At 44.2% G+C, this 64,658-nt stretch overlaps 2 protein-coding genes across 3 annotated transcripts; one reads left to right on the forward strand and one right to left on the reverse strand.

Moving 5' to 3' along the window:
* Positions 1–10,281: 10,281 nt before the first annotated feature.
* On the reverse strand, positions 10,282–20,997 carry pcna (proliferating cell nuclear antigen). The gene is made up of 6 exons (XM_033013706.1): positions 20,664–20,997; positions 15,865–15,962; positions 14,207–14,274; positions 13,899–14,093; positions 11,717–11,840; positions 10,282–10,603 (listed from the first exon to the last, which is right to left on the reverse strand). Exons 1-6 carry the CDS (start codon positions 20,882–20,884, stop codon positions 10,524–10,526), a joined length of 786 nt encoding a protein of 261 aa, XP_032869597.1. The 5' UTR covers positions 20,885–20,997; the 3' UTR covers positions 10,282–10,523.
* A 2,845-nt stretch (positions 20,998–23,842) lies between these two features.
* On the forward strand, positions 23,843–51,720 carry cds2 (CDP-diacylglycerol synthase 2). Of its 2 annotated transcripts, XM_033013978.1 has the most exons (14): positions 23,843–23,893; positions 23,931–24,146; positions 27,837–27,958; positions 28,515–28,611; positions 33,634–33,731; positions 35,682–35,821; positions 38,127–38,185; positions 40,497–40,579; positions 44,322–44,409; positions 45,845–45,913; positions 47,612–47,764; positions 48,002–48,121; positions 49,721–49,824; positions 50,707–51,720. In XM_033013978.1, exons 2-14 carry the CDS (start codon positions 24,090–24,092, stop codon positions 50,828–50,830), a joined length of 1,314 nt encoding a protein of 437 aa, XP_032869869.1. In that variant the 5' UTR covers positions 23,843–23,893; positions 23,931–24,089; the 3' UTR covers positions 50,831–51,720. The 2 variants fall into 2 exon arrangements, with proteins under 2 accessions (XP_032869869.1, XP_032869868.1); XM_033013977.1 differs by lacking the exon at positions 23,843–23,893 and having other exon boundaries at positions 23,948–24,137; positions 50,707–51,462.
* Positions 51,721–64,658: the final 12,938 nt, after the last annotated feature.

Below are 64,658 nucleotides of genomic sequence, written 5' to 3' on the forward strand. Positions count from 1 at the left end.
GAAACCCAGGCACATTCTAGTAAATCTCCTCTGTACTCTCTCTATTTTGTTGACATCTTTCCTATAATTTGGCGACCAAAATTGTACACCATACTCCAGAATTGGCCTCACCAATGCCTTGTACAATTTTAACATTACATCCCAACTTCTATACTCAATGCTCTGATTTATATAGGCCAGCACACCAAAAGCTTTCTTTACCACCCTATCTACATGAGGTTCCACCGTCAGGGAACTATGCACAGTTATTCCTAGATCCCTCTGTTCACCTACATTCCTCAATTCGCTACCATTTACCATGTACGTCCTATTTTGATTTTCTCTCTAAACTGAACGAAACTAAACCCACGGTAGACACAAATGCTGGAGACACTCAGCGGGTGAGGCAGCATCTATGGAGCGAAAGATATAGGCAAAGTTTCGGGTCGAGACCCTTCTTCAGACTGCAGGTTAATTGGCTTCTCGACCCACTCTATGTTTCCTGGTAGTTGCCAGAAGATTGGTCCAAATACCGATAACTTTTGAACAAAAATTAAATAGCACCATAATTAATCCAGAACAAAAGGTTTGCAAATCTCATTTAGAACATCCTAAAGAAACATCATCAAAAAACATTTTTTTTAAAATCTGGGTCAATGCATATCTGCATTTTATAAACTCACGAACAGATATGGAAATACAAATTCCCCTAAGGCTACTTTGAATTTTATAAAGCTGCAGAAATGGTTAATACCTAGCCAGAACTAGAATTTGCCCGTTGAGGTTTCTTTTGTAGAAGGAGTGAATAACCGGTATATCCAAATATCGGAGATGCCTTTATATGTCTGACGTAACCAGCTTGACAACGACTCTTTCGTGACACATACGCATACTTTATTAATACACATTAACGATGGCCTGGGTCACCTGAAATTGTTTGCATTCATTTCAGCCGCACAGTATAATATGCAGCCACCAGGAAATAAATAACTTTTTCCCACACCGAAGAGCACCTCGAGTAAACGTCACCACAGAATTCTGCCTAAAGGGGGCAGCACGGTGGCGCATATGTCTGAACAAAACTAAAAACAAAAACAAGGAAAAGAGGAAGACAGTCCATTGACGAGACAAAGGAATAGGTCTACACATCTCGTCTGCCAGAGGAGGTAGTTGAGGCAGGTACTATCCAACATTTAAGAAACATTTAGGCAGGTACATGGATAGGATAGGATTAGAGGGATATAGGATTGAAGGGCCTGTCACACTTGGGCGTCATTTGCACGTCACGCAGATGGCGCGCAAAGATTTTGTACATCGGAAAATCCTCGGGCGCCACGCGCAACCGCGCGTCACTTCTACATCACCACGCACATGCGCGCGTAATGCGCACTATGTGCGTGTTGTGACGCGTATTTTACGCGCAAATGGCGCCCAAGTGGGATAGGCCCTTCAACCACAGGAAGGTGGGACTAGTGTAGATGGGATGTCAGTTGGTGTAGGTAAATTGGGTTAAAGGGCCTGGTTCCAAGTTGTACGACTCTATAGCTCTACAAATTTTAGCAGTCGTAATGAACAACTTAGAATGTACCTGTTTGTGTTTCTGTTGTCATAGGAGCGAATAGCCTGTATATCCAAATGTCGGAGATGCCTTTATGTGTCTGATGTAATCGACTTTCTTTCGAGACCCGGACAGAAATGAGTACCCATGGAAAACCCACATGGTCACAGGGAGAACGTACAAACTCCGCACAGACTGCACCCGTAGTGAGGATCAAACCTGGGTCTCTGGTGCTGTAAGGCAGCAACTCTACCGCTGCACCACCGTGCTGCCCCCTTTAGGTAGAATTCTGTGGTGTTCTTCAATGTGGGGAAAAGCAATTCCTTATCCGGTGGCTGCTTATCTGTGCGGCTGAAATTAATATGAATGATTTCAGGTGTCCCAATCCATCGTCAGCAAAATAGAACATAGAACACACTTCACAGGAACAGGTCCTTCAGCCCACAATGTTTGTGCAGAGCCTGATGCCAGGGTTTGAAGAAGGGTTTCGGCCCGAAACGTTGCCTACCTGCTTCACTCTCTCTAACTTCTACAGGTGCACAGTAGAGAGCATGCTGACCGGTTGCATCGTGGCTTGGTTCGGCAATTTGAGCGCCCTGGAGAGGAAAAGACTACAAAAAGTAGTAAACACTGCCCAGTCCATCATCGGCTCTGACCTTCCTTCCACGAAGGGGATTTATCGCAGTCGCTGCCTCAAAAAGGCTGGCAGTATCATCAGAGACCCACACCATCCTGGCCACACACTCATCTCCCTGCTACCTTCAGGTAGAAGGTACAGGAGCCTGAAGACTGTAACAACCAGGTTCAGGAATAGCTACTTCCCCACAGCCATCAGGCTATTAAACCTGGCTTGGACAAAACTCTGATTATTAATAACCCATTTTCTGTTATTTGCACTTTATCAGTTTATTTATTCATGTGTGTATATATTTATATTATGGTATATGGACACACTTATCTGTTTTGTAGTAAATGCGTACTATGTTCTGTGTGCTGAAGCAAAGCAAGAATTTCATTGTCCTATACATGACAATAAATTCACTTGAACTTGAACTTCACTCCATAGATGCTACTGCACCCGCTGAGTTTCTCCAGCATTTTTGTCTCCCTTCATTTTTCCAGCATCTGCAGTTCCTTCTTAAACATGATGCCAAGTCCAACTGATCTCATCTGCCTGCATGTGAACCATATCCCTCTATTCTCCATGTTCCTTTCTAAAAGCCTCTTACACAGCACTATCACATCTGCTTGCAACCAACATCCCTGGCAGTGCCTTCCAGGTCCGCACTTCTCTCTGTTTAAAAGCCCCGCATATCTCCATTATCAAACGGATTCTTCATCTTTTCAGTCCACGAAGGAGATAAAAGCAGAAATAAATATCTGTTTAACTACAGACACTCATCAGCAATACCCGGATAGCTTATATCTATTTAATTTATATCGCCGCAGGTTCTGGCTATCTCTGGTAATGCTGGCAGTTAATACTCAGGAGGTCGGCAGGAATCAACCACAGTGGTGGTTTAGGAGTCATGTAAAACCAGTGTCAGATATCACTGTTGGCCATCAGTCAAGAGTCAGGAATGCTGTTGACGTCCCAAAACGGAACGATGAAATTCTTACTTACAGTTGCATGACAGGTATGTAAACATGTTTAAGAAGGAACTGCAGATGCTGGAAAATCGAAGGTAGACAAAAATGCTGGAGAAACTCAGCGGGTGCAGCAGCATCTATGGAGCGAAGAAGATAGGCAACGTTTCGGCCCAAAACGTTGCCTATCTCCTTCGCTCCATAGATGCTGCTGCACCCGCAGGTATGTAAACATGTTGTCGGAAGGAACTGCAGATGCTGGTTTAAACCTGCGATAGACACAAAAAGCTGGAGTAACTCAGTGGGACAGGCAGCATCTCTGGACAGAAGGAATGGGTGACGTTTTGGGTTGAGACCCTTCTTCTATGTACACATTGTGCTCAGTCAATACCATAAAAAACAAGATGTTCAATTTAAAAAAAAATCACATTTACAACAATTCAGCAATTTTGCTCTTTTAGTAACTCAGGATGCAATTTTTTTTTTTTTAATTCCAGATTTAGTTATTACTTAAATTTCAATTCCCAGCTGCCAGGGTGGAATGCGCACACATATCTCTGTATGCTCCGCCTAAAACATCCAGAGACATTCCAGTGACTTTATCACAGTGCAACCACACACCAGAGAAGTTGTTTCTAACAAGGTGCATAATTCACGTGCGTCATTCTTTGGTAAGACTTATCCAAAAATAAAAGTTGATATGTCTTGGGATACGAGGCTAGGAGCCTCTTAACCAACAGCGATTCAAGTCCAGTCAAATAAACATAGAAAATCGGTGTAGGAGTAGGCCATTCGGCCCTTCGAGCCTGCACCGCCATTCAATATGATCATGGCTGATCATCCAACTCAGTATCCTGTACCTGCCTTCTCTCCATACCCCCTGATTCCTTTAGCCACAAGGGCCACATCTAACTCCCTCTTAAATATATTATTTTTATTTCTTTTATTTATATAGCACATTTTTAGTCAACTTGCATTGACCCCAAAGTGCTTCACATAATTACATCCACACACAGGCAAAGGTGGGTGGAGTGTCTTGCCCAAGGACACACACAGGCAAAGGTGGGTGGAGTGTCTTGCCCAAGGACACACACAGGCAAAGGTGGGTGAAGTGTCTTGCCCAAGGACACAACGACAGTATGCACTCCAAGCGGGATTCGAACCAGCTACCTTCCGGTTGCCAGCCGAACACTTAGCCCATTGTGCCATCTGTCATGCCAATGAACTGGCCTCAACTACCTTCTGTGGCAGAGAATTCCAGAGATTCACCACTCTCTGTGTGAAAAATGTTTTTCTCATCTCGGTCCTAAAAGATTTCCCCCTTATCCTTAAACTGTGACCCCTTGTTCTGGACTTCTCCTTAATAAAGACCACTCCTTTACTGTTCCACTTAGCTGGGGCACTGGAATATCAACATGTCATTCCTTGACATTCCTTCACAGGCAGCCTGTGTAGATGGAATGGATACTGGTTTGGAAACCTATGTGAACACTCAGAGGGTCAGCTTCTACCTGTTGAGACGCAGGAGGAGCCTGGCCGGGACTCACCCCACAGAGCCCAGTCCCTCCACACACTAGAGTCTCCCAACCCCTGTAGAGTGGTTACTAAGATGGCTGATCCGTGGGCGGTTGCTGCTGGGGGCCTGATCAACCCCGGCTGGGTCGCCCGGGCGAGGGTGTTTGATGTTGTGAGACCCGAAACACCCGATGACCCCAGGTGACATCACTGAGGATGCATCCCAGCGCATCTAGAAGATGTATCTTTTTCACGCTGTTGTTGTTAGGCGACTTGGCGGCACCATCCGTGACCAATTTACGGGTCAGTAAAGGGCAGGGCGGTGATGCAGTGGTAGAGTCACTGCCTGACCGCACCATCGACCCCAGTTCGATCCTGCCTGTACAGAGTTTGTAGTTTGTTTGGTTGTTTGTTTGTTTGTATTTTTGCACAAAGTCGGTGAGCATTGCCACTTTTCATTTCACTGCACATCTCGTATGTGTATGTGACGAATAAACTTGACTTGACTTGACTTGATTCTCCCTGTGACTGCCTGTGTTTTCCTTGAGCCTTCTGCCTTCTCCCCAGACCCCCCAACACCCATGAAGACCATGAGGTCAGTACCCATGTTCTCCAGGAATTAAAATGTAATCTATTACAGAGATGGTGCTTTGCCAGTGTTATAAAGTTAATTCAAAAAACCTATTATTCGCTCCTTTGGGTGTGAAGTGAAAAATGTCAAGCCTGCAAGTAAGATATGATGGAGTTGATATCTTATGCCATCCTGTAGGCCCCCAATCAGTCATGACTGACCATGGGTGATGCATCCTAGTTGTTGGCTGCTTGCTCCAAACCTCGGCTGGAGCAGCGTGGCTTGTGGCTGAAGAGACCAATGCGGGAGTGACAGTCTCTGTGGCAAAGGTCACATTCCAGAACAAGGGGTCACAGTTTAAGGATAAGAGGGAAGTCTTTTAGGACCGAGATGAGAAAATCATTTTTTACTCAGAGAGTGGTGAATCTGTGGAATTCTCTGCCACAGAAGGTAGTTGAGGCCAGTTCATTGGCTATGTTTAAGAGGGAGTTAGATGTGGCCCTTGTGGCTAAAGGGATCAGGGGGTATGGAGAGAAGGCAGGTACAGGATACTGAGTTGGATGATCAGCCATGATCATATTGAATGGCGGTGCAGTCTCGAAGGGCCGAATGGCCTACTCCTGCACCTATTTTCTATGTTTCTACGTGTGTGGTCTCTGGTTTGATGAAGTTGCTGCGCTCCCTTCTGCGTGCCCGCTTGTCTGCCGCTGCGTTCAACAAGTTTCGCTTCCCCCGTTTTGAGATGTTGGTTCAGGGTACCTCTCCACCTCGTGTGGCCAGCTGCACGGTTCTCCCAGGACTCCACATCGATGTCGAACACCTTCATATCTCTCTTGCAGACATCCTTGTAACGTAGCAGGGGGCGGCTGATGGTTCTCCTCCCAGATGTCAGCTCTCCATAGAGGATGTCTTTGGGAATACGTCCATCCTCCATGCGGTGGGCATGGCCCGGCCACCAGTCTGCGCTGCCTGAGTAGAGTGTACATACAGGGAAGGCCAGCGCGAGACAGGATCTCGGCGTTGGACCCTCTGTCTTGCCAGGATATGCCTAGGATACGGCGGATGCTTCTCAGGTGGAAGATGTTGAGTCTTCTCTCCAGCCTGGCGTATGTAGTCTTTAAGAAGGAACTGGAGATGCTGGAAAATTGAAGGCACACAAAAACGCTGGAGAAACTCAGCGGGTGCAGCAGCATCTATGGGGCGAAGGAAATAGGCAACGTTTCAGGCCGAAACCCTTCTTCAGACTGATGGGGGGTGGGGGGGCAGGGAGAAGAAAGGAAAAAGGAAGAGGAAGAGCCCAAGGGCTGAGGGAGAGCTGGGAAGGGGAGGAGACAGCAAGGGCTAACAGAATTGTGAGAATTCAATGCTTATGCCACCAGGATGCAGACTCCCCAAGCGGAATATGAGGTGCTGTTCCTCCAATTTCCGGTGTTGCTCGCTCTGGCCATGGAGGTGGCCCAGGACAGAGAGATCGGATACGGAATGGGAGGGGGAGTTGAAGTGCTGAGCCACTGGGAGGTCAGGTTGGTTATATAGCATATAGCATATAGCAGCGTGCTGATGACACAGGCGTTGTAGAGTGCTATCTTTGTCTTCACTGTCAGCTTTGGGTTGGTCCACACTCGAGTTGTAAGGCGAGCGAGAGTTGTAGCTGCCTTCCCGATCCTCTTATCAATCTCTGTGTCCAAGGAGAGGTTGGTGGTGATGGTGGAGCCAAGATATGATATCAAGTAAGAATGATGGAGTTAATATCTGCTGCCATCATGTGGTCAGGAAATGTATTGCTGGAAAATTCAGGCCCTTCCACAACACTGCACAACCAATACAACTTTATAATGAAACCAAGCGAGTGTAGCCAGTGTTATTTAAGTTATTGTGCCAGCAATCATAATGTTTGCTTTTATTTCTATGTAATTGAGTTTTATAACAATCTTTGTAACTTATATACATAATTATTATATGAATAATTTGATTAAATTATGTAGTTCAACTAAATGACTAATAAAAACGAACACTAAATATAGCATTTTATACGGTTCTTTAAGTAGGTGTTTACACATGCACAATGTGGACGTTTACTAGATTTCAATGTTGAAGTGATTTAGATTACACTGTATTTCTTTATTTTGAATCCGATGTAAAGATTAGAAAAGAGAGGCAGGTGGGACTAGTGTAGATGGGACATGGTGGTCGGCGTGGGCAAGTTGGGCCGAAGGGCCTGTTTCCATGCTGTATGAGTCTATTATTTTTTATCTCCAACTCTGGAGCATCCAACAGATTGCTGACCATGGGAAAAGCGTTAAGTTCGAAGAGTAATAGCACTGTCCCACGGTGCGAGTTCATTCAAGTGCTCTCCCGAGTTTAAAAACAAAATCAAACTCGTGGTAAGCACGGAGAATGAACGTAGCTGGTACGTCGGAGCTCAGGGACGTCTCTTACCGGCTCGTACCGCTAACGGCAGGTACTCGGGACGACTCGCTAACGGCAGCTCTGTAAGGACTCGACAAATTCTACTTTGCAAACGTCTGGTTTGTGTTTCCAACAAACACCCTCACAGGCACAGAGTTCCAAATAAAACATGTCTGTGTCAAGAACTCGCCCCCACATCCTTCCTGCTGTTTTGAACCCACGTCCCCCGCTTCTTGAACCGTCTGCTCAATGGCATTTGCTTCTCTTTTTATTCGAAAACACGAACCATAACACTTAACATTGGTGATCCCAAATTTCACTGTACCAATTGGTGCATGTGACAATAAATGTCTCTTGATCTCGATCACTTGTGCAATTAGAAAAATGGACAATAGGCGCAGGAGTAGACCATTCGAGCCAACACCACCTTTCAATATGATCACAGCTGATCATCCAATATCAGTACGCCGTTCCTGCTTTCTCCCCATATCCCTTGATTCTGTTAGCCCTAAGAGCTAAATCTAACTCTCTCTTGAAATCATCCAGTGAATTGGCCTCCACTGTGGCAGAGAATTCCAGATTCACAACTCTCTATGCGAAAAAGTTTTTCCTCATCTCAGTCCTAAATGGTCTACCCCTTATTCTTAAACAGGGACCCCAGGACCATTTTTTCTGCATCTAGCCTGTCTAATCCCTTAAGAATTGTATGTTTCTATAAGATACCCTCTCATCCTTCCAAATCCCAGTGATTCAAAATTCCAGAAATTCTCCTCTCAAACTTGTTTTGTTCCAAGAGCGACTTTTCCGATAACCGTGCAGTAAAAGACCCTCATACCTGTCGATATGGGGAGAAGGCAGAATGGGGTTGAGAGGGAAGCATCGATCAGCCACGATTGAATGGCGGAGTAGACTTGCTGGGCAGAATGGCCCAATTCTACTCTTATAATTTATGAACTCGTATGCTCCACCTTTCCTCGTAACATTCTGTAGTCAAAAGCAAACTGCTGTATAGACTCAGCGGGTCAGGCTGTGTCCATCTCCAACAACTCTTACCAACTTCTACAGGTGCACTTTCGAAAGCATCCAAAAGGGATTTATTACAGCTTGGCACAGCTTGTGCGTGCAGTTCTGGGTGTCCCATTGAAAGGATGTGGAGGCTTTGGAGTGGATGCAGATGAGATTTAACATGATGCTGCCTAGATTCGGGTTTAAGCTATAAGCAGGCCTTACGGCCCATCAAGGCTATAAGGAGATGGCAGACAAACTGGAGATGGTTTTCTCTGGAATGCCAGAGATTGTGAGACATGATAGAAGTATATAAAATTATGAGGCATAGATATGGTAGACAGTCCGAATCCAATTCCCAGGTGTAAATTTCAAAGATTAGAGGCACCCAGCTCTCACCTGAAGCTCCAAGCTGTTCAACATTCGACAGTGGCCACACCCTGGGAAACCACTGGCTGGGAGGCTAAACCAGGTGAGGGTAGCCGATGGGTCTCAGAGTTTAGGTACTTGCTCAGCACAACCATGTGTTATAGTTTTGTTTAGAGACGCAGTCGGAAACTGGCCCTTCGGCCCACTGAGTCCGAGCTGACCAGCGATCCCCGCACGCTAACACTACCCTACACACACACACATGGGACAATTTAGCCATACCAAGCCAATTAACCTACAATCCTGTACGCATTGAGAGCAGGAGGAAACCGAATATCTCGGAGGAAACCCACGCGGGTCACGGGGGAAGAACGTACCCGTAGCCAGGATCAAACCCGGGTCTCTGGCACTGAGAGGAAGCAGCTGTACACCACCCACCCTGTTCTGGTGGATCGGGCAGAGGAGATCCACTGGGGGGGTTCAACGGCCAGGAGGGTGGCTCAGAGGAGTGCAAAGGGCACGTCAAGGGGAACGAAGACATGGTCATCCACAGCAGCAAAGGGAGCTTCCAACCATACCGTCTAACCGTGCCACTGGAATCCAGCTCATGCTACCGAGGGTGGGATCCCTCGTGTGCAACAGCCTCTCCACCTTAGGTACACAAAATTGCTGGGGAAACTCAGCGGGTGCAGCAGCATCTATGGAGCGAAGGAAATAGGCGACGTTTCGGGCCGAAACCCTTCTTCACAACAGCCTCTCCACCTTGATCTCTACCACGCAGTCTGCACAACCATGCTATCGTCATCTACGACAGACCACCACACGTGTGTGTGTGTATATACACCCTGAACCTTTCTATTTTATTGTAATACAAATACTGTTTCCACATTATTATTATGTGCTATAGAAACATAGAAAATAAGTGCAGGAGTTGGCCATTTGGCCCTTCGAGCCAGCACCGCCATTCACTATGATCTTGGCTGATCATCCAAAATCAGTATGTTCACATATTTGTTGTAATCATGCAGTCTTTTCCCCGACTGGATAGCACGCAACAACAAAAACCTTTGACTTGACCTCGGTACATATGACGATAATCTTGAAACTTCACCCCCTTCTTTTTCTCCACAGATGCTGCCTGAGCCGTTGAGTTACTCCAGAACACTAGTGTCTACCTTTAGCATGTACCAGCGTCATGCAGTCCCCTTCTACACATTAATCAAACCCATTCCCCCAACGTGCTCCAAAGCCCCCTTTATCCGCCCCATTTTAATTGGAGAAGCAAGCCTTCAGTTCCACAAACATTTTATTTTGATCCTTTTCATTGAACCCTTTATAACAAAGTGAAATGTTGGATAGCATATTTACATAAAATATCTACAAAGGCAGCCGGACGGGAACAGATGTCTATGAAGGAGACGCTGGTCACCGTAGCAACGCCCGTCATCGTGGCCCACAGAAATCACTTCCAATGATTGCTTGACATCCACGCTCTTCTGATGGTCGATCCTCATCTTCAAAGTTCCCACCTTACGAAGCCTCTTCATCTTCGATCTTGGGTGCCAGGTAATACTTGACGTGCCCCATGTCGGCAATCTTGTACTCCACCACTGCAACGATAAAACTCACCTTTAATTACTGGTCAGTCAACCCTGCCCGACTTCCTGACTAAAACCTCAAGGGGTCCCAACTACACGCACCGAGTGCACACAAAGCTCTGGAGCAACTCAGCAAGTTTAGTTTAGAGATACAGCGAGTAAGCAGGCCCTTCGGCCCAAGTCTGCAATCCCCACACATTAACACTATCCTGCACGCACCAGGTACAATTTTACACTTATACTAAGCCAATGAACCTGTACGTCTTTCGAGGGCGGGAGGAAACCGAAGATCTTGGAGAAAACCCACGCAGGTCACGGGGAGAACGTACAAACTCCGTACAGACAGCACCCGTGGTCAGGATCGAACTTAGGTCTCCGGCGCTGCAAGGCAGCAACTCTACTGCTGCCCCACCGTGCCACGCTGAGTTGGGCAGCATCTCTGGAGAAAATAGATAGGTGACATTTCGTGTCAGGATACTAAAACGTCACCGATCCAAGTTCTCCAGAGATTCTGTCTGACCCGCTGAGTTACCACTCCAGTCCTTTTGTGCAAACCAGCTCCTGCAGTTCCTTGTTTCTATGCACCAAGCACAGCTAGCGATATAATCTTTAGTCCTCAAGCCTAGATTTGCAGTGGCTGGGTCAAGTAGTCTCTGGCATGCCTGGGCAGCTTAGTCTCGCTTGCAATAGGTGACTGTCGCCAGTAGGAGGCATGATGTGCACCACCCTAGTCCAGAATTAACAAGTAGTCAATGGACCTGAACCTCCAGCAATATTCAGTTTTACTTGCACAAGCAGGATGGATGGGCTGAATGGCGTCCAGCCATATCAACTATGCCCAATGAATCCCAAGGGGACACCCCTGAAAAGTACGTATCTAGGAAGGAACTGCAGGTGCAGGCTTAAACTGAAGACAGACGCAAAATGCTGGAGTAACTCAGCAGGACAGGCAGCATATCTGCAGAGAGGAATGGGTGACGTTGCGGGTCGAGTCCCTTCTCCAGACTGATGTCAGGGGAGAGGGAGCTACATAGATGAAGAAGTGTAAGAAAAGTGAGCCCCAACAGCCCAGTGGTGGGGCGTACAGGAGGGCGGACGGAGAAGGCAAGGAGCTGGAGCACGTACCCAGGGGAATGTCCGCAGACATGCTGAGCGTGACGGTCGGCGAGAGGGGGGTCGCCTTGGTGAAGAAGTTCAGGTACCGCAGGGCAAAGGTCAGCTGCACGGGCTCGTTCATCTCGATGGTCACCTGTGAAGGAAAGCGAGGTTGCAGTGTTAGCATCGCTGCCGCTCCCACGTGCCCGTTGCACAGCGCGGCCACTCGCAACATGGCGGGTCGCAGCCACAAGACGTGTTGGAGAGCAAATGGATCTCGTTGCAATACTGGGCGAAGAAAATTTAACTTAAAACGAGGAGCAGTCAGGAGGGACAAGGAAATGGCGGCCACCCAGTTTGGTGCAGTGAACCATCGTACCACAACTAACGAGCAGTCCTGAACTACAATCCACCTCATTGGAGACCCTCAGACTATCTTCAATCACTGGCTTTACCTTGCACTAAACGCCATTGATGTTATCACCTTCGTCACGTATCTGTACACTGTGGATGGCTCGATTGTAACAGTGTGTTGTCTTTCCGCTGACTGGTTAGCACGCAACAAAAAGCTGTTCACCATACCTCGGTGTACATGACAATAAACTAAACTGAACACGGGACTGGCGCACTCCTTGCTCACTGAACAACTTCCGCCTGCAACACTGACGTTGAGCCTGGCCAAGCCGGCCATCCGCGAGTCACAGCGCCAGGTGGAAGAGGGCTCCGCCATAGCCAGCCGCCTGCCCCTTTTCCGGGGTTACGTCCGAGCCCAGGTGGTTTTTTAGAGGGACTACGCACTGTCCATTGGCACCCTCGGGGATTTCCGGGACCGCTGGGGGTGGAATGTATCCTTAATAAGGATAGTGAAATAGTTAGTTAAAGTTCCGTATAATTGTTTCACTTGTACTATGATGGTGGGCTTGGTTGAATTGTTTACTATTGTAAATAATTGAATAAATCTAATTTTAGTATAAAAAACACTGCAGTTGCCCCGAATGGAAACGCAGCTTAACTAAACCGTGACGCGTTTGCGGAATGGGCCGGCACTCAGTGAACTCAGATAACGGACGGAAAAACCTCAGCTCAATCTGTGGTCACGTTTCCGGTCAATTGATCTGGGGAAAATAGTCTTGAGTCTCACCGCAGAAGACGGGCCATTAATATCAGTGTCAGTACTGGGGTGATAACCACAATCCACCGGCCCTGTGGTCAGACCTCTCATCCACCTTTCAGGGCAGTGAAATCCTTACTCAGTCCGGTCTGTGAACAACCCACCGAGACCACGCTGATCAGCGATCCCCGTACACTAACACCATCCTACACGCTAGAGACAATTTAGTTTTACCGAAGCCAATTAACATATTCTGTTGTGCAGCTGAAAGTAGGAATTTCGTTGTTCCATCTGGGACTTGTGACAGGAAAACATTCTGGACTTGTTTATTAGCGATACAGCGCGGAAACAGTCCCATCTGCCAACTGAGTCCGCGCTGTACACTAGCACTATCCCGGCCCCATAGCAGAAGCGTCCACGTCACGGGGCTGGAAACTGGAAGTATCCCGAGCTAATTCTGCTACCACCATCGTCTATTGCAACAAGTGATGGCTCCCACTGATTGTCGCCAGAAGCTTGCGTCCTTTTCAGGACGAACAATGACAGCGATGTCAACATTTGAAACATGGAAGATAGGCACGAAAGAAGCACTATACTACACAGTTGGGACAATTTACATCAGCCAATTAACCGACAAACCTGCCCGTCTTCCGAGTGTGGGAGGAAACCAGAGCACCTGGAGAAAACCCATGTGGTCAGAGGGAGAATGTACAAACTCCGTACAGGCAGCACCCTACGTCAGGATCGAACCCGGGTCTCTGGCGCTGTGAGGCAGTGACTCTAACCCTGCACCACTGAGGCACCTCTGACACAGGATGACCTGACCTGACATAGGAATGATCCCCCAACAATAGTGTTGGCTCAAAGGGATATTCCCAGTAAATCACTCACTTGGAGCTGCTACTTGTTTGGGACAAGAGTGACTATAACTGGATGGAAATGTGACACCTCAGTGGACCTTTTAATGGCTCCTCTTCTGTGGTGGGACACGAGACTACTTTCTCCAATCGGCCAGAAACGTGACCACTCTTGATTCGCTTGGGAGACTTGCTCATCTGAGGAGAGATTAGATCCCGGTGGAAAACTCCCAAAGGCACTCACCGCCTCCTCCTCTTTGTCCACGTTGCTGGTCTGCGACAGCTTAACGTTGCCGGTGCCCAGCTCGCCGCTGGCGGAGAACTTCACCCCGTCCTTGGCGCAGGAGATGACAACCGCATCGCCGATCTGGCTCAGGTCCCGGCAGGTACGGGCAAACTCGCCAGACGGCATCTTCACCACGCAGCTGTACTCCTGCTCCTGGAAAACACCAGGACGGAGCAGATCGTCAGACCAGCCGAGAGCCAACAAACAAACAACCCCAACCCCCCACCGACGGCTCACCAAGCTCCCAACTCTACGCCACGACTTACTGGAATTCCCAGCTGCTCAACGTCCAAATCCATCAGCTTCATCTCGTAGTCTGATATTTTCTCCTGATCTGCAAGTAGAAGCAGACAATGTCAAACTTAATGCTCAAAGCTATCCCAGCATTACCGTAACATTTATATACAACTTCTGGCACTCAGTGGACGAGTGCAAATAGGGCAGCAAAATGGTAGAGTTGCCGCCTTACAGCACCAGTGACGAAGGTTCGAACCCGACTATGGGCGCCACTTGTCTGTGTGGAGTTTGAACTTTCGTTTCCTCCCACACTCCACAGACGTCCCTTGTACGTGTAGGATAGTGTTAATGTGCTGGGATCGCTGGTTGGTGCAGCCGAAGGGCTGTGTATCTATAAACTAAATTAAATTGGTGCCACTAGTGTTGTGTGGAGTCTGCACGTTCTCCCTGTGATCATGAGAGTTCCCACCAATTGCTCTAATTACCACCAACTTCCCAATAACATAGGGATGGCAAAATAGGATGGTGGAAACAAATTCAACTGTAACTTTCGGATGAGAAAAGCCTGGCAATCTGACACAATTATTTGCATTTCTGCAGGGAAAAAGCAGACAAAATGGATCGTCCCCAGTAAAATATTATTGGGCAGAGTACATGTGATTTAACAATAGCGCACAAGATCTGAGAGGACTTTGTTAAATTTAACTGCAGATACCAAAATCTGTGTGAATCCACTGAAGTTCGGGGTGTAAAAAAAGGAACAGTGTTGGAATAATTCAGCAGGTAAAACACCATCGGTTGAGAACATTGATGGGCAACGTTTTGGGTTTCGGGGACGTTCTTCAGATTGATTCTGTGTGTGTTTAAAAGGGGGAAGAGAAGAAAGCTGGAAGAGAGAAAAGGCTGCACAAAGCACTGAAGGTAATAGGTTGTGTAGGAAGGAACTGCAGATGCTGGTTTACCAAAGATAGACACAAGATGCTGGAGTAACTCAGCGGGACAAGAGGCATCTCTGGATGGAAGGAATGGGTGACATTTCGGGTCAAGACCCTTCTTCAGACTGAGTCGGGGAGAGGGAGACATCAAGATATGGAATGGTACGGTGTGAGAATGAGAGATCAAAGGAAACGGAGTTCAAGGAAAATGTAGAATAGATCATGGTTAGCTGGGGGATGGTAACAACGAGGTGTACAAAGTAAAATTTAATCAGGAGGACTGTCAAATTGGTCAGAGAAATAGGATGGGGGAGGGATGGAGAGAGGTTGATACAGGTGGGGGGGGGGGGGGGGGGCTGATAGGAGGACGGTGGACAAATACCAGAGATGATAAGGCAGAGGATAGTGAGACAAAAGAATTAAAGAGCCGCAAATTGTGAAGCGAGAGGAAGAAATGTAGCTGGAAAGGGGGGAGTAATAGGTGCAAATCCAGTGAGGCACAGGAGAGGGGAAGGCTGGGGATTGGGAGGGTGACGCATAATTTAACCCAAAACAGCGACACAATGGACTTTGTACCCAATATGGGACTATTCTGTTTAACATGAGATGCTGGTGGACGCTCAGTCCGAATCAAGGTTGCCGTTGGTAGATTTTTGGACACCAATGAATGGGAAATCAGTGCCGGTGATGAACTGAAGGGGTGATATGGTAAACTACTGCTGGTGTTTCAAGTGTCAATGCCCAATACTCACTCTGTGACTCGAACACCAGCGCCAGTGTGTCTGCATTGTCCTCTGCTCTCAGCGTGATGATATCATCATTGCCAGCACATTTAAGGATTTTGGACATGCTGTGAAAAGGACCAGAGTATTAGAACCAGCTGTCAGTTATCACTCAACACAATGTCCTTCTAAACACAGAATGTTCTGCTTTTAGTGATGCTCAAGGAAGACAGATAACTACCCCCGTACTCAGTTTACAGATCTGCTAACCTGGGTTTACCAATCCATTTTGGGGAACTGTTTAGTTCAGAGATGCAGCATGGAAGCCGCCCCTTCGGCCCAAAGCACCATCGAGTTTGCGTCGACCATGATCACTTGTACACTAGTCTGGACCGCGGGCCCAGTGCACGACATCGTCGGGAGCTCGCAGGTCACACACAGGTTGGTGACCTGTTCTCCGGAGCTCCTGCAACAGCTGCGTCCGCTGGACTGGAGGGCCGCAGCTTCGACCACCCCGGGCCGCGGAGTTGACCCGGCCCGTTCGCGGAGCTCGGATTCAGCCGCGGGACTGACATTACTTACCATCGCCCGGCGGGGTCACAACATCTGAAGCCTGGATCGCCTCGGCGCAGAGGGAGAATAAGGGAAGAGACAAAGACTTAAGACTTTTGCCATCCATCACAGTGAGGAGGTGCCTGGTGAACTCACTGTGGTGGATGTTAATTTGTGTTTATTGTGTGTTTTTGTCATCTTTACTATATGTAGGACTGCAAGGCAACAAAATTCCGTTCAGACAATAAAGGCTACTTTGACTTTGACTTAGTCCTATCCTAGACACATGGGGGACAATTTACAGAAGTCAATTAACTTACAAAACTGAGATAGGCACAAAAAGCTGGAGTAACTCAGCAGGACAGGCAGCATCTCTGGTGAGAAGCAATAGGGTGATTTCACGAAAGGTCACTGGATCATAGATCCTCACCCACGTGACCTCAAAATCGAACTGGGGTACAAGCGTCACTTCCGGTACATGTTATTGATGCTGAACACTTTCACACCCGTTAAAAACCACGAAAACGGCCCGTTTTTGAGCTGTAAATAACTGTGCCAGTCGGGGTGACCGTGAGACACAGTTATCTTACAGTCCAGAAGATAGATAAAAATGAAGGTAAATACAAGAGGGAGCTGAAGGGGCAACAACAGCGGAAGTGGTTAGCGGACATTCGCCGTGGAGATATAAAGATCGAAAATATTTGAAGCTACATTTACCATTTAAATAATCGTAAACTATCAATGCGTTTTGAAATAAATTTTACTCAAATACAAACTAAGGAATGGGATGTCAGCTGTTAATTGGATAATAATAATAAAATGTCCTGATTTTGTCCAATTAACAGCTGACAATTATCCCATTCCTTAGCTTGCATCTGAGTAAAATTTATTTCAAAACGCATTGATAGTTTACGATTATTTAAATGGTAAATGTAGCTTCAGAAGCGTTTTCATTTTGCATGTTAAAACCCACCTGAGAACCATGGGCGATTTTGCAATTTTACTGACGGATTTTTCACTTTTAAAACTTTTAATATAACGAATGAATAAAGATAAAACGTCAATAATGCCTTACTTTTGATGAAATGCAGCGAGCAAACGCGATAATTCCCGATATTTTCGATCTTTATATCTCCACGGCGAATGTCCGCTAACCACCCTTCAGCTCCCTCTTGTATTTACCTTCGTTTTTATCTATCTTCTGGACTGTAAAGTAAGATAACTGTGTCTCACAGTCACCCCGACTGGCACAGTTATTTACAGCTCAAAAACGGGCCGTTTTCGCGGTTTTTAACGGGTGTGAAAGTGCGCGTTTTCAGCATCAATAACGTGTACCGGAAGTGACGCTTGTACCCCAGTTGGATTTTGCGGTCACGTGGGTGAGGATCTATGATCCAGTGACCTTTCGTGAAATCACCCTATAGGTGACGTTTCAGGTCAAGACCCTCCTTCAGAGTCTAAAGAAGGGTCTCGACCTGAAACGCCACCCATTCCTTCTCTCCAGAGATGCTGCCTGTTACGCTGAGTTACAACAGCCTTCTGTGTCTATCTTCATTTTAAACCAGCATCTGCAGTTCCTTCCTATAGAATTTACAAACCTGCACGTCTTCGGAATGTGAGAGGAAACCAGAGCACCTGGAGAAAACCCTCACGGTCACAGGGAGAGCGTACAAACACCAGTGCATACAGCACCCGAGGTTAGAATCGAACCTGGTACTCTGGCAAAGTAAGGAAGCAAATCTTAAGGAAGCTGTTCCACACTTACAAACCTGGCTCTCTCTCCTGATGCTGCCTGATCCAGGGAACATTGTCCATCGCCAGGTTCTGCTTTCTAACATCTGCACAATTTACGTCAGTCTTAGGAATATATAGGCACCCAGTACCCGGAAGGATCAAATCATCTATCCAGATCATTATTCATCTTATAGGATGCACACAGTCCATCGCCTAGTAACCCACCACCACTTTGGTCAAGACATTACTTTTGAGGGTCCTTGGGTGTGATAATAGGATATTCTGCACTGTCTCCCATTGAGTCTATACAAGATCTTTGATCAATCTCATCTCACCATCTATTTATTCCCACATGATCCTCAACCTTCAACCTCAACCATTGATTACCAACCAATTACGTATTTGGTGCAATTTGAAACCATTTTCAAAATAGATCAGCCACTATCGATTGGCAGGCAAGACTCTGTGGGCGTAATTTCTGCTCCTATGTCTTATGGTCTACACTGACTATGTCTTGGATCATGGAAGGATGCTGGAGCACCTGGAAGAATCCCATTCAGTCACAGGGAAAACGTATAGATCCACGCATATAATGCCAGAAATCAGGATCGAACCCGGGTCAGTAGATGCACGCGGCTGCAGTTCTACCAGCTGCACCACCCACGGCAGTTTGAAGAGGTCATACGGTAGGCGAAACGCATGCTTGCATCGAGTATGAGAAATTCTCTTTTACAGATAAATTTTAACCATTGGTCCATAGACGTTTGTTCACGTTTTCGGAGCAGATTAGGCCATTCAGCCCATCAAGCCTTCTCTGGCATTCAATCATGCCGTTCTCTATTTCCCTCTCAACCCCATTCTCCTGCCTTCTCCCCATAACCCAACATCCATGGGCAATTATAAATGCACAAAGTAGGAGCAGGCACGGCCTCAAATCTGCTCAGCCTCCACTGATACCATAACCTCAATGCCACGTTCCAACCTACCCTTGCCCACCACCTCTTCGGTGAAACTATTCAGAATCAGTCTGAAGGTCCCGACCTGAAATATCACCCATACATGTTCTCTGGAAACTCCAGCATTTGGTGTCCTTTTGTGTAAACCACCATCTGCGTCTCCTTGTTTCTACATCTATTGCCCTTTGAGGTAGATTGGCAAATACTTACGATTCTCTGCAAGAACAAAAAGCTACCCGCCTTAAACAGGGGACTGCTTATTACTTTTGTCATCATTTGAACTAGAATCTCCCACGAGAGTGAAAACATCTTCTCCCCATCAAGACCCCTTAGAACTTGTCTATTTTAAGCAATCTTTGGTTTAATTGCAGACGCACTCAACAGCCAACTTATTCATTACTCTGAAGATAGACACAACATGCTGAAGTAACTTGGCAGGACAGGCAGCATCTTTGGAGAAAAGGAATGGGTGACGTTTCGGGTCAAGACCCTTCTTCATCTTCAGAAGGGTCTCGACCGAAACATCACCCATTCCTTCTATCCAGAGATGCTGCCTGTCCCGCGGAGTTAAGACACAAAATGCAAGAATAATGCAGGCACAAAATGTATGATGTCTGTCTGTTGCCTGTCCCTCTGAGTTACTCCACCATTTTGTGTCTATCTTCGGTTTAAACCAGCATCTGCAGTTCCTTCCTACACATTATCCTCCTCTTTACACGCAAGAGATGTGGATGAAATATGGAGTCAGGTCGTTGGCCTAACACTATCTCCATTAACGGTGGATAGTCACACAAAGCTGGAATAACTCAGCCGGTCTGATAACATCTCTGGAGAAAAGGAATAGGTGACGTTTCGGGTTGAGCACCCCTGGAGAACATTATGGGTAGGAACCCTCTCTCCCTCCCCTTCTTCAGACCGAGTGGAGGCAAATAACTGGGGGCTACACAGTAACAAACGTGTCTGTGCAGGAAATTGCTTGGAAGAGGGGGGGGGGGGGGGTTATTACAGGGCGGGAGTCATCATCCAACAGTCAAAAAACAAACGAGAGGAATATTAAAAAGCTAATTTGAGTTTGCAACGTGATTAAAACTAAATCTCCCCGCTTTTTGAATGAAATGTAACATGTCTGGGCAGGTTCCCGCCAACCCGGCCTTTGTCGTTTCGCGCGCAAGTGACGTCACAGCCGGTCCAGTGGCGCCTTTTTGTAACAAAAACGGAGGGAAATGTCGGGGCAGGTTTGGAAACATAAAACCCCATGTCCCAGCCACACATCCACAAACATGCTGAAGTAATGTTACACACACACGGTTAAAAGTCGGTGACACTCACTCAACTACTAGCCGCTGCAACCATTGCAGCAATAAACACACAAGTTGCACAAAAACACTGCATGCATTTGGACCACTATGTAACATTTTCCAAGTTTAGATATAAGCCTTGAATCTAAAGCATAGATTTAGCTGCAGTTACCTGCTTTTTTTGGGGTGAGTGGATGTCATATTCCAAGACTGGACCCCATTTTCCCGGTGTATTTAACATAGAATTGTGTTTTTAAATTTATTTTTTCTCTTGCAAACGTCACGTTACCTGCTGAGATTGACCCCCATGGATAGGTTTCTGTCGCAGCGGTAGGTGTCGAAGCCGTCGCTGCGAAGGGTGAGCTGCACCAGGGACACATGCGAGCTGTCCATAGACTGCAGGCTGATGCCGGTCGAGCTGATGTCCCAACAAGCCTCGGTGATCAGATCTTTTAGGGCCTCCAGCACCTTCTTCAGGATGCTCCCCTGCACCAAGCGGGCCTCGAACATCTTTGCGAATAATATCGAGCACTTGCAGCGCCAAAGAAACGAGAGGAGTCGGTTTAATTGCAGAGCCAACCTACTCGCACCGAGTCTCACTAGCAAATGAACGGGCTTGAAGTGCCCTCCCTTCCTGATATAACCTTATGCAAATCATTCCTTCCATATATGGCAACGGCGCGAAATTACGTTTCATTTAAAAATTATGGACCTAAAAATAAATTTTGAAAACCCTCATTATTTGAATCACATTTTCCTGATACTAACTCAATTAATATTAATATGAAGGGTTTCGGCCCGAAGCGTTGCCAGTAATATGTTTGTGGCTGCAGGCGTCAGTACTTTAGAAGCTATCCTAAGAAATCACATGTATAAATTCATTTGCAGGATAAATGACTAAAAATGTTATTATTGTGGCCTTGTCAAACATAAGGGTTAGCACTACACGCTACGAATCCCAGCTGTGGGGACACTGGTATCGTTGTCTCGTTGTAGGACATTGATCATTCTATTAATCTGGATTTTTAACTCATGTATTGTGTTTTTTTTAAATATAATTTATGATGCTTTTATAAGTGATATACTAAGATTTTATATGTACTTTATGATTTATTTTTAATATGCAATGCATTTTTTTAATGTAATGTTGCCCCTTGTCTGGACCTCGAGTCCGTAATAAAGTTTATTATCATTATTATTTTTATTTCCTTTGCTTCATAGATGCTGCCTCACCCGCTGAGTTTCTCCAGCATTTTTGTCTACCTAATATTAATATTAAATGAGTCCCAAGAAAAGTCCTGGCACGAAACGTCACCCAATCTTTTTCTCCCCGCTGAGATACTCCGGCTTTTCGTGTGTAAACCAGTACCTGCAGTTATTTTCTGCACATATTAAGACTTATTCCTGAAAATTGACAGTTGCAAATTCAAAGCAAACGATGTAAATATCTTTTAGATTGTAAAACACTGTGTTAGTCCCTGCTTAATTTGCTCGTTTTCTACTAAACAACTGCTCAAAGGTCTAATCGGAAATGTACAATGAGCAAACATTATCTGTTCATGTCTGAATTGTCTTCTAACCTTTTGTTCATGTGTGAATTGTCTGCTAACCTTTTGCTGTAAGTTAGTTGTTCATCAATTGAAAGGAAATAGCGATATTGTATAGTTATATATTAGAATTTACAACAAACTGTCAGATGCATTAGAGTCCACTTAGACACCAGAGGGTGCTGCAATCTGGAGCAACAAATGATCTGCTATCCAGCATCCTTCTACCACCACCCTAAGCACCTTTCTTTCCACTCGTCCTGCTCCCACTACCCGCCTCCCACTATTCCAGATTCCCCATTTTTTTTATCCCCTCCCCTTTCTTTCCCTCCCCTTTCCACCCACCCATTCCTAATTTTACATTTTAGAAGACACTTTTCTTTCTTAACAAATTCTACCTTTTGCCTTCCCCACTTATTATCTCCAGCCATGGTTCGGTTACCATCTGCCCTCCCCCCCCCCCCCCCCCCTCCCATCTGGCATCTGTCAAGCAACCCCTTCACCTAGATTCACCTATCAATTGCCAGCCCTTGGCCCACCTCACCTCTCTACCAGCTATCTACCAGCTATCTCATTTCTACTCCATCAGCCTGTACATTTCCTACCACAGATACTGTCTGACGCACTGAGTTCCTCCAGCAGTCTGTTTTTTACTCATGGGCACAGTCCTCCCCAACATTAAAAGCGTCCACATGAGATGTTGCCTCAGGAAGGTGGCGTCTATCATCAAGGATCGTAACCATCTGGGCCAAGCCCTCTTCCTGCTACTACCATCCGGCAGAAGGCACAGAAGCCTGATGCCCCATGGAACCATGTTCAGGAACAGCTACTTTCTTAATGAAGAAGAGTCTCGACCTGAAATGTCACATATTCCTTTTCTCCAGAGATGCAGCCTGTCCCGGCGAGTTACTCCTGTGTTGTCTGTAAAGATTTTCATTGTACTTTTATCTCACCGTACTGGTGCATATGACATTAAACTCGACTTGATCCATATAACCTCTAATGCAATTGGAGAACAATTCGACAACCATATCACAATGCAGATAGATAAACACAAAATACTGGAGTAACTCAACAGTTCAGGCAGCATCTCTGGAGAGAAGGGATGGGTGATGTTTCGGGTTGAGACCCTTCTTCAGACAGTGAGTCAGGGGAGAGGTAGATTAGAGATATGGAAGGGTAATGTGTGAAAATGGCAGATCAAAGCAGATGATCATCATTCAAAATGTAGAATGATTCATTGTTAGCTGAGGGGAAGGTGACCAGGAGGCACACAAATAAGAATTGCCACTTTCATTTCACTGCACATCTCGTATGTGTATGTGACGAATAAACTTGACTTGACTTGAAGAAAATGAATCAGGAGGGCAGTGAAACTAGTCAGAGAACTAGGGTGGGAGAGGGACGGAGAGAGCGGGAAAGCAAGTGTAGCCCAATTTTCACTGTGTCCTGCAATTAGGAGGACCATTGCCCTGGTGGTGGGAGGACCATTGACCAGTGCCCTGGTGGTGGGAGGACCATTGACCAGTGCCCTGGTGGTGGGAGGACCATTGACCATTGCCCTGGTGGTGGGAGGACCATTGACCAGTGCCCTGGTGGTGGGAGGACCATTGACCAGTGCTCTGCCCCGACCCCTGGTGTTGGGAGGACCATTGCCCTGGTGTTGAGAGGACCTTTGATCAGCGCCCCCTAGCGTTGGGAAGAACATGGACCAGTGCTCTGCCGCGACCCCTGGTGTTGGGAGGACCATTGCCCTGGTCGTGGGAGGACCATGGGCCAGTGCTCCCCATCGCCCCCTGGTGTTGGGAGGACCATTGGCGGGTGCTCCCCTGGTGGGAGGACCATGGACCGGTGCTCTGCCGCGACCCCTCGTGTTGGGAGGACCATTGGCGGGTGCTCGTCATCGCCCCCCGCCGGCCGGGACGACCGGACAGGACAGGAGCGGAGCGGAGCTGTCGGTCGGCAGACAGACGATCTTTGGACTGACAGAGCCATCTTTGGACTGACAGAGCCATCTTTGGACAGAGCGGGTGAATGCCAGGCGGTTCGCCCAGGAGGTGCGGTTTTCTGTGACTCCCGCTGCCGGGGCCTGGAGCTGGTCGGCGGGCGAGAGCCGGAGCGGAGGCGCGGGATCGGCAGCGAGCGGCAGCGGACGGGCGGAGAGCGACATGGCGGAGCTGAGGCGCAGGGCCCGCGATGATTCGCAGGATCTGCTGGCCGAGCTGGTGAGCGACGCGGGCGGGATGAAGGGGAGCTCTGCCGCGGCCCGGACTCTGGCCCAGCCCCCCATCCCCCATCCCTGGTTGCCCCGTACCCTTAACCCCCCCCCCCCATCCCTGGTTGCCCCATACACTTAACCCCCCCCTCCCATCCCCCCTCCCCCCTCCCATCCCTGGTTGCCCCATTCCCTTAACCCCCCCTCCCCTCCCATCCCTGGTTGCCCCATACCCTTAACCCCCCCCCCCCTCCCATCCCTGGTTGCCCCATACCCTTAACCCCCCCCCCCTCCCATCCCTGGTTGCCCCATACCCTTAACCCCCCCTCCCATCCCTGGTTGCCCCATACCCTTAACCCCCCCCCCCCCCATCCCTGGTTGCCCCATACCCTTAACCCCCCTCCCATCCCTGGTTGCCCCATATCCTTAACCCTTTACCCCCATTCCCTTTACCCCCCCCCATTCCCTTTCCCCCCCCATTCCCTTTACAACCCCCATTCCCTTTACCCCCTCCCCCCATTCCCTTTACCCCCCATTCCCTTTACCCCCCCATTCCCTTTACCCCCCCCATTCCCTTTAACCCCCCCCCCATTCCCTTTACCCCCCCCCATTCCCTTTACCCCCCCCATTCCCTTTATTCCCCCCATATTCCATTTTCTCCCACTCCATTCCCTTTTCTCGCCCCCAATTGCCCTTTCTCAACCCCCCCCCCCCCCCCCCCCCCCCGTTCCGTGCCCTCCCATTCCCTCTCCCATCCCCTGATGTCCCCTCATTCTCTGGTGTTCCCTTCTATTCTCTGGTTGCCCCTTTCCCTTTTTTCACACCCCCGCCCGTTTCTATGTCCCCCATTCACTGTCTTTCCCCCTCCTCCGATTCCTTGGTGTTCTCCCCCCCCCTCATTCGCTGGTTGCCCCATTCCCTTGTCCACCCACCTACCTGCTATTCTCCGCTCCCATTCTCTGGTTGCCCTCCCTGTTCCCTGATTTCCCTCCTCCCAGTTCTCTCATCCCTCTCCCCATCCCCTCACCAGTTTTTCAGATTGTTGGAAGGCAGAATGATGTCATGGTAAATGTGCTGCCAACCCCTTTCAAATACAAGTCAAGCTGTCGCCAGCTGCTCCCCACAGATGATCTGTTTGAAACCTTGATCTAGTTAAAGGTTAAATATTTACTACTCGGGAAATCTGTGCAGATTCAGTACAAGCACAGTTTTTCCACATGGCCCAGTGCCTTGGTACCCATGTGGCGGAAGGAACTAGAGATGATAGTTTACACTGAAGATAGACAAAATGCTTGAGTAACTCAGCGGGACAGGTAGCATCTCTGGAGAGAAGAAATGGGCAAAGTTTCTGGTCGAGACCCTTCTTCAGACTGAGAGTCAGGGGAGAAGGAAAATTGAGATATGGAAGAATAGAAAAAGAGTATAAGGTGTACCCATAATCCTTTCCCTATATTTCTAGCCAACATCTTGTGCAGTAACTATTTAAGCTTGAATTGGATCAGGGTTTGCAGCAAACAGACTTCACATTTGATTGACTCGGGCTTTTCTGATCAGCCTCCATCTATTTTTTGAGTTCCTGCCCACACTGCGATTTTATGCACATTTTCTTCACCTGCCACCATCAGGTTTCAGAAAACCATTGGATGTACTGAGCTGAATGGAGAAGGGAGGGTGAGATTCAATGACTAGGCTTCCGAGACGAAAAAAAAAACTCCTTCTCCCCTGTCTTGCAGTGTGGTAGCCCATCACAAGAATGCCCCAGGTCTTTCGATAAACATAATGGGATTAGTAGAGAGTATACTTCCTCTATTCTCTGCCATGACAAACCCTGTGAACTATAAGGGTCTGAAGAAGGGTTTCAGGCCCGAAATGTTGCCTATTTCCTTCGCTCCATAGATGCTGCTGCACCCACTGAGTTTCTCCAGCTTTTTTGTGTACCTGTGAACTATAGTTGGATGTTCTGATTACTTCAGCCAGTTATAAACTAGCATACAATTGGAAGAAAATTCCAAGAAGTTACTTTTTGATTTTATTAATTTTTAAGGTTGTATATGTTGCTGGCAAAGGCCATGGCAAATTGTTCTTCCCAATTGCCCTTGAAAAGATAGAGGGGGGAGTCACCTTCCTGAATTATTGTTGTTTTTATGGAGAAGGTTCTCTGCAACGCTGTATGGTAGAGAGTTCCAGGATATCATTTCAATTAATGGTAATACATTTGCAATTCAGGACGCTGCACATCGCGGAGGGCAAGCTATGTGTGGTGGTACTCCAAAATGCCTGCTGCCCCTTGTGCTACATTGTGGTAGAAGCCATGGGTTGAGGAGATGCTAAGTGCATTTCTGCAGTTCATTCTGCGGATGACATGCTCATGCAGTTCATGACTGTTCAGGCTGTGGTTGGGTGCCAATGGCGTTGTTGTAGTTGCACTCATCCAGATAAGTACAGAGTATTCCATCTCCCTCTGCTCTGTAAGTGTTGAAATGTCTTTGTGGAGTGGAGTCGTTTGCTGCAGGATGCCTAGTCTCAGGCTGACCTAATGGACTAATTGATCAATGGTGACCCCAAGGATAATGATGGTCGGAGGAACTGTGACGATAACATCATTGCATATCAAGAGAAAGTGGTTGGACGCTCTCTTGGTCATTGGATTACACTTCTGCAGCAAGAATGTTCCTTGGTGCATCTGTTTATGCATAACTGTTATCTGGGTCTTACTGCATTTCGTAGGCATGGACATCTTCGTTTGCTGAAATACTGCTAATGGAAATGAATGATGTGCAATCACCAGTGAATTGCCTATGTCTGACCTTATGATGGAAGAAAGTTAACTAATCAAGCAGCTGAAGATGGTTAGAGACAACATGGAAACAGGTTCTTTGGCCCAACTTGCCCATGGCGACCAAGATGCCCCATCTACATTAGTCTCACCTGCCTGTTGTTGGCCCACATCCCTCTAAACCTTTCATATCCATGTACCTGTCCAAATGCCTTTTACATGTTGGTATTGTAGCTGCCTCGACTACCTTCTCTGGCAGCCGTTCCATGTATCCACCAGTCTCTGTGTGAAAATATTGCTTCTCGGGTTCCTATTAAATCTTTCCCTGCTCACCTTAACCAATGTCCCCAGGTTCTTGATTCCTCTATTCTGGGTAAAAGACTGTGCATTTACCCTATCTATTCCTCACATAATCTTACACACCTCTATGTGATCACCACTCATCCTCCTGCATTCCAAAGAATAAAGTCCTAGCCCGTCCAACCTCTCCCTATAGCTCAGTCCTTCAAGTCCTGGCAACAACTCATGTCTTCTCTGCACTCTTTCCGGCTTAAGCCATGAAGAAAGATTATCCGGAGGAACACCTTGAATGAAGGCCTGGGGCCGGGATAATTGAAACCTGGGATCCACTACCATCATCCTTTGTGTGAGATATGTCTTCCAAAAATGAAATGTGATTGCCTTGATGACCATTGGCTTCCATTTTATAAGGGCTTCTAAAAGCCAAGCTGGATGAGATGTTGTCTTGATGTCAATGGTGTTGACTCACGCGGTGTTTGAAGATGGAAGGTTGGATTTCGGGGCATACATATGATGCTACAAACAAGTTTACCTTTTTTTTTTACATGTTAAGTGACCTTTATCACCTGTATTCCGTTACTCCAATAAGTCGATTGTCAACCGTCTGATCTTGTTTTAATTTAGGAACCAGATGCGGGGACAATCACAAACGAAGTGACAACGGAATCGGGGAGTTCGGACATTCCTCCTTCTGTTGATAACACTCCAGAGGTGCTGAACAAGGCTCTATCAGGACTGTCTTCAAGGTATAGTAATATTAGCGATGAAAAAGATTTGTTATCAGGTTCCTCGGGTTTGTTCTTGGCATAAGACGTAATTAGCAGTCAATTCCTTTTGACCACGAAGAATAATGCTTGCACTTTGGACAGACATATGAAGTGTGATGTAGATCTATGCCCAGCTTGCATGTTGGGGAAATTATTGAGATTAAGTGTAAATAATACTGCTGAAGTCAACAGAAAGCAGTATCAGATGTAAAACCAATGATACGCCATGTGTAGACACAAAATGCTAGAGTAACCCTTCTTCTGAAGAAGGGGCTTGACCCAAAACGACACCCATTCCTTCTCTCCAGAGGCGCTGCCTGTCCTGCTGAGTTACTCCAGCATTTTTGTTTCTATCGTCACTTTAAACCAGCATCTGCATCTCCTTCCTTCACGATACATCATGGGTCTTCCACTTGCTAAATTAGGTAATAGAATGCTACCCCAATCAGGAATTTAAAGTGTTGAGCAAATGAATTGAATTTATGATTTGGATTTAATCCACATGTTGGAACTAAAGATGTTTTCCTTTTGACAGATGGAAGAATTGGTGGGTGCGAGGAATTCTGACACTGGCCATGATTACGTTCTTTTTCGTCATCATCTATCTAGGACCCATGGTTTTGATGATGATCGTAAGTTGCATTTAATTTATCATTCGTGCTCTCTATGCATTTGGTCTGTGTGCTGTTTTATCTAGGGTCCTCAATTAAAACTAATTTCCACATAAACATTCAATGAACCAGCTTCAAGCTCTTGTGTTTCTGCAAGGGCAGGAAATTATTTTAATTCCATTTACCTCCCATCATACTGACTGATACGGGGATTTGGCATCTTGAAGGTAATTTGCCATTCACTGCCAAAGAAAGATTTAACTTCCATTTATAAAATGCCCTTTCTCAACTTTCCAACACCCAAAAACATATTTGACTGCTTTCGAAATGTTTGGAAATGTGCCAGTCAATTTACGCACTACAAGTTCCTACAACACGCAGAGATTAATTACCAATGATTTTTTTTTTAAGTGGGAAAAAAACCAGCACTACAGATGCTGGAAATCTAAAATAAAAGCAGAAAATGCGAGAAATATTCTTCAGGCCAGGCAGTATCTGTGGAGAGCGAAACTGAGTTAATGCTTTATGTCAATGACCTTTCATTAGATGTGGAAAAAAAATCAGATTATTATTTACATTTGCAGAGAAGAGATGGAGAGAATAAGGAGAATGTCAGAGATAGGATTGTGACCAAGAAAAAAGGTGATACAGATAGATATTGAATAGGAAAAGATATTGAAGGCTTGTTAAAGACATTACATGGAATCACAATTAAAGGAGAGGAGGGGAGTAGGGAGCCTGTAGGGGGAACACACACACACTGGCTGGATTGCAACCGCCTCACTCCCATGGAAAAAATCCCCACTTTCACTGAAGCCCAGGACTGGTGCGATGAGTCTATGACTATATAAATAAGAGGCCAGAAGAGAGAAAATAAACCTCAGGCTGTAAAATACAGAATACAACAGTTCTATAAAGTGGAAGCAGAATGTATGGGGTCAGAGAATCCAGGAGTACAAATAGACAGTATCAGGAGAGAGCTGAGTTACTTCAGAGCTGGCCAGGGATTGAAGGCAAAAAGCTGTCGATGGTAACAGCTGAAACTAAAGGAGAAAGTGCTGGAGATGTCATTAGGCAGGGCCATGTTTGCATGGGAAGAGAAAAAGATCTAGCAAAGAGAAACAGACCAGCAAGAACACATCATTAGGGATCATTGACTAAAGGTGATTGAGTTGATGATCTCTCCTCTTGCTAACGCTCTCCCTAGCGCAACCCCACCACAAAAGCAGGTGCTGTCATGCCTGCCAAGCACTCCTATTGTTTACAACAGAACGGTCTGGTTCAGCCACAAACTGGTGGAGCTAGTTTACTGAAGTTGTCGAAATCGATGTTGAGCACTGGGGGCTGGAACATGCAAGACTGGTAGATGTTGCACCATCAGATTATGCTGGGACATTAGAGCAGTGTAAGAGGCCAAAGGCAGAGACACAAGAAGCTGCAGATGCTGGAATCTTGAGCAAAGGAAAACGTGCTGGAGGAACATGCACCAGGCAGCATCAGATAGGCAATGTTTTGGGTTGGGATCCTTGCTTAAGAAGAAGTCCCGACTGAAACGTAGCCTGTCCATTCCCTTCCTTGCTGCTGCCTGACCCGCTAAGTTCCTCCAGCACCTTGTGTTTTGACAGAGAGGTCAGGGTAGGAGTGTAACGGGGAATTGAAGTGACAGGCAACTGGAAACACTGGGTCACCTACATGGAGTGAACAGAGGATTTTTACAAAGCAGTCATCTGATCTTCAGTGTAGAGGTCACCACATTGTGAGCAGCAAATGCAGTACACTAGAACTGCCTGGCAGTTTTGGAGGAATGTCGGACAGACATGGGCAAATGTGACTTGCGTAGGTTGGCATCTTGGTCGTCTTAGATGGGTTTGTCCGAGGGGTTGGTTCCATGCTGCGTGACTCTTAACTCTATGGATTGCAAACAATCACTGGTTTAACTGGAATTGCTTGTGTCCTTGGATGGTGGGAAGAGAGTAAAACAACAAGGGTTGCCTCTCCTGCAATTGCATGGGAAGGTGCTGTGAGAAGGAGATTGGTGTTGATACAGATGGAAGAGTGAACCATGGGCGATGGAAGAAAAGATCCTGTCAAATACTGAAAGAGCAGGGGAGGAGAAGATGTGTCGGTTGGTGACATCTCATTTAAAATTGTAAAGGATCATCTGTTGAAAGTGGAGGATGGTGGTGCGGAAGGTGGGGGGGGGGGTGGGGGCAAAGGGAACCCTGTCCTTGCACTGAATGACAGGGTGGGCAGTTAGGACCATTGGAATGCTACCTTTGCACGGGATGGGAGTTGGGAACGGAAGTGTGCAAATTGGAACATGTGGAACACGTCTATTCAGTCCACAAGTGTGGCCCAGAGATTTTAGTTGCTTGTCACCCTAATTCTCCATCCCACTTCCAGCCTGATCGCTGCCGTGCTCTGCATCTCACAGTTCCAGCACTTTTTATCTCTCCTCTGACCTCTGGTCCAGACATATTAGCTGCATTTACCAAGCCTTCAGTCTCTTCCCTTTGACACAGGCTTGTGTTATCTGGAAATAGACACAAAATGCAGGTGTAATGCAGGCACAAATAGACACAAAATGTATGCTGTCTGTCTGTTGCCTGTCCTGCTGAATTACTCCACCATTTTGTGTCTATATCTTCGGTGTAAACCAGCATCTGCAGTTCCTTCCCACACACTGTGTAATCTGGTTTCTTTTGACCTTCATTTTAGTGCAGAGTTTAATCATGCCTCTTTTGTAAACGTTTCCAGTTATGAATAGAATACCTACCTGCAACATCAACTGTATCTTTATTTCCTTAGATGATGCCTTGTCTGAATTTCTTCAGTATGTTCTGTTTAATGATCTGTTTTCAGTTACTGGTAGAATGCTAAATGTTGACCAAGACAGTGTGGATAATTCTACCCTGCTACTGGGAACTAGAGCTTCGGGTTATTTTAGCAGCTGAGGGAACAGGCAGATTCTTGGTTATATTTCTCATTTTGAAGGAAAGCACCTTCCAATATAATGTGTAGGAAAGAACTGCGGATGCTGGTTTCCACCGAAGATAGACACAACATGCTGGTGTTATTCCTCCCAATATTCCTCCCAACTGTTTGCGCAGTTTACACCCCAGCGGTATGAACATTGATTTCTCAAATTTCAGGTAGTCCCTGCTTTCTCCTCCCCTTCCCAGCTCTCCCTCAGCCCACTGTCTCCGCCTTTTCCTTTCATCTTCCTGCTCCTCCCACCCTCACATCAGTCTGAAGAAGGGTCTCGACCCGAAACGTCGCCTATAGATTCACTCCATCGTTTCCTTCGCTCCATAGATGCTGCCTCACCCGCTGAGTTTCTCCAGCATTTTTGTCTACCTCACAATATAATGTTCCCTAAGTACTGAATGTCAACCGGGATACTTGTGCTCTTAAGTTTAAAATGGATCTTAAATCTACAACAGCTTGTGGATTTAAGATTTGTAACAGACCCAAGGGTCTGAAGAAGGGTCCTGACCTAAAAAGTTACCCATCCATTTTCTCCAGAAATGCTGCCTGACCTGCTGAGTTACTCCAACATTTTGTGTCTATGGTATAAACCAGCATCTGCAGTTCCTTTCTACAGCTCAAACTGAACGTGTACAAACTGAGTCCACGACTTCAATTTGGATCACTTCTGGGGGCAGCAGAGTTTTGACTGTAAAATGCATTACAGTCTACCCTCATTATTACAGACCTCTTATAACAGACCATCCCCATAGTAATCAAACACTACTGTCTCTTTCAGAACACAGGCCTGCTTGTTACACTGCAGGAGGTTATTGAAATTGACAAGCAATTGCTTTGATCAACACTTGTGGAATGATATTCTGTTAAACAATTGGCCTTTAGTATTTTTAGCTTGCACTTTAGCTTGTACAAATGCACTTTTTTAGCTGTTAAATAGAACCAAAGATACAAGAGGATAACGATGACCTGAAGGGAGATTAAGTGAAAGTTGCAATGCAATTCCATGCATTGATAAAATGCTCAAACAATATTTAAAAATTCATTATATATAAATGCCATTGGAGCATTTAATATCTCCAGGAACAACAGTTGAAAATACCACGTGAGAATTAAAGGGAGACAAAAATGCTGGAGAAACTTAGCGGGTGAGGCAACATCTATGGAGCGAAGGAATAGGTGACGTTTCGGGTCGAGACCCTTCTTCAGACTGTGAGAATTAAAAGTTATTTATCTGGGTTCAGCATAGTGTGGTTGCTAGACCAAAAGTTAATGATCAAAAAATATGCTTTGAGTAAAATTACAAGGCAGCTATTAACCCATATATTTTATGACAGATCATGTTTTGCATCTGTTAAATTAGGCAATTTAAATTTGCACAGGCACGTTTCTACGCTAATGCCCATTAGCTTAGAAGGTCACAGGGGTCACAGTTTAAGGATAAGGGGGAAATCTTTTAGGACCGAGATGAGGAAAACATTTTTCACACAGAGAGTGGCGAATCTGTGGAATTCTCTGCCACAGAAGGTAGTTGAGGCCAGTTCATTGGCTATATTTAAGAGGGAGTTAGATGTGGCACTTGTGGCTAAAGGGATCAGGGGGTATCGAGCGAAGGCAGGTACAAGATACTGAGTTGGATGATCAGCCATGATCATATTGAATGGCGGTGCAGGCTCGAAGGGCCGAATGGCCTACTCCTGCACCTATTTTCTATGTTGTATATTACAGCCACATTTGGCTGTAAATTATGCTTCAGTCCGGGATCCTGTGTGATTACAACTCTGTGTGTGTGTATGTCAAAAGCACTTGTGTCGTGCATGCTCGATACGTTGTGTTGTTCGAAGTATAATATATCTGGGACTAAATCGTTTTTGTCTTGAAAATGCAAACTTATCTGTCTCTCCCAAACTAATATTGCATTTTTATAGAAGGGTGTTGACATTTACCAATGTGATATCTTAATGCAATCCTTTCTCGAATGCCGCGAATATCACCTGCGATTAGGCCCAAATAGCACAAAGAAATTATTAATTCCTTATCTGTCTATTATTTCCTTAGGTTCTATGTGTACAGATCAAATGCTTTCACGAGATTATTCTCATTGGTTACAGCGTTTATCACTCCTACGATCTGCCATGGTTCCGGACTCTTAGCTGGTGAGCACGTGATAAGATTTGACATAAAGGCACACTTGTGGAATGTTACTGTTAAATTAAGCCCTTAGTATCATGTGAAATGAAAAAAAAAGCCATTATTATTGCATGAGTGTGATGTAGCATGGAAAGTCCCTTTAGCCCATCGTCGATGATGACTATCAAACACCCAGTTACACTCTTGAATGGCAGGGTAACCAAAACCATACAACACTCCACGTTCTGCCTTACCAATCTCTTGAATAACTGAAACAAACTTCTATACTCAATGCCCTGACTGATGAAGGGATGTGAGCTAAATGCCTTCTTCACACTCTGTCTACCTGTGACGCAATGTTCATGGAATTATCATGTACATGTAATCATGTATAGTCTTTATGCTGACTGAATAGCATACAACAAAAAGCTTTTCACTGAACCTTGGTACACATAACAATAATAAACTAAACTAAACTTATCTGCTTGTACTCTGAGGTCCCTCTGTTTTGCAAACATGTCCCAAGGCCCAAACATTTGCTGTATGAATTCTACCCTGGTTTGACTTCCCAAAATGTAAGTTAAAGTTTAGCCTTTAGTGGGACAGTGTGGAAACAGGCCCTTCGGCACACCGAACAGCACCAACCATCGATTACCCAGACACTTGTTCTATCCTACATACAAGGGATAATTTACAGAAGCCAATTAACCTACAAACCTGCACATCTTTGTAATGTGAGAGGAAACCAAAGCACCCGGAGATAACCCATGGAGACAGGTACACAGTGAGAATGTACAAAATTCGTACAGACAGTACCTGTAGTCTGGATCAAACCCGGGTCTCTGCCCTGTACGGCAGCAACTCTACCGTTGCACCACTGTGCCTCCCCACTTACTTGAATTAAATGCCATTTTCCATTCCTTGCCCACTTACTTGGCTGATCAAGACCCCACTGTAATTGTCAATAGTCTCCTTCACTGGCATCTATGATAATCCAATGACCACAAAGGGATAGTGGTGAATTAGACAGTTCCCTTGTTTATGGAAGGCCTGTTCAGAAGCCTGACAACAGAGGAGCCTGAGTCCATTGGCGCTTGCCATCCATCTTCGTAATACAATTAGTACAGGTGCACAACCTTTAATCCGGAGTTCCGGAAACCGAAAAACTCCGAAAACCGGCCATTTTTTCCAGGATGTCGTCTGCACACCAAAGCTCGTGTTTGGCGCCAAACTTGACCCGAAACGACCCACGGTCAACCCAGGTCTGTACTACTGTAGCGGCTGCCTCCTCCCCGGAGACCGGGGAGACACTTAAACATCTGTAAATCATGTGAAGGGGGAAACTTTAATTCTTAGTCCCCTACCTGGTCGGAGAGGCGGGGAGCGGTCAATGCCTTACCGGGTCGCCGTGCAGTAAGCTCCGCAGCGCTGTGGCCGCCAACTCCCAGCTGGGGCTGCGGGCGTCCGGCCGCGGGCGGCGCCGGTTGTAGCTCCGACCCCGGCAACTCTACCCCTGGCTGCGCGGCGCTCCAAATCCAGCGCGGCCCGCGGCCGGACGCCCGCAGCCCCAGCTCCACAATGTTGTGTGTCGGCGGCCACAGCGCTCCGGAGCTTACCGCACGGCGACCCGGTAAGGCATTGCCCGCTCCCCGTCTCTCCGACCAGGTAGGGGACTAAGAATTAAAGTTTCCCCCTTCACCCCCCACCACCACATAAAATCCCTCCAAACTAACTGACTAACATTTATGCAATGATTCCCCGGTCTCCGGGGAGGAGGCAGCCGCTCCAGACTTTTCAAGCCGCCCACGCTACCTACCTAATCTACGCTAAAAATCTTCCATTCGGAAATCCGAAAAATTCCGAAATCCGACAAGTGTGTGATCCCAAGGCTTTCGGATAAAAGGTTGTGCACCTGTATCCAAAAATATTGTTTTCTCCTGGAAACCGTTTAACTTTTTCCTGTTTTCCTCTGAAAGGTATTTCTTATTATGTGCAAACTACTTCTTCTATGGAGAGACGGTAACAGACACGTTCTTCGCACTGGTTCAGAGGGAGGAGCCTCTCCGGATCCTGAGCAAATACCATCGCTTCATTTCCTTTGCTCTTTACTTGGCAGGTACTGCTATGTTGTTGTGCTGTGTTAGCGAAGTCTTTCAAAGTAAGGTCGACCAAACCACTTAATCCGTCCAATATCTGAGGAAAAACTTCCCAAAGTATAACATTTTGTCAGTGAGTTGAAAGGTTTTACTGGAGAACATTTTGCCTAGAAATTAGATTGCTCCCTTTTTGAGCACGTTAAATGCTTTCTACATTTTGCCCTCATACCAAACCGTGTAACGTCATGAATAACTCTTGCTTTTAGAAATAGTTACCATGCTTTATGGCATTGCAGAGGCTGTCTTAAGTATTCACAGTCAGAGGCTGTGGAAAGCTGCTGCAGTAGTCAGGAAGTATGTCAGTATTTTTAAGGGTATTTCACTATGAAAGCCAAACAAGATTCAGTATGAAACTGACATGGGAAGGATTCAGATTGAATAGCTCAGGAGAAATCCGTGGTGGGGGAGAGAGGAGATTCATGACCCAGTCTTTCCTGAATAATGGAGTAACTCTGAAGGTAGACACAAAATGCTGGAGTAACTCTGCGGGTCAGGCAGCATCTCTGGAGAAAGGGGATTCCAAAGAAAGGACTCGATCCTAAACGTCATCTATTCCTTTTCTTCAGAGATGCTGCCTGACCCGTTGAGTTTCTCCAGCATTTTGTGTCTACATTCGGTGTAAGCTAGCATCTAATAACACACCATGGAGTAACTCTGTTTGGTTAGGTATTACTAATGAATCCCAAGCTATCGCTGACTGTAGAATCAATGCCATAGTTCCAGTCACCTGTGGACTGGAGTTACCAGTATATTATTCTATGCCAAGGGTAGCCAGCAGTTAATTTATAATGCAAGTGAAATACTGAGAGAAGGAATTTAGAAAATATTAAAACCATGCTCAGCAATGTCTCTTCATTTCATACAGGATTCACTACTTTAAATTACAATTAAAACACAAAAGTACTTACGCTATAACACCAGGATAAGCACTCAACCAAGAAAACCAAGACCAAAGCCAAAGTACTATCTAATCTATGCTAAGGACAATAACTAACTCCATATGCAATAATCAGCTACATACGTGTTAACAAGCACAATTTAAAAAAAACTGATCATGTAGATGCAAGTTTATGCAAAAACGTTATCAAGAGTGCTAACTGAAAGCCATCGTATAGTTTTATGATATCATTATGTCATATGATATTAATCTATGACACGGTTAATAGATAAACATACACCGTGAGAATGCCATCATGTGTGGAAATATGAAAGGGAAATGACACTGGTGCAATTGCAACAGGAAATAACTAGTCCTGTTTCCCAATGGTTAGCACCTCAACAAATAATGAACACAGGCAATTCAAAACATGCCACAATCTATCTTATGTACTATCTATGCATCGAATAGTTTATCTTATCTTATTCAATTATTATAAAAAAAAAATACAATTATTTTACGTTAAATCAGCAAATAATTTGAAGTGCAACAGGAAGTTAACACTGTACTTACGGAAAAGCACTCTTGGTGATGGCTGGTTAATCTTCAAATGTAATCGACTCCATTTTCTGTTAGTTACAGATTAATTTATCTACAGAGAAAGCCTGTCAATAAATTCAAAGGGAACTAAGAGTTGTGGTCTGCAGTTCGTGTAGAGATACCATTTTTTTAACTTTATTAGTACAGAAAACAACACCGATAGCTTTAACCTTCAGTCTAGACTACAATTGCACAGTGAAGACTAGGCTCCTGGTATTACTTGTGAATCTATGGTGGAGATCCATGCTCAGATTTGGGAGAAGAACACAAAGAGGATTGCTCTATAATGCTTGAAAGAAACCCATCAAACTTGAATATGCATGTTTTGTAGTTGGGTTGTCACTTTCAGAAGCTGACTGACCTGTCTTTACTACCTTATACTTAGATGGTTGAATCTATCTAAGAATCCCATGGTTTTCAAATGTTCTTACTGAAGTTCCCTCTTAATACATTTTATTTTGTATGGCAACATGCCAAAATACCAGCAGGTAAAATTAGGCTGTCATCGAAAATGTGTTATGTGCATTTTCAGTTGAAGAGAATGTTCACAAGTTGCTTAATTTGAATGCTGTGGTTTGTGGTTTTCTAAACACTTCAATCACATTTCTGAACAGAACCGTATATTGGAACAGTTTGAAGAACACAGTGCAGGCTTTCTAAAATGAACAAGCAGTTCTGGGGAAAAATGTCAAAATGCAGCTTTTCATTTTAGTTTTGAGAAATTAAAGTCATCATAAAGTTTTTTGATATTCACTCGTTAAGTGAGATTCTAACCTTTTTGTCCCTAGGATTCTGCCTGTTTGTCCTGAGTCTTGTGAAGAAGCACTACCGACTGCAGTTCTACATGGTATGTCATTCACTGTTGGCCAGAATAAGTCACTGCACAGTATATTTTGTTCAACTCGAGTGATGGAATGGGCCAGATAGGGAACGAGAGAGAAACCGATCATCCAGCATAGCCAATTTTTATTATAGCTAGCACGTTCACTGATTGTGTTGCAAATCCTATTGTCGTTAATCCAACAGCATTATAGTACGTGAAATAGCAGGTCTATACCAGTATACATTCTCTTTAATTAAGGCCATTATTTTTTATTTTCAAAGGTGTTAAATAGGTGATATAACAAAATTTTAATGGTATCTTATAAACAGATGCTTTGTCTGTGAATCTTTCTACTGTGCCCTCCATGATGTTTGGGATAAAGACCCATCATTTGTTTAGTTGCCTCTGTACTCCACAATTTGAGATTTGTAATAGAAAAAATCACATGTGGTTAAAGTGCACATTATCAGATTTTATTAAAGGGTATTTTTTACACATTTTGGTTTCACCATGTAGAAATTACAGCTGTGTTTATACATAGTCCCCCTATTTCAGGGCACCATAATGTTTGGGGACATGGCTTCACAGGTGTTTGTAATTGCTCAGGTGTGTTTAAATGCCTCCTTAATGCAGGTATAAGAGAGCTCTCAGCGCCTAGTCTTTTCTCCAGTTTTTTCCATCATCTTTGGAAACTTTTATTGCTCTTTATCAACATGAGGACCAAAGTTGTGCCAATGAAAGTCAAAGAAACCATTATGAGACTGAGAAACAAGAATAAAACTTATTCTTTGCAGTTAAACACTTTAACCACATGTGATTTTCTTTCTATTCCAAATCTCAAATTGTGGAGTACAGAGGCAAATAAATAAATGATGGGTCTTTGTCCCAAACATTATGGAGGGCACTATATGTCCTGTGGTACATAATTCTAAATTTACAAAAGATAGACCCAAAATGCTCAGCGGGTCAGGCAACATCTCTGGAGAAAAGAAATAGGTGACGTCTCAGGAGGAGACCCTTCATGAGACAAAGGTCACCTGAGTAAGGCACCCAAGATTCATTGCCAACTTTGCTGATGAAATGAACAAAGATAGAAAATAAAGTTGTGGACACGGGGAAGCTACAAAGGGATTTTGATAGATTATGTCAGTGGGCATAGATCTGAAAAAATTGAGTGTAATGTTGGAACATGTGAAATTGTCCAATATGGCAGAAGGAATGAAAGAGAAGCATATTATCCAAGTGGTGCGAGATTGCAGAGATTGGGGATTCTGATGTTAGGTTTACCACCCTCCAATCTGTAGGAACTGCTTGACAGTCTTGAAGAAACTGCCAATATTACTGGTATATCCAGGGCAACGTCTTTAATAATCGGGGATGTGGATTATCAGACTGGGTATCAGTCAGTCTTAATCCCCATTAAGTACTTATCACCTTCAGTTTTTCCTTCTCACTGGACTCTGATTCCTTAACATCCCGGAGGTCATTTGAGCCCTCCTTTACGAAGTCTGAAAAAACGATTAATTTAATTATTCTCCCATTTCTTCCCAATTATAGTTATACAAGTTCTGACTTTTCATATTTATCAACGCTCTTACAGTTAAATGTTATGTTCCCTGCAAGTTTACTTTTATACTCTTACCTTTCTCGTCTACCATCCCAGTTTATTAATCGTTTTGTCTCACTTTGTTGAATTTAAACTGCTCCCAATCCTTAAGCCTGCTGCTTTTTTCTGATAATTCTCTTTTCATCGAAAACTATTCTGAATTTTATTTGTAAGCCACAGATTTTCCATCTTTCCTGACATATTTTTGTGCCAGGAAGGATTGAATAATTGTCATAATCTGTGTATACATTCTTTAAGTGTTATCTAGAACACATTCACCATCAACCCGTTTAGTTAAATTCTTAAATCTATCACAGCTAATATACCACTTCTTCCTTCGTAGTTTCCTTTGTTCAGATTCAGGTCCCTGGTTTCTGATTCACCTATTTTTACAGCCTTCGATTACTAATAAACCAGCAGTAGATGGATTCCTAATGAAGTAGGTGAAAGGTTACTGTGGGTGGAGTTGACTTTATTAAATGGTGGAATGGGCTGAGGGCCCAACTAGCTTACTGAGTAGTTTGTATGTTTGCTTTTGTGAAGATTGATCAGTCTTGTCACGGTTCAGTCCCAGTGCCTGTGGCAACTTTGTGGAGAATGTTGTGATGACGCAAACATTTCATATTTGTGTCCAATTGAATTCTGGGCTGTTTAAATTCTGTTGACCTAATATGTTCTGCGTTTGCAGTCCTCTGCCTCTGATGTCTGATGTTCATTTCTAATTCACAGTTTGGGTGGACTCATGTGACTTTGCTAATAGTCGTGACTCAGTCCCACCTCATCATCCACAACCTCTTTGAAGGAATGATTTGGTATGTGACTGCCCAGCAGTTTCTTCCTTTGAATGTTATTGTTTAAAATGCACAAATTAACATGTATTTCTAATGGGCAGAATTGAGAAAAACTGCAGCACAATGGGGGTTGAGTTCCTTGTGCATGAAACAGAAAAGACTAGTGCGGAAGTACAATAGGTAGTAGAGTTATAGAAAGAATATGAAATAAAACACATTAAAGATGAAGAGAAAGTTGGGAGAGGAATTAATAGAAGCAGAGTGTTATACCGTGTGGAAACAGGCCCTTTGTCCCAACTGATCCATGCCGACCAGGATTTCTATTTGAGTTAGATGCAGCTACCTGGGTTTGGCTCGTATCCCTTTTCTGTCCAGGTACCTGTCCACATATCATATAAACATCGTAACTATACCTGCCTACAGCTTCTACAGTAGGCTTGTTCCACACCCCCCCCCATTAAGTCAATATACTAGGTCCTTCCTATACTGCGAAGCCTTAGACAATCAGCAGCTGTAAAATTAGATCCCAATTCACATATTTTCATATAATAGGAGGAAGATGTGACACAATCCTATCACCATCATGTCAGACAAATTATATGGATGCAACATGAGATATTCTTTATTGAACTTCAAGTTTTCCATAGTTCATTTTTCTTTCCCTCAGTACGACAATGATTAGTGGGCTCGATATTTGTGCTCGGGTCTGTAATAGGATTTTAACCTACAATTTACAGGCGTGAGAGTGCTTGAAACCGAGCAACAGTTAATTGGACTGAAATCCCACCCACCAAATCACACAACAAATTCTAATATAACCAGTGACTGTGAGTGTTACGTTGTGATTATATCAGGCATTTTGCACCTCGTGAGCTTCTGAAAATTTGGTGATTGTCTATGCTAGTGAGGATTTTTTTTTTGTGAAGCATCTGCTGAAGTACAACCAATGTGAGGTGATGATATTATTACTGAGTAGCATCAGCACATTTGATGTAGAAGCAGCAAGCTCCCTCTCAAGAACCAGACATAGGAATCAAGAACCAGACGACATGGGTTTAAAGTGAGGGGGGGGAAGATTTAATGGGAACCCAAGGTGTAACTTACACAACTGGTGATGGGTATATAGAACGAGCTGCCGGGAGAGATTGTTAAGGCAGGTACTATCATAACATTTACGAGAAATTTTGACGGGTACATGGTTAGGATATGTTGAGAGGGTTAATGGCCAAGTGGGCAGGTGTAGATGGGACGTTGATCGGCATGGGCAAATTGGGCTGACAGAACTGTTTCCACACTGTATGACTATGGCAAAAATATGTTTTGAGAATCTAGGGACGTGGCTGTGGCTGTGACTGATACTGAAGACAATTGTTCGGCCTTGTCATCTTAACTGTACCTGCCTCAACTGAGGATTGATCTTGCTCCCACTTTGTCAGCATTTACTATAAGGATTGATGATTATGATGCTTCCAATTGAGTCCTGAACATGTATTGCCGCAGTTCCGCAGAATTTAAATGGACTGGCTCTGGTTGAAGGTGCATCGATAGTCCCCATCTGAGTCATCTTGCTACAGGTTCCACTGAGGGAAGCAGAGCTCTGATGCTATGTCTATCCACGCAAGTGATTCCCAAGAAGGGCAATGTCAAATGTGTTGAGAGTTACGTTAACTGAATCCATCAGACAGAGCTTCACAAGGGGTTGTTGCACTTACAATATACAGTGGCTTGCAAAAGTATTCATACCCCTTGAACTTTTCCACATTTTGTCACGTAAATGTATTTTATTGGGATTTTATGTGATAGACCAACACAAAGTGGCGCATAATTGTGAAGTGGAAGGAAAATGATACATGGTCTTCAAATTTTTTTGCAAATAAAAAACTGAAAAGTGTGGCGTGCAAAAGTATTCAGCCCCCTTTACTCTGATACCCCTAAATAAAATCCAGTGCAACCAATTGCTTTCAGAAGTCACCTAATTAGTAAATAGAGTCCACTTGTGTGTAATCTAATCTCAGTATAAATACAGCTGTTCTGTGAAGGCCTCAGAGGTTTGTTAGAGAACATTAGTGAACAAACAGCATCATGAAGCCCAAGGAACACACCAGACAGGTCAGGGATAAAGTTGTGGAGAAGTTTAAATCAGGGTTAGGTTATAAAAAAATATCCCAAGCTTTGAACATCTCACGGAGCACTGTTCAATCCATCATCCGAAAATGGAAAGAGTATGGCACAACTGCAAACCTACCAAGACATGGCCGTCCACCTAAACTGACAGGCCGGGCAAGGAGAGCATTGATCAGAGAAGCAGCCAAGAGGCCCATGGTAACTCTGGAGGAGCTGCAGAGATCCACAGCTCAGGTGGGAGAATCTGTCCACAGGACAACTATTATTTTTTTATTTAACCTTTATTTAACCAGGAGAAGTCTCATTGAGATTAAAAATCTATTTTACAAGTGAGTCCTGGCCAAGACAGGCAGCAGCACAGTTCCACAGTTGCAGACAATAATTTAAAAACAACAGAGAACATATAAATAGAGTCACAGTCAGAACATCATCAAACAAAGCATGTACAGACAGAAGAGCCCACTTCAACATCATTAAGAAGGGATTTAAATCTGTTTATAGAAACCAGCTCCCTAAGTTTCAGTTCATTCTGCAGCAGGTTCCATGCGAAGGCAGCAGCATAACTAAACATAACATATTAGTCGTGCACTCCACAAATCGGGCCTTTATGGAAGAGTGGCAAGAAGAAAGCCATTGTTTGAAAAAAAAGCCATAAGAAGTCACGTTTGCAGTTTGCCACAAGCCATGTGGGGGACACAGCAAACATGTGGAGGAAGGTGCTCTGGTCAGATGAGACCAAAATTGAAGTTTTTGGCCTAAATGCAAAACGCTATGTGTGGCGGAAAACTAACACTGCACATCACCCTGAACACACCATCCCCACTGTGAAACATGGTGGTGGCAGCATCATGCTGTGGGGATGCTTTTCTTCAGCAGGGACAGGGAAGCTGGTCAGATTTGATGGGACGATGGATGGAGCCAAATACAGGGCAATCTTGGAAGAAAACCTGTTAGAGTCTGCAAAAGACTTGAGACTGGGGCGGAGGTTCACCTTCCAGCAGGACAACGACCCTAAACATACAGCCAGAGCTACAATGGAATGGTTTAGATCAAAGCATATTCATGTGTTAGAATGGCCCAGTCAAAGTCCAGACCTAAATCCAATTGAGAATCTCTGGCAAGACTTGAAAATTACTGTTCACAGACGCTCTCCATCCAATCTGACTGAGCTTGAGCTATTTTGCAAAGAAGAATGGGCAAAAATTTCAGTCTTTAGATGTGCAAAGCTGGTAGAGACATACCCCAAAAGACTTGCAGCTGTAATTGCAGCGAAAGGTGGTTCTACAAAGTATTGCACTTAGGGGGGCTGAATACTTTTGCAAGCCACACTTTTCAGTTTTTTTATTTGTAAAAAAAAATTGAAAACCATGTATCATTTTCCTTCCACTTCACAATTATGCGCCACTTTGTGTTGGTCTATCACATAAAATCCCAATAAAATACATTTACGTTTGTGGTTGTAACGTGACAAAATGTGGAAAAGTTCAAGGGGTATGAATACTTTTGCAAGCCACTGTAAATTGCTATTGCTGGTTTAAGTCACTGACAAAAAATGGATTGAATATTCACAAGGAATAAATATCTTGAGGATGCGTGTTAAGTCTTTCTCTCTACATGTCTATTCTTTCTTGTTGCTCAGGTTCATTGTGCCGATTTCTTGTGTGATCTGCAATGACATCATGGCTTACATGTTTGGATTCTTTTTTGGCCGGACTCCACTCATCAAGGTCAGTAAGAAGACCAAGAGGCGGTGAGGAGTACTGGGGCACAAAATGAAAAGTTCCACCCAGATGAATGAAGCATGTTCCTCTGCGGCACATCATGAGATAGATTGGAGGGAGCTTCAAGATGTAATACTTGTATGACTTGATCAGGAGAATGTTGAAAACTGTCAATGAAGCACAGACCCATCTAGTTTTACTTTCCGACAATTTTTTGTGCAGCCAGCATATACCCTAAAATCCAGTCTGTATGTCAAACTTTTCATGAGGCACTTATGTAATGCCAGTTGATTTGAATCTGTTGATATTCTGAAGAATCTGTTGATATTCTGAAGAAGAGTCTTGACCCGAAACATCACCCATTCCTTCTCTCCGGAGATGCTGCATGTCCCTTCCGCACTTCCAGTTAAGTCCTAAGCCCTGGAAACTGCAGAGAAGGACAACATGTCTGGCTTTGTAATTCAGATGCGTTTGGAGAAGTTGGATAGGAACATGAGGGAGAAATGAATAGACACACATTTTCACACACACTTTCAGATGGCACAATGAAGACTACTTTGGGACAATTCAAGAGATATTGGTTGCTGGTGCTGCTTGAATTGCAGATATCTGTGTGAGAGCTAGGAGTAAATATCTTTGTTTTCTGTATATTTTGTACAAATTAAGGTGGATTCTAAATTTAACAGAATAGGTCGTACATATAGCAACGGTTTGGGGGTGTGATTATGTGGGTATATGATGTGGTGTCATTGAAAGCTAGGTCACAGTTTAAGGATAAGGGGGAAGTCTTTTATGACTGAGATGAGAAAAACATTTTTCACACAGAGAGTGGTGAATCTGTGGAAATCTCTTCCACAGAAGGTAGTTGAGGCTAGTTCATTGGCTATAGTTAAGAGGGAGTTAGATGTGGCCCTTGTGGCTAAAGGTATCAGGGGGTATGGAGAGAAGGCAGGTACAGGATACTGAGTTGGATGATCAGCCATGATCATATTGAATGGCAGTGCAGGCTCGAAGGGCCGAATGGCCTACTCCTGCACCTATTTTCTATGTTTCTAAAAGGATGGTAATGACGAGAGAGGGGGGGGGGGGGGGGATATGTGACCATTCTGTGATGCAAGTTGCGTACACATGAGACTGTAGGAGAGAACTGGTTTAAACCGAAGATGGACACAAAAAGCTGGAGTAACTCAGCAGGACAGGCAGCATCTCTGGAGAGAAGGAATGGGTGACTTTTCGGGTCGAGACCATTCTTCAGACTATCCATGTTGTTGCCCACAGGTTGCCTCGCAATTCTTCGTAAACTACAGACATTTCTTCACGATAAATTTGGACAAGAGCGTTCAATTGTCATATGTACCAACAGAACAATAATATGCAATATCACCACCTTATAATATGTTACTGCAGCAATACTGACCATCAGTTTTACCTTTTTTTGCAGCTGTCTCCCAAGAAGACCTGGGAAGGATTTATCGGAGGATTCTTTGCAACCGTCGTGTTTGGACTTTTGGTGAGATGCTGTTTTAAACAAATGACCCATTGTCAATAGTCAGAAAGACAATTCCATTTGTTTGGTTTGAACCCCCCTGCTAGTGACGGTCAAGTCAAGTCACTTTTATTTATATAACACATTTAAAAAACAACTCTCGTTGGCCAAAGTGCTTTACATTGGTATAAGAATAGTATAACAAACAACAGCAAAAAATTGAGAATCTGAGAAAAGCAGTGGGGATAAAAGAATGCTGGAAACTGGAAGATTAGTTCCAGAAGTTAGAAACTTCTGCTGGCGTCAACCTGAATTGCATCTTGTATCAGTTAGGAGGCTTCCTCATTTCATGTTTATTTCAGAGATACAATATCTCTCATTTCATTTATATTTCAGAGATACAATATACAGTGCACTCCATAATGTTTGGGACAAAGACTCATCTTTCATTTCGGGTCGAGACCCTTCTTCAGACTGATGTGGAGGTGCAGGGGGGGGGGGGGGGGGGGGTGTGGCGGGCGGGGGGGAAGGAAGAAGAAAGGAAGAGGCGGAGACAGTAGGCTGTGGGAGAGCTGGGAAGGGGAGGGGAAGGAGGGAGAAAGCAAGGACTACCTGAAATTGGAGAAGTCAATGCTCATACCACTGGGGTGTAAACTGCCCAAGCGAAATATGAGGTGCTCCTCCAATTTGCGGTGGGCCTCACTCTGGCTATGGAGGCCCAGGACAGAAAAGTCGGATTCGGAATGGGATGAGGAGTTGAAGTGCTGGGCCACCGGGAGATCAGGTTGGTTAGTGCGAACCGAGCGGAGGTGTTTGGGCGAAGCTTGGGTCTCACCAATGTTGAGCAGCTGACACCTAGTAACATCCATCTTGTGACATTTGATTTCTCGGGATTTGCCTACGCCTCCATCTTGTAGCAACCTCCCAGCTGATCTATTGTCATTAAGGGTCAAGAGTGTTTCATTGTTGATTCCACCAAAACCGAACAATGAAATTCTTACTTGCAGGAGCACAACAGGTTTGTCAGCACGGTACTTAATATATAACATAATAAAGAAATTTAAAAAAAACGATATTGTCCAAAACCAATCAAAAGCCCAAAGTCCCTCGTGCAACGAAGACAGTTTGCAATCAAAGTTTATTTCGTGTTTGTAGTGTTCAACAGCCAGATGGTTGTTGGGAAGAAGCTGTTCACGGTTTTCAGAACTCTGTTTTCAGTCTTCTGAACCTTTATCCAAATGGCAGGAGTGAAATGAGAGCATGGTCAGGCTGGTGTGGGCGCTGATGACACTGGATGAATATTTGAAGCAGTGCCTCCTGCAAATCTCTTCAATGGTGGGGAGCTCAGTATCTGTAATGGACTGGGCAGTGTTTACCACTTTATGTAATCTCCTTTGTACCTGTGCTTTTGAAGTGCCAAACCGGTACATGATGCAACCAGTCAACATGCTCTCCACCGTCCACCTGTAGAAGTTCAAGAAAGTATTTGTCTACGTACCGAATCCCCTCAATCTTTTAAGGAAGTAGAGGCATTGATGGGCTTTCTTCATGATTAAATGAACAGATCCAATAAATAGGTCAATAAGAAATGAAGCTGCATAATAGTCTTAACTAAAAGTAGTAGCAGCAGCCAGGATGGCATTTGCGGTATTATTGCACCTGATTAATGTATTTTCCTGTACCCCACATTGCAATGCTGTTTTATCTTTCTCGTTCATGCAGCTGTCCTACGTGATGGCAGGGTACAATTTCTTTGTCTGTCCCGTGGAGTTCAACAATGAGGCCAACAGTTTCACCGTGGAATGTGAACCATCGGAGCTGTTCGTCCTGCAAGATTACACAATCCCCACTGTTCTTCAGTCCATTATAGGCTGGGTATGACATTGCAATCTTTGTATTTTCATCACGTTTCAGGGAGTGAATTTCTGAGTCTGCCTGCTGGACAAATGAACATTCCTGCCGTTTCCTCAGTGTGTATGTGTGGGTGTGTGTGTGTGTATGTATGTATGACTGGGCCAAAAGACTCCGAAAATCACCCCTTTAAAATTACAATGGGTAACAAACATTGCAATCCGCAAGTTAATTGTATTTCTTCTTGTCTTATTTCTGCAGCGGTCGATCAAGATGTACCCTTTCCAGTTTCACAGCATTGCCCTTTCTAGTTTTGCATCACTAATCAGCCCATTTGGAGGATTCTTTGCCAGCGGCTTCAAGAGAGCATTTAAGATCAAGGTATTTGTTGCCATGTGACAACGTTTGGGGAAGAAAGTGGGGGGGGGGGGGGGGGTTAGAAGGGTGGTAATATAAGCACGTTCACAAGTTATAGGAACAGAATTAGGCCATTCGGCCCATCAAGTCTACTCCGCCATTCAATCATGGCTGAACATAGAAACGTATACAATGCTTAAAGAATTGGACAGGTTAAATGCTGGAAAATGCTCCTGATGTTGGGGGAGTCCAGAACCAGGGGTCACAGGTAAGAATAAGGGGTAGGCCATTTAGGACTGAGATGAGGAAAAACTTTTTCACCCAGAGAGTTGTTTCAAGAGAGAGTTAGATTTACCTCTTAGGGCTAAAGGAATCAAGGATATGGGGAAATAGCAAGAACGGGGTACTGATTTTGGATGATCAGCCATGAAGGGCCGAATGTCCTACTCCTGCACCTATTTTTCTATGTTTCTGTGATCTATCTATCTTTCCCTCTCAAGCCCCATTGTCCTGCCTTCTCCCCATACCCAATGACACCCATACTAATCAAGAATCTGTCAATCTCTGCTTCAAAAAATATCCATTGACTTGGCCTTCACTGCCTTCTGCGGCAGAGAATTCCACTTCCACACCTTGTAATATGTTACTGCATATTGTAAGGGAATCTATGGTATTATTTCAATAAAAGACTAGGGTTATTACCCACCATGACCCGGCAAAATATTTATCCCTCAGTCAAAATAATTTTCACAGATAATCTCCTCATCACATTAGATTTTTGTCAGAGCAAGCGATGTATAAATTAAGTGCCCTGTTTCTACATTTCGCTTCATTGGCTGTGACGTGTTTTGGACATTAGACCAGAATTAAAGTTACCATTGGAAACATTGCATGTGAAATTATGATCAAAAGAATATTGTTTGGGGAGCAAAAATGGGGTCTCTTGTGTGCTATGCGGTATTGGTGGAAGGTTTAGCAAGTGCATCCAAGCCAGTTATGGACTTATGGAGGGCGGGTCATTATGTCAGTTTTCTTACAATATTTAGCAGTACAATGCAAACCCCTTTTAACCATGAGTGGCTCAACATGAGCTAGCTAGCCGCTAGAATCCAGCACTGTATAAACGAGCATCAGCTCCAAAGATTAATTTCTTCTGGCAGTTGGTTTGATTTTTGAGGTGCTTTCTATTCTTTCAACCCAAGCACATCTACACATAATATGAGAGCCTTGTTGCCACAAGAAAGATGAGACCCAGGGCACCTTGAAGCATTGATGCCACTTCCCTGCAGTGCTTGGTTTCAAGATTCATGAAGGGCTGTGCTATATTGAATTGAGTGAAAGATGTTTCCCTGTAGACCCTGTTTTATTTTTTGAAATCAATTTGCAAACTCCACAGAGTTTAGATCATTAGTTTGCAACATCAATTTTTTTGTGAGCGAAAGGGATTGTTTTCCCTCAAGGATTGTTTGGAGTTGAGGCAGCAACTTTACCTTCGTGTCACTGACACCCACCATATTTTGATATTTCCATATTTCCACACAAAGGTGTGTCCCCATAGAGATAATCGGTAACAGGGAGGAACTTGTGCCAACTCATGAACAAATTCATTTTTGCTCCACCCAGGATTTTGCTGACACCATTCCCGGGCATGGTGGAATTATGGACCGCTTTGATTGTCAGTATCTCATGGCGACTTTTGTTAATGTCTACATTGCCAGCTTCATAAGGTAAATGCTGCTCATTGAATCTAAAGTGTCATCTCCTAACACTTACTGGAGCTCAGCACTCTGATGCAGAATCTTCAAAAATAAAAGCATTAACTGTGAGGCCTTTTTCCAGATCAGGCCATACATAAGTACAACAGATAGTGCAATGTGAAAAATATCAGAATGCAGAATATAATTTTACCACATTGTAGCGTTACAGTTTACGAGAAAAAGTGCTGTGTCTGCAAAGAAGGTAGGTTGGAAGATTGGGACTACCCCCTGACCTATGGTAGAACCATTCAGTAGTCCACTAACAGAGGGGAAGAAGCAGTTCCTGAGTCTGGTGGTATATGCTTTCAAACGTTTGCATCTTCTGCCTGATGGGAGATGGGAAGAATATATAATGATTATGGTGATGAATGTCCTTTATTATGTTAGCTACTTTCCCAAGGTTGTGTGAAATGAAGGTGATGGTGGGGAATCTGGTCTCCGTGGGTACTTCCTGAATTACAAAAGGAAATAAAAATGGAAAGCCTTTCTTTTCCTCTTGATGGTCATGTCCTCCCAATGGGAGGCGCAAGGAACCGCAGATGCAAAAAAAACAAACAAAGTGCTGGAGTAACTCAGCAGATCAGGCAACAATTGGTTCAGAGAGGATAGAAGGCCACATTGGGTGTCTATGATGAGGAGGAATGTTGGAGACTGGAGAAGGGGTCGTTGCCAGACTGAAGAAGGGTTCCGACTTGAAACGTCACCTATCCATGTCCTCCAGAAATGCTGTGTAACCCGTTGAGTTACTTCAGTACTTTGTGTTGATTTTTTTTTCTCCCAATAGGGGTGTGCAGCTGGAACTGGGAAGGGGAGCTTAAAATGTATTCAACTGTTTGTTTGGTTGTTTTCTAGGGGGCCGAATCCTAGTAAACTGCTGCAGCAGTTACTGGCACTTCGCTTGGACCAACAGTTGCAGATATTCAAGAGCCTGAAAGCCAATCTGCTCCAGAAGGGTATGCTGCCTGCAGGGGCGTAGGACCGGGAGAATCACTGAAGTGGTTGCCGTAAAAAGCCTCAGGAAAGAGTCCAGCCAGTGACCTTTCTCTCAAACGCAGTGCGGCCAAATTACCCTACCAGGAATTTCCACATGTAATCGAGAGATCCATGCTCCTTGTGTAGCTAGAGCAGTGCATTCTTTATTGTGCTCTGGTTGATGGGATTAATAGGTAGCAATATGTTTAATCATGGGATCGCAGCTCATTAGGAGTAGGCACATTAATGATGGCCACTGACCTGTGATTAATCATCAAAGCGACACACGGAGGTATTTTTTGTTTTAAGTGACTCGCCATTGCTGTTTACAGTGAAAGATCGGGAGGCTGGCTCTGAACTCTGTATAAATCATGGATTCTGCTCCAGTTGAATCCCAATCCGAGCCTGTCCCGCACCAGTGCAGGAGTCTCGCGTTACAAGTCCAACTGATTGTCCATGATTTATTTGTTGCTCAGCTCAAATGTACGCTTTAGGGTGGAGTAGATGTAGTATTCGGTCTAGCCTTGACCATGTAGTTTGTGAAGAACCTGCTGTTTTACATTTGCATTCATAGGGCTTCTTGAGCCACCTGAAGGAGCTTAGAATATGATGTTTACACTGGCTGTCTCGTAGGATGTAGAGTTTGCAGTGAGGTGTCGGGAAGAGATTTAAGTGAGGAGCAATATTCTCCATTTATTGTCGATTTATTGCAAACTATTCAGCTTGCAACGTGAATGGTATAAACCTGCTCAAAACATTGCCTTTCTTTTGAAGTGTTCATGGGTGGAGTGGTCCTTTTGAGACGAGCATCTCCATTTTATCAGATCCTGGCGACCCCATCACTTAGTAAGGAAAGTGTTAGCTTTTACAATTATATTTAATCAAAAAAAAAAATCTTTGCACTCAAGTATTATTTAGATATTAACCTGTAATATTAGCTTTCTTGTGAGGCCTTTCAACAAAATCGCAGCATTGTGATTTCACGCCACTTCATGTCAATAATTTATTCGGGGAGTATAGTTTCAAAGATTGCACTTGACCTCTGGTGTCTGAACCAGATGATTGCTCTTCACGTAGATGCCATTTACAACCTGTTCAGCTATGTGGGAAATCACTATGAAGCTTGCTGTTTTTATTCTCTGTTCCCCCCACCCCCACCCACACTCACTTCTCATAATTCCTCATCCCCCTCATCCACCCCCACCTCACTTGCCCAAATGACCATTCAGGCACCAGGTAACAAACAGATCACCCAGCTGATTTACCTTTGTTCCAACCAAGAAAAAGCAGGGTTAACCATACAGCCTCTGAGATCAATCTCGTCAGTTCGGTGTAGGTAGCTTGTATCTGAGATGGGGATGGGACGATGATGGGAGTGAAGGTCAGGTGCATGACTGTAAACCGGGTCACCTTCTGCTTGCTGATACACACGACAGCTAAAGCTAACTGTGGGGAAGGGAGTGACGGCCATTTCTCAGGAGCGCCTGAGGACTACATCGTGCCAAAGGGCTGTTGTGGAAGATTCCACTTGACGAATAGGACTGTGGAATGTAATGTTACTCGTTGACTCTGGTATGAACCTGAGGGATGCCAGAAGGCTCAATAATTCAGGGAGAATGAACAGATGATTATTTTTGTGCAAATTATTATTTTATCAATATTTCAACAAAACCTAAGAAGTAAAGATTTTCCGAACCCAAGCCTTTTGGTTTTCTGTGTTTAAGAAGGAACTGCAGATGCTGGAAAATCGAAGGTACAAAAAAGCTGGAGAAACTCAGCGGGTGCAGCGGCATCTATGGAGCGAAGGAAATAGGCAACGTTTCGGCTCGAAACGTTGCCTATTTCCTTCGCTCCATAGATGCTGCTGCACCCGCTGAGTTTCTCCAGCTTTTTGGTGTACCTTTTGGTTTTCTGCCCTGTTAATGTATACATTGAATTCCCCACTGAAGTTTTAAAATACACCAAACATTTGTCAATAGCCAATATTCAGTATCACCCAAAGTGACCGGAAATAATTAGTAGTTGATGCTCTAAAGATTTTACAGAGAGCTATTGTGTTGACAATCCTTATATAAATTGTGGAGATGATACATCTCTATGATTAATTGTAGACAACTTCGGAGTGAACATTGACCTGCTGTGAAATGTACTTCACTATGCAGTTCATGCATTGTACTATTTTTAATTGTTAAGGGAGGGAGATCAGTTTGAGTGGACATACGCTGTGCCACTAATTACCATCTGCTTGTTTTATTTCCCCTCTTGTTAGCCTTCATTCCAGTATTGTTATTAGTTGTCCGGCTGCACAGAGTGTAGAATGGAACAGGGTGAGAGGAAGAGTGAGAGAGCGAGAGAGAGGACTGTGTTGAGAAATATTGTGAATTACTGAGCACAATTGTTAAAGATCCCCACATACTGAACCTGCGGTGCGATCTTCCATCAATATTTCTTCCTCTGGGGTGGGTCAAAGAGAGATAGCTTACTACCAAGTGTGGATTTAGGACAATAATAATGATGGGATAGGAATGAGAAGAACTCAGGAATTGTCTCAGTCTGGTCTGTTTTTACTGAGAAGCTGTTTTCTAATTTCTTTCAAATCATTTGAGTAAGTTCACTGGGAAAGATAGCCACTAGCTTCATTGATCTGGAGAGGTCCTACTTTGAAGTTGCTGCGCTTGGAACAGCATAAATGACTTTGAACCATTATAAGTGTTGGCATTTGGAGAGTGACAATGATATGATGTGACTTATTACTGACCAAGCCTGACTAGCACAAAGGTTTTTTACCTCAGCTTTAACATATAAGAGCCAGCAGCATTTAACGTTAATTTGTTGAGGTAAAGAGGACTGAAGCAAGGATTCACTCTCAGTACCCATCAGTATGTCTGTCACTGCAGTTTCCTCATCTTGAAGTAGATACCTGGATAAGGAAAGAAGGATGAATTGGTCTTTGGAATGACCAACTGTCTTTCCAATTCTCGTCTCAATCCACAGTGTCGAAACAAAGAACTGCAGATGCAGGTTTATACCAAATATAGACACGAGGTGCTGAGCACAATTGTTAAAGTGGGTCCGACAGCATCTCCAGAGAGTTACTGGAGCATTGAGTTCAGCACTTTGTGTCTATCACTTTTCAATCCATCCTGACTGATATGACTTACCAAAACTTGTTGGACTATTGTAACTTAATTTCGTTCAGCATCTTTGTGACAGTTTCAAGCAGGGTCTGTAAAGGTTATTAATTTTTGGAAATCTTCTGTTGGAGACACTGGTGGGATTCAAGTGGGAAAAATTGACTAAGCACAGTGAAGCTGTTGTGCTCATCTCCTGATTTTTGGGTCCAATGACATCACCTTGGAGGTGAGTATAACTGGCAACCTGTGTTGCCACAGTCACCTGTTTCTTGTTGGCAGCCAAAGAAAAAGCGTTTTCCCCACACACTCCCTCCCAACCTGTTTTCTAATTGTGTTCATTTCGTAAAATGTATCAAATAACATTCTTGAGATCGCCAACCTAGAAAATTCCCATTGTTTTTTGACATTTGCTGGAATTGCACACTGAAGCCAATTTATTTCTCTACATGGGAGTGGGGGCCAGAGAATAGGAGTAGGTTTGGTCATGTATCACCATCACCTGCAGTGATCTGACGAATGTTCTACGAATTTCAGCATCTTAGCTATGATTTCTCCTTAAAGCAAGACTGACGATTGAATAATGTAATCTGTGCCACACCGAATCATTTTGCAGCCACACGTATGTTGCAATAACCTTCCTTTGAAATATTTTATCTCTCATTATTGGTCTGTGAACATAACGGCAGAATTTCTGCAATACATGAATGCATAAAATGTTGATAGTCAGTTACTTTGATATACTGTGAATTAATAATATTTCTACTGTTTACTTTTCTGATTGAATATTGCTAGAGGGTACGCAGTTATTGCAACGGTTTGTGCTTAATTTATGAGCAGAAGCCTGTGAAGTTGTGGCTTCTATTAAATATTTTGAACAAACCAGAAAATATTTTGAACAAACTTTGCGAAGGAATCAGGTTTTTAAAACATCAGCTGAAGAATCAGTGTGGTATAAAATGAGTCAACTTTTTTGTCAGCTTGATGAAGGATATTACAATTATTTTTTCCTCTGTTATAAAAATGTATCCTTTTAAAATATATTCCTATTACATTTGAATTGAAGTTTTTGTTGATTCAGACTTATAACCTATAGCTCTGCAAACTGTATACCGTACACGCTGTCTTCAATGAATATTTTGTGTATTTAAGTTCATAAAAGGAATATCTGGGACGTGATTCTATCTCAGGCTCAATAATGTTCTGAAAATCAGTCTGCTACCTTTCCATGAGTGTCAATCTGAACAGCATCAATGATCTTCCGAAAATGAACAAGTGCTAAATGTGCCTCTCCCACACAGGGCTGTCAATGTAGGATGTTTATCAAAGTGATACACAAACTGTTTGAAATAATGACAATCCCTTAAATATCTTAAAAATCCTCTCTTGCAGTGTGCCCTAATATTATTGAGCGATTTAAGTTTGTTTGAATGGAGTATATTTTTTGCCAAAGTATCCTTAGTCTTTGATAATAGTGCACAAATACTTAATACATGGCATGAAATTGCTGTCCCCTGGCATAAAATACATGTACAAAATACATGCCTTGGTAGGACAGCTGAGAAGATTCAAAACATGGATCAGAAACTGAAAAATGGTAGTTGGGAGAGGTTTGGTTGCAAGCTTAATTATGGGGTTGCAGAGGTACAAGAATTTGATGATGTTTCTCCGAGCCTCGAGCAAGTGACCTAGCCCCTCTGAGAAGTGGACATTAAGTGTTGTGATTACTCTGGAGAGATATTGAAGTGAATCATGCAGGGGATATGCACGAGTTGTACACTGGCCTGTGGTAAATATAGGTGATGTGCAAGTCAACACTACACCCAAAACACTTCAGCTTCCACACTGCAATCTGTGGTGCCTGCAGAAATGTTATTTCCTCCCTCTTGGTATGAGAGATGCTAATGAGAATCAGGAAGCAGTCATGAATGTCTTTTTTAATTCACAGAGGATATTTCAAAACGAAAACGACATCTAACAAAGGTGTTGGGTGTGAGGGTGCTTGCAAGAACTATATTAATTTTAAGTTTAGTCACGCAAAGTGTCTTGTGGAAGCTATGAAACATGTTTTTATTCTTTAAACATTGTCCATGCACTGTTGTACAGTATCTTTAGATGAAGAACTTGTGAGGAAATGCTGTGTCTGATCTCAGAGAGGTTCGTCTTTCTGCCCCTTGCCTTGATTCAGCAGTGTAAAGTAGAGCCAGCCAATACTCTTTACATTTTTACACTATACTGATGTATAGGTTTTTTTTTTTTTACATATCCAAAATCTGAGTCTGTTGATCGATAGATGTATTAACATGAATACAGAATGCAGTTTGCTATATTTTTAAATAAATGAGTTAAATATGCTGCAGTAGCTCAAAAATCTGTTAACAAATGTGATAAATATGTAAAGTGACATTTCAATGCCTGGAGTAGTGAGACAGTATTTGCAGCTGGTGGAGGTCTTGTATAGAGCTGATGCATAGTGAGATGGTATCATGCCCACACAATGGAAGGGACAGCAAACATGGGATTATATAGCAGGACACAAAGTGCTGCAGTAACTCAGTGGGTCGGGCGGAATCCCTAGAGAATGGGGATAGGATACGTTTTGAGCCTGGACCCATCTTCAGTCTGTCCCAAAATGTCACCTATCCATGTTCTCCAAGAATGCTGACTGACCCACTGAGTTACTCCAGCACTTTGTGTCCTTTTTAGTAAACCTGCATCAACAGTACCTTGTTTGTACATGGGATATAGTAGTATAGCTCTGATAAGATATGAAGTGCTGTCTAATGCTTTATTGAGGGAATCAGTGCTTTTCTTTGACAGTGCCCTGTGAGTGCATCCACTGTATAGATTTCACAGCTTTGACTCCCAAGCATGTAGAATGAAAACCCCCGTTTCCAAATAAGTTGAATGCTTCGAGCTGAGATCCAAAATAAAAATCTTGATGCTGATTTTGTTTACAACTTGAAAATTTCCTGAATATATTTTTCGGATAGGATTTCTCTTGCTTTACCTGCTGAGGCTGATGCCTCCGAATTCAAGTGTGGCTTTCCAGCTGAATACAATGAAGTGAAACGCTGCTCTTTGCTCCCTCTTTAGGGAATCACATTTTGCCAGGGCATAGATTGGGAATTGAAGCAGGGAATCATACCATGGCTTTACCCATTATCGGATACTAAATTCAACAATGTTGTTAAATTAGAAATCCACTTTTAATTACACTCAAACGTTAGCAATTGTTGCATTCATCAAATATGCTATTGCAATAAATTTACTTGTGGAATGGCCCGATATACAAAAAGGCATCATGTATAATTTGCACTCTACTTTCCTCACAGTAAAGTCAGTGACCCGGGTACAAAGCAAGTGTAGGGCATTAGAAGGGCTGCAACACAAATGAAAGTGTGAGTTGTGTAAACCGAGCGATGTATGGAGTGTGAAGTGTGGAGCTGTAGATGTCAGAGCAGGTGAATGAGGGTGATCTTCCACTTTGGATGAATGATTTATTTTCAACCATCAAGACAATTAATCCAAATTTCTAATATGAGATGTGAGCTCTTCCACTTGCCCAAGGGAAACTCTTTCAGAAATCTCAACAGTTCTGCATAAAAGAAGGAAGCTGCTCCTAACTTTGAAGCCTCTTGAAGACTAGACACAGCATTCCCTTTGGATTAGATTGCAGCACGGACTAATGCACACATTTAGTTAGGTAATGCGCTTGAGTAAATTGCTTATTTTCTTAATGCTAAATATTTGTCTGTGTGAAGTATAAAACATTCAGTTCAAGTGAAACCTGCCATGTGTTACTGTACATGTCTGTATTTGTATTGAACATTTCAACACATGTGCTCAGATGTGTGCGTGTATGTGCATATATAGTATAGATGCGCTAACACACGTGTATGTGTATATTTGATGTTAAAGAGTACACATTATTTATATATGTTCGAAATAAAAAAATCTTATTAAATGACAAAGCGGTCATTTATTCTTTTTGACCTTGCAGCTGCAATATTTTTATAAAGATAACCAGGTAACGTTTGAACTTTAGCAAAGGAAAACTTACCTGGTGTAGTCTTTGTGATTCTATTACCACAGCCCTGTGTCCCACAAGCCGAGTAACCTACAAATACCTACAGATTATACAAACAATCACAAAAAAATATGATAGAAGGTAGAAACACAGAGCTGCAGATGCTGTTTTATGTCAAAGATAGACACATAATGCTGGTCTAACTCAGCAGGTCAGGCAGCATCTCTGGAGATAAAGGATAGGTAAAGTTTCGGGTCAGGACCCTTATTCTTGAGAACCAGGGTCAAGAAGGGTTCCGACCTGAAATATCACCCATTCCTTCTCCAGAGTTGCTGCCTCTCCCGCTGAGTTACACCAGCATTTTGTGTCTATCTTCAGGGTAAGCACTGCTCCACACGTCAGAACCAATGACGGGAATCTATGGACTAGTCACCTTCCCCACCAACCCTCACCAACATGAGACTCTTCCTGACATTCTCCGAGATACCATCTGTGGTTGAATATATTCTTGGAGTAGGCAACATGCGGCAAACATTGGTTGTCTGACACAACCACCCATTATGCTTCCTTCCAAGTCTGAAGTGGAAAGGGGATTGACCTTGATGACCCAATTGGATGAATTGATTTTAACTAGATCACTTAAGAAGGATCTTGACCCGAAACGTCACCCATTCCTTCTCTCCAGAGATCCTGTTCCGCTGTTATTTCAGCATTTTATGCTTATCTATTTTTAAAATTTGAGCTATGGCTATTAAACCGAAGACCTTTTTCTCCTAAAAAGGTCTTGTTAAACAATGCTTATTACAGTGTCTTTGAGGTGAGGCATTGACATGTTTCTAAGATAGTTGTGTGATGCAGACTATAATAATGATTATATATGATAATGATTCTTGATTTGTATGGGTGTCGGGGGTTATTCAGAGAAGGCAGGAGAATGGGTGTCAAGTCTTCTAATGTTTTTGTGCAGATTCCCCGCTTGAAAGGGATCTGATTCATCCACCCCGAAATGATGAACTGGATTTCACTCAATGACCAAACCACTTATTTTCCATTTTTTTTTTTTTCCTTTTATTTTGGAAGATTCAGCAATTAATTGACAGTTTCACTTGATTTATTGCTTCAGCCATTACTTTGAAGACATTTGGATGTTGTAGGTCTTAAGGTATTTAACAGTTTAGTCTTTTAGCAGGTGCAAAACTGGCTGCCAATCGGGTGCTGTAGATAATCAGTCCTGCATGCCTTCGCTGGCGATCGCGGCAGTTTTTAGGACAGTCTCTTAGATTATACTGTTCAAGTTTTTAGCCGCAAGTCAACTTCCGTCTTTTTCCTCGCTTCCGGTGCTGTGTGCCCTCTTTTAAAGCCCCGGGCGGAACTTGGCTTATCTCCGCTTCTCTGTTCACGGTCGGGCTTTCTCTGCTTTCTCCCCCCACCGGGTTGACTGTTCCCAGTTGGGCTGAAGACTCAGCCTCTTGTCGGTGGCTTTTCTGGACCTGTCCGTGGCCTTCACGGTACTAGGCCCCCACCCGACGTCTGTGGCTGCTGCTTGGGCTTGGCTGTGGGCTGCACAGCCCTGGATACATTCCAGGTAAGCTGACACTGTGCTTGGTGACCCTTACTGCCCCTGCTTGTTTTCCTAGCTCTTCCCTGAGCTATTGCTTCCCGTTCCTACCTTTTTTCTTTTTGGCGCCAATTCAAAACCATTTGGCTTGGTGCTGTTCCACTTGTTTCCAAATACTACTTCTATTTTTAACTTTTGTTTTCGATTCTTCTTGCTGGCCTTGTTCTTATCTTCGTTCTTTTCTCCTCGTCGCCAATTGTTGTGTATTCGGATGCTTTGAACAGTCTTGAATAAAGGCTCGGACACGTGAGGAATCATACAAGCTTCTTTACTGCAGGACGCCACCTTGTCTTTTTTTGCTCATGCGTACTTGCCCCAGACATCACAAGACACCAATTACTTATCCTAATTATCCCATACCTAACACTCCTCCCCCTTTAACTTGGAAACCGGTAACACCAATTATATTACATACATAATACTCCTCCCCCTTTAACTTGGAGGCAGGAAATACCTTTCATTACAGTTTGACTTGACAATGGGGTTAAGAGGGAAAGGTAGATCAGCCATGATTGAATGGCAGAGTGGACTTGATGGGCCAAAAGGCCTAATTCTTCTATCACTTATGGATGATGAAGGAGGCTGAGTGGTGATCTGATACAAATATATTAGATTGCAAAAGGTGTCGGTAGTTAAGATCTTTATCTCTAGGTGGAGATGTCAAAAACAAGTGGCTATACTTCAAGGTTTAATGCGAAAGATAATTTTTTTTAAGAGGATCCAAAGTGTAGGTTTTCAACATAGCGAATGCTTGATATCTGGAATGCGCCGCCAGAGAATGTGATGGAACCAAATGCAATTACTGTGTTTAAGATGCATTTTTAGACAGGTTCAAATAGGCAAGACACAAAAGGATGCAGTTCTAATGTGGGTAACTGGATTATGTGCAGATGGGCCTGAAGGTAGCCTTGGATATGGTGGGCCAGGGAATCTGGCTCTGTTTCGTACAACTCTAATACACTATCTTTTTTATAAGTATATTGATAGCAGAGACCTGCACAGATGTGGTTCTATATAATTAGATGGTTCTATATGTGGGCTAAATGTGGTTCCATATAATTAGAACAACTCGTCACATGTATTTAAATCTTCATACATTAAACGCAACATACTGCTTGCCTGCCTTATTTACTTGCTGAATCTCTATGATTTGTGCATAACCACACTCTGATCCCACTGAACCACCTTTCAGGCCTTTCACCAATTTCCCTTTCAATTTTGTCCACCAACTTCACTCTGAGGCACCTCTGCATCTTTCTGATAGCCCATAGAGCCGCCTAACCTTGTGTATCATTTTATTGGGTGGCACGGTGGTGCAGCAGAACAGTTGTTTCCTTACATACACACAGCGCCAGAAACCCAGGTTCGATCCTGGCGCTTGTCTGTGTGGAGTTTGTGCGTTCTCCCGTGACCTGTGCGGGCTTTTTTCCGAGAACTTTGGTTTCCTCCACACTCCAAAGGCGCACAGGTTTGTGGGTTCATTGGCTTGGTATAAACGTAAAATAATTGTCCCTTGTGTAGGAGAGTGTTAATGTCCTGTTAGACAAAAATGCTGGAGAAACTCAGCGGGTGAGGCAGCATCTATGGAGCGAAGGATATAGGCAACGTTTCGGGTCGAGACCCGAAACGTTGCCTATTTCTTTCGCTCCATAGATGCTACCTCACCCGATGAGTTTCTCCAGCATTTACGATTTTCAAGCATCTGCAGTTCCTTTTTAAACAACGTTATTGTGCAGGCATCGCTGATCACTAGATGGCGCTGACCACTAAATATATGTAAGATGGAGCTGGAATCAGTATCTGCTCTGGTGACAAAGTGTTTAATTTTCCATCCGATTTCATTATGAAACTGGCCGGGTACAAAGAGGGAACTGTGGTCCTGACAGCATTTTACAGACCATTTCGGAACCTAATTAGAAGTCCATGATGAAGGACACAAGTGCTGGAGTTACTCAGCAAGTCAGGCAGCATTTCTGGAGAACATGGAGAGGTGCTCTTTTGGGTGATCAAGAAGGTTGCCTAGTCTGAAGAAGGGTTTCGGCCCGAAACGTCGCCTATTTCCTTCGCTCCATAGATGCTGCTGCACCCGCTGAGTTTCTCCAGCAATTTTGTGTACCTTCGATCTTCCAGCATCTGCAGTTCCTTCTTGAACACGGTTGCCTATCCATGTTCTCTGGAGATGCTGCCTGACTGGCTGAGTTACTCCAGCACTTTGCGTCCTTTTCTGCGTTAACCAGCATCTGCAGTTACTTGTTTCTAAGAGTCAATGACTTTGCTGTGGGTCTGGACTCACACATAAACCACATCTCATAACAATGGTAATGAATCGTTTTTATGATGACAAAAAAAATGTTTATTTGGATATAACAACTGACATTATCAATAATATTCCTTCCTGCAATGTATATCTACCTCAGTCAGGTAACGAGTGCAGTGAACAGCCTGAAAACTGACCAAGGTACTGTTGACCCATGAAATCCTGAGCTCAGGGTCAAACCAATACCTTTAAGTGGCACAGGGACAATTCTCTGTTTTAACCATATAAGGAAGAAGCAGAACTCTCAAAGCAGATACACAATTATGAACAAGTGCTGAACTGTTTTTTTGTAATAGGAATGAATGAATTACCTGCTTGGATCCAAAGTGGTATTCTGGTATGTTATACGAGCAGAATTAGGCCATTTGTCCCATCAAGTCTACTCTACATGACTGATCAAGCTTTTCCTCTCAACCCCATTCTCCTGCCTTCTCCCCACAACCCCTGACACCCGTACTAATGAAGAATCTGTAAATCTCTGCCATTAAAAAAATCCATTGATTTGCCGTCCACAGCCTCCTGTGCTAATGAATTCCACAGATTCACCATCCTCTGGCTAAAGAAATCCCTCCATCAATGGATTCTTGTACCTCACTGTCGAAGGGTTGGATGTTGTGATTACTCACTGCCTGGTATTAGGTATTTACTCATTCACACAGACGGAGACATCAGTTGAATGAGTCAGGCAGTGAGGTCACTGACTGGGTGTAGATTGGCCCCATTACAGAGGGAGCCTGTACTTTGTCTTCGTGTTTGCCAGATTCACAGGAATAAGTTTGTGGTTTAGTCCCTTGGAAAGTAGGTTGGCGCAGTGCTGTGAGAATCGACTTCATGGGTGTCCGAAAATGGACACTGGAAAAGGTCACCTCCTCTCTCCTCACACCTGCTGGTAATATATTGCGTATATACACAGTATATATACACTGGAAACCAACCCAAGGCATTTCACAGAGGAAAGTCGGGCAAGAACTGACAGTGTACAAGAGGACTGAGAGATCAGCTTTAGTGCAAACCTTGAAGGAAAGAGAGAGTTTTGTTCATTATTGTCATGTGTACCGAGGTACAGTGAAAAGCTTTTACTTGCCTGCTATCCAGTCAGTGAATAGACGGTACATTATTACAATAAAGCCATCCACAGTTTACCCATACAGGATAAGGTATAACCTTTACTATATGATAAAGTCCAATTAAAGGTCTGAAGAAGGGTTTCGGCCCGAAACGTTGCCTATTTCCTTCGCTCCATAGATGCTGCTGCACCCGCTGAGTTTCTCCAGCATTTTTGTGTACCTTCAAAGTCCGATTAAAGATAGTTTGAACGTCTCCAATGAGGTAGATGGAAGTTCAGGACCGCTCTCTAGTTGCTGGTAGGATGGTTTAGTTGCCTTGATAACAGCCGGGAAGAAATTGTCCCTGAATCTGGAAGTATATGCATTTTCAAACTTCTGTATCTCTTGCCTGATGGGAGAGGGGAGAAGAGGGAGTGATCTGATCTGATGAGACTGATCCTTGATTATGTTGGTGGCCTTGCCATGGCAGTGTGAAGTGTAGATGAAGAGAGAGAGAGAGAAAGAAAGAGAGCGAGTGAAGGAGAGGGAGAGAGATAAAGAGATGGAGAGAGAGAGAGAGAGAGCGAGCGAGAGAGAGAGAGCGAGAGAGAGAGAGAGGTTGAGAGTATTGTAAACAATGAATGCACTGTTGTATTATAATGATACTTGATATATGTAATTTTTGTTTATGATTTGATGTGTTGTATCGTATGTGTCGAATAAAGTTATTGAAAAGAAAAAAAAAGAGAGAGAGAGAGAGGGAGAGAGAGAGAGAGAGAGAGAGAGAGAGAGGGAGAGAGGGAGAGAGGGAGAGAGGGAGAGAGGGAGAGAGGGAGAGAGGGAGAGAGGGAGAGAGGGAGAGAGGGTTTGAGAGCAAGGCACACCGCCAGTAGAAGAATGAAAACATTGGAGGAAAGCACAATAAAAGCTGGAAGAAAATAAAGACTTCCTGAAAGTCAACTGAGCAATTGGCATGGAGCATGGGCATGGAGAGATTTAACATAATAAGAGATGTTTAGAAGTGCAGCTTTGCTTAACCAACAGCCGGTGAAGGTTGAGCTGCATGAATAAGGTGGATAATAATAATAATGGATGGGATTTATATAGCGCCTTTCTAATACTCAAGGCGCTTTACATCGCATTATTCATTCACTCCTCAGTCACACTCGGTGGTGGTAAGCTACTTCTGTAGCCACAGCTGCCCTGGGGCAGACTGACGGAAGCGTGGCTGCCAATCTGCGCCTACGGCCCCTCCGACCACCACCAATCACTCACACACATTCACACATTCACACACAGGCAAAGGTGGGTGAAGTGTCTTGCCCAAGGACACAACGACAGTATGCACTCCAAGCGGGATTCGAACCGGCTACCTTCCGGTTGCCAGCCGAACACTTAGCCCATTGTGCCATCTGTCGTCCCGATGACCAGATGTCCTTGCATGTAAAGACCCTGGCAGCAGATCTTGTTTGATAAGAGAAGATAAGATACGGCCCTCTTGTCTACTCCAATACCTAGAATTGAATGTGCACGCTTATAAGTGATTCGAGCAGAATCAGGCCATTCGGCCCATCAATACTACTCCGCCATTCAATCATGGCTGATCTATCTTTCCCTCTCAACCCCATTCTCCTGCCTTCTCCCCCTAAACCCTGACTCCCTTACAAATCAACAATCTGTCAATCTACAC

The sequence above is a fragment of the Amblyraja radiata genome, chromosome 39 (genome assembly GCF_010909765.2).
Source record: "Amblyraja radiata isolate CabotCenter1 chromosome 39, sAmbRad1.1.pri, whole genome shotgun sequence".
NCBI lineage: Eukaryota > Metazoa > Chordata > Chondrichthyes > Rajiformes > Rajidae > Amblyraja > Amblyraja radiata.

Bases quoted from the DNA above. Each gene is read 5' to 3' on its own strand.
- cds2 (XM_033013978.1), top strand. From the start codon at position 24,090: ATGGCGGAGCTGAGGCGCAGGGCCCGCGATGATTCGCAGGATCTGCTG. The intron at 33,732-35,681 runs GTGAGCACGTGA...TTCCTCTGAAAG, and splicing joins TGGTTCCGGACTCTTAGCTG to GTATTTCTTATTATGTGCAA. The intron at 47,765-48,001 runs GTATGACATTGC...TTATTTCTGCAG, and splicing joins TTCAGTCCATTATAGGCTGG to CGGTCGATCAAGATGTACCC.
- pcna (XM_033013706.1), bottom strand. From the start codon at position 20,884: ATGTTCGAGGCCCGCTTGGTGCAGGGGAGCATCCTGAAGAAGGTGCTG. The intron at 14,275-15,864 runs GTGAGTATTGGG...TTCTACTTGCAG, and splicing joins GCTGGTGTTCGAGTCACAGA to ATCAGGAGAAAATATCAGAC. The intron at 11,841-13,898 runs GTGAGTGCCTTT...TTTCCTTCACAG, and splicing joins TGGACAAAGAGGAGGAGGCG to GTGACCATCGAGATGAACGA.